The 72,089-nt window shown below is 40.0% G+C and overlaps 2 protein-coding genes across 2 annotated transcripts; both read right to left on the bottom strand.

Annotated features, from left to right (window-relative positions):
* Positions 1 to 38,259: 38,259 nt before the first annotated feature.
* On the bottom strand, positions 38,260 to 54,252 carry LOC133978071 (monocarboxylate transporter 2-like). The gene is made up of 6 exons (XM_062416413.1): positions 54,140 to 54,252; positions 53,048 to 53,265; positions 47,427 to 47,570; positions 44,377 to 45,186; positions 38,654 to 40,131; positions 38,260 to 38,619 (listed from the first exon to the last, which is right to left on the bottom strand). The coding sequence occupies exons 2-5, from the start codon at positions 53,259 to 53,261 to the stop codon at positions 39,920 to 39,922; spliced, it is 1,380 nt and encodes a 459-aa protein (XP_062272397.1). The 5' UTR covers positions 53,262 to 53,265; positions 54,140 to 54,252; the 3' UTR covers positions 38,260 to 38,619; positions 38,654 to 39,919.
* Positions 54,253 to 54,514: 262 nt separating this feature from the next.
* Positions 54,515 to 62,707, bottom strand: kbtbd8 (kelch repeat and BTB (POZ) domain containing 8). Its single transcript, XM_062416412.1, has 5 exons — positions 62,679 to 62,707; positions 59,757 to 59,964; positions 59,208 to 59,514; positions 58,227 to 59,046; positions 54,515 to 57,710 (listed from the first exon to the last, which is right to left on the bottom strand). Exons 1-5 carry the CDS (start codon positions 62,692 to 62,694, stop codon positions 57,247 to 57,249), a joined length of 1,815 nt encoding a protein of 604 aa, XP_062272396.1. The 5' UTR covers positions 62,695 to 62,707; the 3' UTR covers positions 54,515 to 57,246.
* Positions 62,708 to 72,089: the final 9,382 nt, after the last annotated feature.

The following is a 72,089-nucleotide window of genomic DNA, read 5'->3' as shown; positions in this document are numbered from 1 at the left end:
ACCTGTATGTTTGTTTTGTGTGTTCAGCAGGGCCGGGCCTCGGGGGTGAAGGTGACTTTGACAGTTAATAGCGCTAACGGTAGCTTCTCACTGCCTTCTTTTCTCCCTTTGCAGTCTCACACTCAGACTGAATATGTGAAACCTGTGTGTGTGTGGGTGTGTGTGTGTGTGTGTGTGTGTGTGTGTGTGTGTGTGTGTGTGTGTGTGTGTGTGTGTGTGTGTCGGGTACTATCGCCGTCAAATGGCTCTGCCTGCAGCGCGAGATGAACGGAGGGTTTGTGCCAAGCGCCCGGGAAAAGTGGCCTGTCACCTGTGATTTTGGCAACAATATAAAGCGGAGCAGTAATGGCAAGATGAAGGCTGCTGCCTCGCTGAAGCACTCTCACACATCCAGCTATAAACAGACACAGTAAACAAGGTGATGAAGTTTAGCATGCGCACTAAGATTCTCCTTGTTGAATTTTTTTTTTTTTTTTGATGCAGGAGCTGCGGGTAATCAGAGTAGGCGTGTTGTTTATTTTTATTTGTACACTGTGTATGTGTGTCAAAATCCACATGAATATCAAATCTGTGCATGTGTGTGTGTGTGTGTGTGTGTGTGTGTGTGTGTGTGTGTGTGTGTGTGTGTCTGTCTGTCTGTTTATTCTCTGTGGGGAGATGTGATGAGCTGTTTGTGTAGTGAAATATGCTCAAAGGTTTGTTTGTATTCAGGGTTGCAAGTGAATTGCTTCTCTCAAAAAGGTAAACTCATGCCAGCATAACGCATCTTGGCCTGGAATATTGAAATCATATGGCAGCAATTTGCATGAACTGAATACATTAGACAGCACCATGACTAATTGTAAACTTTGTCTTACCTTTGTTTATCTGCTGTAGTTTTTGCTGAGCACACAGCTCAGTGTGTTTACACTGTAGCACACATTCATCAGCGGGAGCTTCCACATTCGTCTTCTTCTTCTTCTTCTTTTGCTGGCTGTGATGAAGCCTCATTAGAGCCATTGTTGATAACATGACTTGCTCATGAGTACAATGATGGTAGCCAATCAAAAATGGTGTTCATCAGGTGTGTGCAGGTGGTGCAAAGTCTTGGTTCCTTACATTTTCAGACACAAAACAGCACCATATTTAAAAAAAAATTTAAAAAAACATAAAAATCCTCAAAGTTTGTGATGATCCTGTATTTTGCATGTTTTGTTACCTGGTTGAACAGGGCTTTAAAAATGTTCATGGGTGGGAAGCCAGAGAGGGACCATGTCCTAGCAACTCTATTGGGGTGATAATTCCAAACATCAGGAAATATTTATTGCAGATGTACAGCTTTTTTAAGCTATTGAACTTGTGAAATTCACATTTTCCTTAAGAATATTTGCAGCATCCCATACACGCCACAATATACAATATATCGTTTTCTTTTTCTTTATTTTAGTTTTCCTCATCCACACCATTGTCCCCATAATATGTACACTTTTCACTTTGGGATATGGGATGTTGGATGGATTATTTTATTATATTTTATTTTGAAAAATGATGTGTAAGAACTGTTTTCATTTTCATGAACCATCCCATCATCCATAAAACCCACCAATGTGTAATAACTTACAGGAAAGTTGTAATTTGCAAAGCACTAATTAGGTTTTTTTGTTCTGCGCATTTTACTAGAAAGAAATTTAAGTTCCTGTTTTGATCTGAAAACACACCACCTATACCTGAAAATCAACAACTGTCAAAAATAATTTACAGTATATAATTTCTCCTTCCACAATCCCTTAAGAGCTTATCTTTGCCCAAATGTAAATGTTGAAAAGTTACACACATTATTCAATCCTTTACTTTGCTTTCAAAACTTTCAAAAAGTTTTTTGCCCAACAGCAGTCTGTGTGGATCAGTTTTAATTGCATCGTCAGGAGATGCATTCAGTGACCTCATCTCATATCTCCTTCAAACTTAAAACCAGCAGCAAAACTGAATGTATCTACAGCACATTTTTCTCATTAACATACTCATTTCAAAACGGTGAGAATCCAGTTCAAAGCTGAAAATACTACAAAATGGATTCAGACATCAGTTTCCAACATTCTTACCATAGAATTAGAATTATTACAATATATCTAAAACTAAATTCTTAACCATATTGCAGTATTACGGTGTATATGCATATACCAGTAATGTGCCTGACTGTGTGTGTGTGTGTCAGTGTGTGTGTGTGTGTATGTGCGTGCGTGTGTGCGTGCGTGTGTGCGTGTGTGTGTGTGTAAGATACTGGGGTAAGGGCCTGCACTCCTTAGATGAACACATTACCTACATCCAAAGGATATTTCAAACACTTCCCCTTGTGAAATTCTCCATTACATGGGTCAATAGAGGGTAATGGGAGAAGAATAAATACCCACACCTTACCCAAAGACAACAGCCCGCTCCTTTGCCTGCACACACACACACACACACACACCAGCTGACACTCGCTGTCAGCCTATCTGATTGCCTGTTAGGGAGTCTCACCCAACACGACAAGTGCCCTTTTTCTCCGAGAACCATTTTCCCCGCCATGTCAGATATGGGGATATTAATGAATGCACAATGACAGTAGTTAGGGAGCCGAGCAGCTATCCTGCCTCTGCAAATTTACTCGCAGGTCACTTTTGTACGACAGGAAAAAGAAACTATGGAAACAAACAGGTGCAGGTCAGAAACTCATCTCCTCCTCGAGATTAAAAACTCATCTTTCAAAGCAGCGCCGCGTTATTGAGGCTGATTCTCGGGGACCTCCATGCAAATGGAGGTGTGATTAGGCGCCGGGGGGAGAGAGATGGGGGGTGGGGGGGCTGCGCAGAGGAGGCTGTTGGAGAGGAGAACAGTGTGTCCCTCTGTCCAATTACCTCTGTAAGGATAACTGAGAGAGAGCGAGCCAAAGGCTGCCTCTGCTTCTGAAACACTCATTAAGAGTCAAGGGTTTGTGTATTTTTGGAACAAAAGTCGCGCATACACACACACACACACACAAAACACATAGTCACCATGTTTTTTTGCTTGTAAATGAGCTGTAATGCACTTTTTTTCATGCTGTACTGGACATTTTGTATAACCTGCTGCCTGTTATAAGTTTTACTTAAGCCATTTTCCTGATAAGTGTTCTCCTTTTAATCCCTAATATATTCTCCAAAGATACCTAAGTGGGTTCTTTTATATTTATATACTGCCATCCACACATTAGTCCATTTAATGTGTATATAATCTTACAATATGTAAGCATTAGCGGATGGCAACATGAGAATATGTGTAATTTGATTGGAGAGGGGTGGAGAAGTTACTGCATGTTTGCTACATTGATCTACCACAGCTAAATAAGACTGAGCATCTCTTTGAAAAGGAAAATCCACTTTCACATCCACATACGTGGTGTAATATAAAATGAGATGAAACTTTGATGAATTCACAGATCATTAAAGCACTGCTTCTGATGCCTTTTTAATGAAAAGCACCCCGGTAGAGCAAAGCCAGCCGGGATAAAACGGGGGAGATTTTATCTGCCATTGTTTCCTCATTAACCTTAAATTATGCAAACCAGTACAGTTCACATTTGAGTTTGTGGACAGCTCCGTTCGCTTGTTCTTACAGTACCACTCCCCCTCCCTCTCTCACTGATAGCTGAGCACTTTCATGTTGGCTCCAACAATCTGTGGGTCATGTCTGCTTTTCATTGCCACTGATTCCACTGCTGCCTTCCACTGTAATGAGCTCTGGTAAGCCGACAAGGTCATATGGCACGGACACATGGAAATATATTTCATGTGTTTGCACGGGCTCATTTCTCCATCTTTATGTTCATGTTTATTTTATTTAAGAAGGGACAATCCACATTAATTAACATGAGCACATGGGTCCATCATGTAAATATGCCACAGGCTAATTTATTTGTGGTCCCTGGCAGTTTGATTGTACATAAAAACATTAAAAGAAAACATAGAAGAACACATAAACACAGACAAATAGTAAAACTATGACATTATCATTACTCCAATATAACAGCATATTTGATGATCCAGTAACCACTGTTTTATTGATCAAGAGGACAAAGGATTGAGAGGTGTGATGTTCCTTAGTTATGTGGGTATTGTGTTCCAGTGCTGCCTACTGGGAATGAAAAGGTACATTTTTCATGTGGTGTTTTACAATTCTCCCTGGTAGTAGTTCTGGTAGATGAGTTATAATTTTGTTGAATGAATCTATTGACCACGACCGCGACCCGACCCCGGATAAGCGGAAGAAGATGGATGGATGGATGGATGGAATCTATTGACCAAGGGTTGTAGGGGTAAACCATAAAGAATTTTAGACTCAAAACTATCTGCAAATTTGATCATGTTCCAAGTGTAAGAAATATTTAGTTACAATTTTACGATGAAGATATTAATTTGACTTTTTCTCCAGTGTTTTTTATAGCCTGCTTATGAAGTGTTTTTTTACTGATTCTAATGTGGTCCTACCTGTCTGTGCCCAGCCGGTAAGACAGTAGTTCATGTGTGAGAGACTCATGACAGTGATGTACAACTTTGGAACTTCTGTAGTTAAATTGTTTCTAATGTGTCTAAAATTTGCCAAATTCAATATGATTTTGTTCACAATTTTGCAGTAATTCGGTATTCAAAACTTGTTTTCAATGTGAATAGTGAATCTATTATTATTCCTAAATAGTTAAACTCATACAGTATGGATGGTATTCTCCCCCCGTACTATAACATCTGGGCTGACTCTCTATTTTGAGACTTTGAAAAAAAAAAAAAAAATACAACATTTTTGCTTTTGAGGTGTAAACATGAGTTTGTTACCCGGTTAGAGATATTGACTATTGACGTGGATAGTTGTTCTGTACCTTGCCTCTAGTTTTTAGCATGTAAATATATGACCATATCATCAGCGTACATCTGACAAGTTACGATACATGGACAAACTTCAGGTAGGTCATTAATATACAAACTAAATAAAAGGGGATCCAAAATTGAACCTTGATGTACATCAACATGACTATTAACCTTTTCTAAGGTTTTATCCATTTAATTACATTTGGCAAAAAATAAACTTTGATAACTTGGTAATTAAAACCTCATGATTAAGTGTATCAAAGGCTTTCTTTAAATCAAAGAGGATAGCCCTTACCACACCCCTCTTGTCCAATTTAGCCATAATATTTTCCAGAAGACAACAAATTGCAGTTTCAGTCGAATTATGTTTTCAAAACCCAAATTGTATAGGATGAAATGTTCTCATATGAGTACTAGTATAATTATTGCAGTTTTCAAGGCGCCTGGAAATGCTCAATTAATGGAGGAATTAATCATTTTTTAAATAGGAATGATTGCCTCTTTACGGGTTTTGATAAACACATCCATCCCATCCTCTATACATCCTCTGCCCTTGAACAATTAAAATCATACATGTGTACTTTAGTAGGTTTGCGTGGGTGGAGCACATCATGCTGGAAAGCTGCCATCGAGGTCGGTAAAAACACACTCATCCATCCCTTCATACACATTTCTCTGGTATAGACCTACTCTCTCTCCCTGACACTTCACCTGAGCTGTGTTGGTATCAGGTGAGTCCTCCACTGCAGCCTCTGGGTATGGCTTCATGATACATATTTATCTGGTCTGCTGCCATCGCTGGTCATATTCAGATCGATGAGGAGGATTAGTATTTCACACTGAATCAGATGACACCCTGAGGCCTGCACAGTGGCCAGTTTTTGAATTGGATAATTTCAGGGAGTAATGTAAGTGTGTTTATGAGTGTGCGTGCATGGTCTGTTGAAGCTATTGCTACATAAGATTAACCCTTAGCGTTACAGTGGTGGAATGGATGATGATTGTACTCAGTAATGTAAAAACTTAAAATTATTAGCCATTTTTGAAACAATGAGTCTTCCATTTAGGAAAGAAGTAAGCTAAAGCAAGCTGTCATTCTCATAGCTGGAATGACTATCGCTAGTGGTGCTTATCAGTTGTAGTGAGCCAGCATTTTTCATCCTTAGGCTAACTCACAAGTTGGTTGAAAACTCAGTCTCCAGCTGACTAGTCAATGTTTCAAACTGAGTAGTTTCAAAAAAAGAACCAAGTAAAAAAAGGTCTTAAATATGCTTCTGATTGCTGCATACATGATATAGTATGTACGTTTTTTCAAATGAGTACTGACATATGTGTTTATCGAATGCAGCACATCTCAGGTAATGAGTTTGTGTGGGGTTGCTGGAGTTTAAACTTCCCCAAATTAAATAATAAGCAGGACAGAGCAGCTAATGTTATCCTTAACTCTACTAGTGATGTTTTTGCCTTGAAACATGACTTTTCCTAACACTGGACACAGACGCTGCTCTTGCAAGTTAATTGCATGTTTTAGCAAAGACTCACCTGCAGGTACAATATTATTATCACTAATTATTACTTGGACTGGAAACTAGAAAAATGACAAATGTGCTATAACAAACATCAACTAAATAAAGGCTTGCCTGTCTAGGTGCATCTGTGATAGGACCGCAAAGACGTTTAGGTCAGTTATGTCAGAATTAGCACTATTAAATTATGAATTGGAATTTTTGTTAGTCAGTGGGAAAGTAAAAGACTAGTATTACTATTTTGTGTCACACTGGGTCAAATAGAAACATTAAATATAGTATATATGGGATTTTATAAGTCTCTGAAACCAGTAGTAGGAGAGCAAAAATCCACTGACATTTATAACAAGGCCCATATTAACTGATATGGTAGACATCCAGACCACACAGCAAAATGACCATCATTTTGCTGTCAGATCATTGGATCAACATGCCTTTGTCACCCACTGTTCTTCATGAGTCATTTCACTGCAGTTAACCAGGGAGTAAAAAATAGGAATTTCAAAACGGCTCTCTGAAGCACTGAAACAGCTGTCAATTTGCCGTCTTGGTGGAGCTACAAAGCGGCGGCAGCGAGCTGGGAGATCCCTCCTGTCTTCCTCCACCTGGATCCGTCGCCCTTGACGACCACTTTCAAGGACACCTGAGAAACTCCGTAGTGTAGTTTGATAATGCAGCGATCCCAAAGAGCCCTGTGCAGCAGCTGCTTAGGTGTCCGCTTAGGGAGGGGTGTGTGTGTGTGTGTGTGTGTGTGTGTGTGTGTGTGTGTGTGTGTGTGTGTGTGTGTGTGTGTGTGTGTGTGTGTGTGTGTGTGTGTGTGTGTGTGTGTGTGTGTGTGTGTGTGTGTGTGTGTGTGTGTGTGTGCCTGTGAGAAAGACAAATGGGAAAAGAGTAAGAAGAAAAGCATCTATCTGAAAGAGATAGTTTTTATGTTTTGAATGATCGAAGAACAAGTTGCCATTTTTAATTTATTAATGAGAGGGTCCCAGGAGGTATAGTTCAGTTGTAGAGAGAAAAAAGTTATATGACACATGAAAACTACAATGCTTACACCTACTATACAAGCAGTTCATTATAAACAATAGTACATTTAGCACACCTGCTATATAAGTAGATTATTGTCACATCTGAGAAGTGTGTAGGAGAATCTGTGGTGGCAGCCAAACTTGAGAAAAACATGAAAGGTGTCTCTAGAGCAGGTGTGAGCAATTAATTTAAAAATGGCCACATGAGAAACTGGGGCTGTTGTGGAGGGCCAGACCAACAGGCTGAACTCAGTTGTGCCCAATATTCATTTAATTAATAATTTGAAGGGCGCCTTCAAAATAAAAGCAATGCAGTTGTATTACGTGCATTATGTACACTTATTTATGTTTGATTCCTAATTTCTCTTTACCTCATGTGAGCCGGTCGGGGACAGTCAAAGGGCCGGATGTGACCCAGGGGCCGTAAAGTGCCCAGGTCTGCTCTAGAGCTAGTGCACTATAATGACTTTTAAGCTGGCAGCAACGTACGTGTGAAAGAAGGATGACCGCTGATACAACAATCACCTTCCAATTTTGACTTACTGACAAAATGGGAACTAAAATAATGATTGAAAAAAGCAGTATTTCAAATATTTCATAAAATGTGTTGATAGGTTTTTGATACTTTCAACAACAACAAAAGTAGCCTACCAGTTCTTACAAGCTACAGGTCCAAAACTGGAAAAAGTCCCTCTTGTGGCAGATTGTGGCACAAATAATGACTTTTAATTGTGGCAGACAGGTGTGGTAAAGATCAGTGTGCAGTTTGTCAGAAATGGGGGGAAAAAATATGCAACATGTTAATTTCACCAGTTTTTACATTGAAAAGAAAATTCATTGAAGACCTTCTGTGGGGAAACGCTGCTGGTTTTGCTGCTGTTTGTCCTTCTGTGTTGCTGACTTGACAAAATCCGAATTTGGTTATGAAAACCTTTGAATAAAAGCTACATTAAATTACGTAAAATTTACTGACCTGATTAAATGTGTGAGTAAATTCCCCTAGAGCCAGAAAGTGAAAGGGATAGATTGCAGCCTGTCTGAATACTATATACGTGTGTATGTGTATGTGGCTGTGTGAGTGTGAAAACTGAGACTATACCAGCCCTATTTACACCCTTCACACACACACCCATCCTCTTCCTCCCCACCACCTCCACCCGACACCTCAGAGCAGCAGATGACATTTCATCAAATATTTATAAAAAACAATCTCCGAACAGCATAATTAGAAGCTGGGTTTAATGTCGACCTGATCCTTGGGCTCACATTTCGCTGTCGTCCTCGCTGTGTGGTTATGGGAGCCGGTGCCGCAGTCTTTACAGCCAAACGGGCGGCCAATGAGCACCCTGCTGAGTGATGTCATATAGAGCACCTCGTCCGTGCCTCACCTATGAGTCAACATTTGATTTTTTCCCCCCACACTATCCTTTCTACTGTCATTCCTATTTATCTCAGTCCTGCATATGCATAAAGCAGCCGCACTGTAATATGCTGACAAGTGAATGGCCTCTCTCCACACACACACACACACACATACACGCACACACTCACACACTCACATACTCACACACATACTTGGCAGCAGCCAATTTCCCCTGAATGGTTTGCAGAAGAAGCTGCTGAGCACATTATTATATTTTCAGGTTATTAATTACTTTCTAATTACTTAAACAAATATGCTACATTGAGAGCCTAATTTCCCTGCTAAATTGCAGCAGATGGATGAAAGAAAAGCAAAGTGAGAGGAATACAGTAGCAATACAGTATCATGCACTGGCAGTTACTGTCTGCTGTCTTAGCTGTAGATAATTAGTTAATTAGCTTAATTAGTGAACCTTATAGCAGGGCAGCAGGACTTCTATGTTTTCTGTGCAGCCTTGCAGAGAAAGCATCTGTTATTTATTATTCATGTGCTTTTAAAGAGGGAAAAAGTTGTGGCGATCTGGCATTTTGTGCCCAGCCCATCACAAAGCTGTGTATTTGTGATGAATGATATGTCTGTTTATTGCTTTGGAAACTTCACACTTAACTTTCCTCATATTCATTTTAAGTTTTGAGGGTGGGTGATGGATATTCAATTTGCATTGACGACGTGCGACTGTGCTCTTTGTGTGCGCACATGTATGCATATACCACACGCAGCAGCTTATGTTTGTGTCTGTGTGTGTGTGTGTGTGTGTGTGTCTGTGTGTGTGTGTGTGTGTGTGTGTGTGTGTGTGTGTGTGTGTGTGTGTGTGTGTGTGTGTGTGTGTGTGTGTGTGTGTGTGTGTGTGTGTGTGTGTGTGTGTGTGTGTGCGCCGCCACAAACACAACTATTGATCCACTGTCATACTCTCACACACTCCTCCTTTCGGCTTTTCTCTTAGCCTAGTAAGTGTGTGTGTGTGTGTGTCTTTGCGTGCACATCTATTTACGCTCACTCCGACTCTCGCACAAAATAGGAGCCAAACTCTTCAGTCACATCTAAAAGCCTAATGGGAAATCTCTCCCCTAATTAAGATGCATGAATAATTCAAGTGGTGGCACGCTAATTAGTATTCCATCAGTCCTCTGTGGCGATTACGGCCTGTCGAGGCACATCGCAGCTAGTTACCGCCCGTAGACGAGGAGGATGGCTGAAGTGAAGGAATGCAGACACCTTGAGAGCTGCTTGACAGAGTATCCTATCATTATTGCAGAGAGCATGACAAGCTTCCTATTTTCCTCTGTCTCTGTAATCATCAACAACAAGAATCCTTTGTCTGGGTAGAATCTGGTGAATGCGATACAATTTAGAAGGAAAATGAGCCTTGGGAGAATTACTTTTTTTTCTCTTACTTAAACTGGAGAAAAGTAATGTTACATTTATTTGTCTGTGCCTTCGTAGTTTTCCAGTCACCAGGGGTGTAGTGAAACCTCCATGTACACATTTTACTGCTTTAAATGCATGATTTAGCAGTGTTATGGCCCCACGGTTATTACCCCTCTCTCACAGGGGCTGTTTAATACTAGTAAAAGCAATAAAGTGGTGTTAAGATGGAAATTAAGTCTGGATAAATCACAGAGGTTAACACTGCCTTGGCTCACAATCATAGTCTGCCTTAGATCAAATACATTACTTTATTTACAACAAGAGTATTAACCCTGTGTGGAAATTTGTGTTAATATAGCTGTCATAAAATCCCTTATTGTATTCTTTCCACTGACCTAGTTTCATCTAAAATCTCTTTAATTTAATTTAACATAATTATTATAATTAAACACATTAATGATGACATGCAATATTTGTTTTTTTTTAAAGACTTAAGCTTCTGTCCCAGCTCGCAGCTCTGTCACAGTATTTGATAAGTCACCATTTTGTTGCCACGAGGCACACATACATACACACACACACACACACACACACACACGAAAAGAAGAAAGGCTCCAGTGGGCCCTCGCCTGTGTGAGTGTATGTAGCCCCGGGGAGGCAGGCTGAGGTTTTGTGGCGTCTTTGTGCTGGGTTTAACCTTGGCTCTGGGCTAAACACACAGGGAATGTTCTGAGAGGACCTTCAGCCATCAGCAGCGGCTTTTCATATACTGCTCCACTCCTGTGGGAGCGCCGCCACAAACACAACTATTGATCCACTGTCATACTCTCACACACTCCTCCTTTCGGCTTTTCTCTTTTCTCTTAGCCTAGTAAGTGTGTGTGTGTGTGTGTGTGTGTGTGTGTGTGTGTGTGTGTGTGTGTGTGTGTGTGTGTGTGTGTGTGTGTGTGTGTGTGTGTGTGTGTGTGTGTGTGTGTGTGTGTGTGTGTGTGTGTGTGTGTGTGTCAGGCAGGCTAAATAATACTCTCCAAAGTGGTCACAAATCCCATGATGTGGTACTGGGGCTATTGATGTGTTATTGGTGTCCTGTGTATCCTGAAGGCTTCAGCTTTTGCATTAAGTTTCTATTTATTTTCATCTATGCTCATCTATTTATAGCTATCCATATCCTGCAGCTGATGTGTTTTAAATATGTACTATGAACATATAGACTCCATTATATGGGGATTTCAGGTTCCTGGAAAACAGTGAATCATTCATGGTGACCTCATGCTGGACAACTATGCATTTCTTCTTTTTTTTTTTTTTTTTTAAGAAACTCCACTCCAGGACACTCTACTACTACTACTGATATCCCATTGATTTACAATGTAGACTGGTCCTTTATTGAGGCATGTTACACTATACCCCAAAACCCACTTTCAACAAGAAATTCACCACATTACATTTTCATACACAGTTTCACCTTTAGTTCTAAGTTTTTTTTATCAAGTGGCAGTGAAGATTCATATAAGATTTAGCAAATCAGTCAAGATTTATATGATTCACTTACCTAGAGAATATCTCTTTAAAAATGGTTTATGTTATGAGTCTGTGGATAATAATTTTCCGGTATATTCCTAGAAAGAAATATGTAATTATACAAATCATAAGCCTTTTCAAACTGTTCTTCATGTTGTAATTAATCAGTTGTAAGTTAGTAAGAGCAATAATTAATTGCTGTCCCTGTGTTCTCTGTAATTAATTCATACCAAATGACACGATAAAGAAAATTATTACGGGAGTGTGACTCCTTCCAAGCACCATAAAACAAGGCACCAAACAATAACACAAGGAGCTGCAGTGAATTTAAGAGAGTTGTGCAGAGTTTGGTCGAAAGAAAGAAAGAAAGAAAAAAAACTCTAATCCGACACATAAATCTTGAACCAGTCCAAATAAATCTGGAGTATTTCTGTCACATTTGAAGGGAAGTCTCAGCAGTAAGAAGCAGATTTAGCAAGAAGTGTTGAGAAAGCATTCGACGATTTCCTATTTCAGCAGACACACCCCTCCACGAAAATGTTCTATCTCCTCGCACTTAAAAACACTTGAATGTTGATTGTGTATACAAGAGGGTAACACCTCTTCTCAGCTTTTATGTCGCTGACTATACACATCTACTCCTCAATTATCCAACGGCCAAGCGTCTCTTTCCTGATGAGACTCTTTTATTGAAATCTTCACCATCATTTTTCTCTCAGCAGACTTCTACACATAAGCTACTATTACTTTTGATAGACAGAAATAGAACAGATAACAAAATGCATTGTTAGGTCTGCATAGTGAAAATTCTATCTGAGCATGTGATATGAAGTAAATTATTGTTATTTTCACTTCTGAATGACTAAAAGCTGAACTAAAAGCCAAACATCTCTGGGTGCACAGTTACGCTCAGGTACATTACCATTAACAGACAGGTTTAATAGTCTCCTAAAGGACAAAATGCTTTCTTTGTCATGTGATCTACAGAGAGATTGAGAAGAAGTCAATTTGATGATTTAGGGCTATCTATCTATCTATCTATCTATCTATCTATCTATCTATCTATCTATCTATCTATCTATCTATCTATCTATCTATCTATCTATCTATCTATCTATCTATCTATCTATCTATCTATCTATCTATCTATCTATCTATCTGTCTATCTATCTGTCTAACTGTCTAGTGTGAGTGTGCATCAATAATGAGATCAAATGTGATAATTACCAGTTCTACAACATATTTCAATATACAGAAAAGAGACATAGAGAAACAGAAAAAGAAAGACAGAGGAAGAGCATGGAATAAAATAGAAATGAAGAGAGAATCATTGAATAGAGAAAGGTTTGTGGGAAGAAAAAAAAGAGAGAGAGAGAGAGAAAGAGGAGTCTGAGGGACTACGATGAATCATCTCCACATCCTCTGTACGCTGAATAAATAGCAGGCCATTTCCACATCATAAATATCATCCTCGCTTAATGTGCTGAGCTCCAAGGTGGGCCCAGACTGTGCTACCCAGAGGGACTTTTGAGGAGGGGATGGTGCTAGTTATATGGAAGAATCCCTTACCTGCAGCCTCCGGAGAGGGGGAGGGGGGGGAGCGGGCGAAGGGCAGCTTAATCCCTGAAGCGGGTACCATATCTGTCCTGGTCCCAGCGGGGCAGATGTGCTCCAGATGCCAGGATGGACAAAAAGGGGCATTAATCATTTTCAGCCTGATGACTCTCCCCTTCATCTCTTCAACCCTGATGTGTGTGTGAGTGTGTGTGTGTGTATGAGAGAGAGTGAGTGAAAGACATGCACACACACACACACACACACACACACACACACACACACACACACACACATGCACATGTACAGTACAGTTCTCGATAGAAATGCTTGCCATTGGACTGCCAAGAAGACGATCCTGAGGGGCCGACTGTCACAATATGAACAAAAATAGAAAATACTGTACAGTTACACATTTTCTATCTCTTTTATCCCATTTGATCGCGTCGGTGACATTGGGCTCCGATCTGTCCTGACGTGTGGAGGGTTGAGCTCATTTTTCTTGATGTCAGGGCTTGTCCCCTCTGATGAATCCTGGGGCCTGAGGCCTGGGCGGATTGGCTCACACACCAGCTACAGGCAGGTGATTGATGACTGGAGCAGTAGTCTTCAGCTTTGTTCTGATTTCCCCCGACCAGCCTCTCTGACAGCCCCAATCGCCAGACGGACATCTGAATCGGGCCCTCCGCCATCCGTGCCACAACCACTGGCAGATCTCACAGCTTCGGAGCTTAAACACACTGTACTTCTCTGTGTTTTGAAACTGTGGAAAATCTAAGCTAGAAATGCCTGTGCGATGGAAAACAATTGCACCTTTGAAAGGCTGTGGTGTATTACACCCACGCTGACATGAAATAACAATAAGCTGGCTGTTTTCCACATTCAAGTGCAATTAAAACCGATTGTATAGTATATCTAGGGTCCCATTCAGAACGGCTTCTCTCAGCATCCTTATAGGCGCCGAAAGCAGTGAGTCGACGCCTCACTTCACAGCCTAGTTTGAAGCCCCTGCATCAGCTATTTGGATGAATGCTCGCCTTGGAACACACACAGGTGGTGTATCGCTTCCTCAATTAGCACCTTGTCCAAAGCCCCCCATGTCCCATTCCCCTCCCACAGTACGGTGTGAAATTTAAAATGCTCCACCAGCGTGATTGCTCCTTTCTTCAGGGCACCGCGCTGCTGAGGCAGCATAATGACAATCACCCCAATGGCCCAGGATGGCAGAGTTACAATACAGGGGTGTTTACAGGGGGAAGCACCGCGAGCCAAACTCAGCGAGGTGTGCAGAGAGGACAGCGATTTAACAATGAAATTAGGAGTGTCGTACTGCGACTCTCAGATGAGTCATCAGGTTTACTTTGCCATGCTTCTCCAAGCCAGTCCTGACCGTCTGTTTGTTCCATGAAAGGATCCCTCATTCCCCTCCACTCTTTTCAGACTTCTCCCTGCTTCTCTGTGTCCCATGGCAGATTTCCAGGTGAGCAAAGTTGCGCCTGGCAATTACTGCTCACCCGCCTGGGAGCGGGGGTAAACGTCTGGTTGGTTTGAGGAGGCGTGATTGGCTGCAGCTGTCCCTGCTGATGGATGGCTTTTTGGGCACCTGTCTCAGAGGACGGAGTAGCAGATGATGGCAGGTGGGGTGGGATTTCTTTTTTGGATGCTTTCTTTTAGGGTATTTCTTGTGTTTTTATTTTTTTTAAACTGGAGACACAATTACTCACGTTTCTTTCTTTCAGTCTTCAGATCTTTTTGGCTTTGACTCTGGAGGATAAAAGCAGCACAGAAAGTCCTATCACAGTTGATTGCTCAATTCACAATAAAAAAAACTTTTCTATAATAACCTTTCTTATACAGTATATAATCACTAAGCCCCGATTGTTTTCCTAATTAAGTTTTTTGAATGAATGTTCAGATGGTCGGTGTACAAAACGCAGGAATGAGACACCAGAGACCAGGGTTCACATCTGTGTCTCATGTGTAATTAGGTTTAGGCAACAGAAGCACTTTGATTAAGGTTTGTAAAAAAGATCATAGTTTCACCTAAATGTTAATAAGCATGCTTCAGATTAGTATGGATGTTTTTCTGTATTTAACCAGGACCATGAGAATCTTAATGAGCAGCCAGTGCCTTGTCACTAAACATTTTACTGATACATTCAGTATAAACATTTTTATGACTTGCCAGATATGTACATTGACATTTTCTCATTATGTTGGCCAAAAAAAAAAAGTAATTGAGGTGTTATTATGTTCCCTACAAAACACTGCTGTGCAATTTAGTAGTACGCTAAAAACCTTATAGATGATAGGGTTGGTCAAGCAATGTATTTTCACGCAGCACAGTTTATAATTATAACACCGACAGATTTCTCAATAACGTTTCAAATAAAGGATCATTTCAGACCGGATTTCAACAAGGCAAATTTTATCAGCTCTAGCTAGCTAGATAATTAGCCTAAGATTAGCTACATAGTGTGTTTGAAAAAACTGTTTTCAGAGAACTTTTTAATGTTCTCAGCTGACTAATTAAAAAGAAAAAAGTAAATAGGTCTTAAATATGCACTTCATGGCTGCAAGACGCCACAAATTGATTGAGTACTGTGGTTGGTTCATGCTCGTTGGCCTTGGACAATACAGGTAGTAGGCTACTTGCTATATATGCTAGCATTGCACCTTAAATGGGTGTTTAAGTGTGTTTTTCGGTTTTCGACCAAAGCCTAATAAGAAACTGCTGTCCAAACTTGGTCCAAATTCTTTAAATGACACCCACCATCTCTTTTGAATACTGGCTAGTCATGTAGAGAAATACCAATCCTGGCAGGTTTCCCGTGCCAAATTACAGTTGCTAAGCCATAACTGGACAATTACTGTTTAGGGAGGGAGGGATTTAACTATTTTTTTATTGTTTATTTTTGGAGAGAGAGAGAAAGATTAGCACTTTATAGCTACTCGTGTACTGACTACATCCAGCCACTTTCATTTATTTACAACTTTATAAATGAAAGTGAAGCTGGTAAATCGCTTTCTGCATTGGCAAACATCACATTACATTACAACAACAGATCATGTACTATTTGTGTGTGTGTGTATGTGTGTGTGTGTATGTGTGTGGTGTGTGTGTGTGTGTGGTGTGTGTGTGTGTGTGTGTGTGTGTGTGTGTGTGTGTGTGTGTGTGTGTGTGTGTGTGTGTGTGTGTGTGTGTGTCCCAAACCATATGGATTATCTCATCTTCTTCTGTGGACCCGATTTGGCCGGTACCCTCCCACGCCCAGGTGAAGCCATTAATTCCTCCGCTGACACCTCCACTTATTCACCTTCAGATTCTTACACAGCCTGGCCAAACATTTGTCACGTTGTTAGCATTTTTCTGACAGCCCACAGGAAGCGCGAGGCTCCTGTTTCCGGGCCCCTGGACCCCTGGGCTGCCGCGGAGAGTAGCAAATATTATTAAATCACAACCTGCAGCTAGACGAAGATGAGAAATAGGAGAAGGGAGGGAGGGAGGGAAGAAATGCACCATTCCAGCCAAGCCCAGACACATTATTATGGCAGTCTTCCCAGTGTCCTGCCCATCAGAGCCCAATCAAATATTCTACTACATTATTCTCCAATTTCTGCCCCCTATCAGCCTCGGGGGCCCGTGGGCCTCGCTAGCACCGTCGGCTGAGAAAATGTTTCCTCTGCAGCCATCTGTGGTGATGGGAGGACATATTGGAAATCAAAGCAGGAACAGGAGGAGGGTGCAGAGGGCAGGTCCCCCGGCACTGGACAGGCTCCTCTTTGGCCAGGAATTACCGCTCTATGGAAGGAAGGAATACAGAGAGGTGAGCTTGTACACTGCATACACACACATTGCATACTGTACATACAGTACATGTATTGATGCATATGGATGAACCTTATGCATACAAGAGTAGAAATACAAGCCAGCACATTTTTCTTTCTTATTTATTTATTTTTTTCAATTTGAACTACATGATGTCATGATCTTCCCAGAATCCCAGTTTCCATAATTTGAAAATGGAAATGGAGATAGAAATAGCAGGAATAGTTGAACTCTGACACGCGCATTCACACCACGCACAATATAAACTTTCAAGAAACCCAGGCCAGGATCAACAGAGGCAAGAATCTCAAGCTGAGGAGTCAGACAGCAGTGGAGAAACAGAGGAATATAAAGAGAGCGAAACTGCGAGAAAAAGACGAGGTCAGAAAAATAAACACAGCAAAACCGAAAAGTAATAAAAACACTGACGGAGGGTGTCGAGGCGTGAGAAAAGATACTCTTGAAAAGGGCTGTAAAGACTGGCGAGGACACCCAGTGAGGACTCTCGCCAACTAATCTGTCCTCTGGTCCTCTGCACAGGCTGCCCACTGCTTCCCCTCTGAGCGGGGTTTACAGAGCACTCTGTAATCTTCCCCCCTAAAAAATCCCCCTTCAGGAGACACTTCCTAAGGTCTCGACTCATATCTCTGCAATACAGTTGGTCGCTGTCGTGGTCCCGGCTTAGAAGCGCACAACTGCTGAGATTTTGGCTGCACACTGGATAAAATTAGAGGTGTCGTTCACAGCAGAAAGAGGCTGAATTTGTAAATCTGGCATCAGCACTTCTAATAAGTTCATTCAATGCAGATCTATATAAACATTTGTCCATCTGGTAATAGGTTGGAGCTGCTTGTTGCAAATGGCCACATGTCAACATTTCCCTGAAGACAGACTGTGGTAAAAACAGGGGAAGAGACAGCAAGAATTGCGTCAGTGATTGAAAGAGGAAGAAGAAAAACATGTCAGACACTTTGAGCAGAGGAAGTGTGAGGTGTGCTAGCCTTTCTCACCTCTGGAGCAAATGCCGCCACTTCAGTCCAGCCCCCCCACCCACCCACCCACCCCCACTTGTGTCTCTTGCTCTACTTGCTGCCAGTGGATAGCAGGCGATCACATGACCTTCCCAGTGGCTTTATGAATTATGCAGCCTGAACAAACATACAAGCCACCAGGTCACTCGAGGGGAAGGCTGTCTTCTTTTTCTTTTTTTCTGTATTTTTAGTAATCCTGCAGGTTTCAACTTGAGCTGTGGAAGGCGATAGACTGATTGGATGAAAGAGTGAAAGGGGGAGAAGTTGAATAACAGACAGGGGAGGAGATGAGAGATCAGCTGGCAGTCCGCTGTGTCCTCTCTTCATCCAAAAATGTTTGTACTCACACACACACACAAACACACCATGCCCCAAACACACGTCCCCCACGTCCCAACTTACCCAGCAGGAGACTGGTGGTGATCTCAGAGAACTGTGACAGGACAGCAGGGGCCCCCAAGGTGGGGGGTCAGAGGGACAGCAAAGGTTAGTGTATGGTGTGTGTGTGTGTGTGTGTGTGTGTGTGTGTGTGTGTGTGTGTGTGTGTGTGTGTGTGTGTGTGTGTGTGTGTGTGTGTGTGTGTGTATGGAGAGAGCGTAGTGTGTAGCCACTGTGTCCATTAACAGTGGCCAGGCCTGAAGATCAAGCCAAGGGCACTCCAGCCAGCTACTCCTCTAGCCAGCCTTGTCTCTGGTGGCTCAGTGTGTGTGCGTGGGTCTCTATGTTCGTTGTAGCACATGGTTATGAGTGTGTGTGTGTGTGTGTGTGTGTGTGTGTGTGTGTGTGTGTGTGTGTGTGTGTGTGTGTGTGTGTGTGTGTGTGTGTGTGTGTGTGTGAGACTCACCTATGACCATTCCTGCTTGCTCGGAGGCAACTCTTTGTCTTTGTGCTGACAGGGTGAAGATGATCGAACACTCCTCCTCCAGTTTTACGCCACAGAGACCGAGAGCTTTTACACAAAGAACAAGTTTTGTACCACAGTGCGTGTTGGAGCCTCACTCTGTACCTATACATCATCAACTGTAACACACTCATTTCCAAATGTAATAATAATCTACTCTAACTAACTGTTTCCTATCTGGGTGAGCGATTCCCTCAGCTCAAAGGGATTATATTAGACTATGGCTGCTTTTATTCATCAGAAATCCAAACCCTATCTATGTCTGCGATAAGCCTAAATAGGGCATTTTAAATAAAAGAAAGTATGACTTGTGCGTGTGCTTGAGCAGGAGTGAAAGAAAGCATTCAGTGAGTGGTTGTCTGTACTCATGTAGAATTCATTTTTACATGATCTTTATGTGGTATGTTTTAAAAGATATTTGATAGGAAGTACATTAACTGTTTTCTGTTTGCTACGAGCAAATCGGCTGTTCACTGTGCGATTTGTCTTCATGAAGTAAATGAGTGTTTGTGTTTAGGGTGGTGTATTTTCACGGTGATTACACACAGAAACAAATGGATGAAAAAATAATGAAGTACTAGAAGAAAATGAAAAAGGGAATGAGAAAGGAATGGGGATAATAGACTGAAAAAACATTTTTGTGGGTCAAAATTATATTATCAGAGGGGAATTTTAAACACACCATAAAATATCCTAAATGAGATCAAACTTAGCTGATGTGTGAAATTCTGATTGGATATCATTTTTGCATTTCTTGGTTTGCTAATCACAATCAAAACCACACTTTTCACAAACTGTATCAAATTGGTAGTGTTAAAAATATACACACTTATATTTATCTTCTACAAATTGCACTAAATTCTCTATCAGGCGATATTACTCCTTTGACCAAAGTTATTCTGCTGAATATCTGCATCTGCATCCTGTAGTGTTACCGCTACACAAAAGGCTAAAACTGGGATTTAAACACTGAATAAGAGTCTACCTTGTGTCTTCAGTAGAACATAATTCCTGTGAGACTTCATAAACAACTGACCCCAACAAAGAATCAGCACTGCCAGCACAAGTTTGGTGCTGTACAGGCCTGATTGTCACATCAGATGGATGGTTCTGTGGAGCAGGGTAGGTCATCAGGAAGTTTTGATATAAGAACGAGTTCTGTTATTAGACTCAACTTGCTACAAAGTATTCTAAAGCTTGATTTTGTAGCACCTGTACAAAGAACATGTAGATGCATATTATTAACCATTAACAAAGTGTTACAAATATCTGGTCCATATATCTTTGTAATGTTTATAGATGATCATTTGGCAATCATTAATATTGTACATAAAATGTTTTATGCTGATTTTTTTTTTTTATATGGATCTTAAATGGATAATTAAAGTTTATAATGTAATGATAATGTTATTGTTATCATCTCTTATCACCTACAATATACATTTTATAAACTAATCATAAAATTACATAACATATAGCATTACTGATAATTAATAAACATGATTAATGTCATTTCATTGTTTGTTAACCTAGTTACAATCCAATCGTTATCCAATGTACACAGAACAGACTTTTAATAACATAGGAGACAACTTGTATCCAGCAGTTACTTTACAGAACTTTTGAAATGAAAAATATTTGCATATTCGTAGGTTCGGTTTTTTATAATGAGGGGGAAAGAGGAAATATAATATTAAGTATTTATAACTTGGTAATTGACCATATTTGTGGAAAATGTGTGGTCTTTAATAATGTGGCTGAAGCTGTCCTATGGATGATACAACTCTATATCTGAAAAAATAAATAGATTGGTCGATTAAGGGAAAATTAACCAGCCACTATTTTGATAATCATATCATTTTGAGTATTTCCTGCTTTTCTTTCTTCTCATTTGGAGCTTCTGGTTTTGTAATTTACAAATTGAAGTTGAAACCTTGGGTTGTAGGAAATTGTAATTATTTCTATTTACTGACATGTTATAGGCCAAAACATGAATTGATTAATCGAGAAAAATAATCTGCAGATGAATGGATCATGAAAATAATAGTTGCAGCCTTAAATAAGTGAATAAAATCTAACAATGATTGACTGCAGCCCTAGACTAGCCTTGTTCTTTGCAGAAGCAGTAAATGATGGCAGGGAGCAGTCTGCAGTGTTTGTCCTCTTCTCTCATAATATCATACTTCTAGGGCTGTTGATGCCATTATGTTGACAAGAGTGTGCTGAAATATGGAGTTTGGCTTGGGTCCCTGGAGAACATGTGCTGTTGGAATGATTAGTAAAGCATGTAACCAGCCTGCATCTTGTTGAGCTAGAAAGACAGAGAACATATGTATGTGTGCTGGGCCTTGTAATCAACACATGGGCTGCAAGGCTGCTCTTATTGCCAGGGAATGAAAGCACTTCTTTTCTGTGTGGTTTGAGGGAAATAAGGTAAACCAAAACACAAGAATAACTATATTACAAACACTCATGTGCAAACATATTAAGACATGAAGACAAGAAGCAATAAAAAATAGAAATTCATGGCTCCTTCTTTACTTAAAGAGATCAACAAAATCACATTAACAGTGTGTGAACAGCCGAGATTCAGTTTTTACAGCCACACAAACACACACACACACACACACACACACACACACACACACACACACACACACACACACGCACAAACAAAAACACAACAAATCTATACAGTTTTCATTTGAATACCACTGGCCTAAACAGCATTATGAAGCAGACAGAGGCTAATTAATTTCATTGGCAGTGCCATTTCTCTCTCTCTCTCTCTCTCTCTCTCTCTCTCTCTCTCTCTCTCTCTCTCTCTCTCTCTCTCTCTCTCTCTCTCTCTCTCTCTCCCTCTCTCTCTCTCTCTCTCTCTCTCTCTTTGCATTTCTGTTAAGCCTTCGGTGAGTACGGTGTCATCAGTATTCGTCTGTGGTCATCAGTAAACTGAGAGAGTAGTGTGACAGTGACCCTCTGGGTGCACAGAGACCCCACTGCCTCCTCACTCTGCCTGCCGTCACTCCCGTCCCGCCAAAGGATGCCTGTAATTAAGAGCCACACACAGGAGGAAGGTGTATGTGTGTGCCCATCTATTAGTGGAGCAATACAATGAGTGTTTTTTTATTGTCAAATAATATGAAAAGACCAAAACCATCATCACATAGCACAACTTATTCTGCTATTCTCCACATTTGACTTTCATCACTGTAACCACAATCTTTACCTAACTTCTAAGAGACAATATGTAACTTTTCCGTATTGTAATGTCTAAAAACAACTAGACCTATGTTACGTATTTTGTTGAGTTGTCTACTTACATTATCCCAGATGTTTCCAACAATTTTCAAACCCACAGAAATCAATCATTCATCAACAGTTTACTAAATTTGGTCACCTGTCAATGGCATCATATCCCCTTTACCCCCACTACTTGCTCTAACTTCCAGGGAAAGACAGAAAAAAACAGATGATACATTAGAGGAATTTTATTATCCATCTAGCTTACTACTATTACAAGTGCTTCATGCCAACCACCAAGCTAATGTGTATGGAAACGCATGGGTTTGTAATGGTAAGTTAACATCATGTTAGCTAACATTACTTGCAGTTATTTCATTAGAATGAAATGGCATATATTACCTTTTATGTGGACGTGATTTCTCCTTTGTTTGTCTTATGTCTGTATGTCACATCAATTTTAATCGACAATGATGGTTACCAATGAAGATGACAACTCCCATGATCCCACACTACTTCATGACGTCATCAAACTCTTTTGTTATTGTTTTGATCCCCAGCAGCACAAAATGACATACTGTGTGTTTAACCAGGTATTGTAGTTGGCCATCCCTTACCATAGTGACACTTGTGACTCTTTCCAGCACAAGCCAGGGCCTGGTATGCTCAGTTCCTGTCTTGATAGGTAAAATATAAAGAATTGTGAATCTGCTTAGAGACAGGAAGCACTCAACCAATTTTGCAATTTTGTCTAATTTTTGAACAGTTGACTGTGTAGTTATTGTTAATGATTTTAACATCCATGTTGACAAGCCCCACAACAGAGGCCCTGAAGAACTGTGTTGTGTCTGTGATAACTATGGACTGACTTAGCAAGTGAGCCCAAACAATCTGGACATAATCATCTCCACGGGTATGAACATTGCTAAGATTGTGGTGAATCTCTTTGATCACTCCTGTGTTTTCTTTGAGAGTAACACAGTATAACACACAGTATAACAATGAAATCACCAGTGAAATATTTATTTAGGCTTTCTCTTCCATACCTGCCCTCTCTTGGGTCTCAGTCAATGAGCTTGTAGATCATTTTAAAATAACAACTACAAATATTGATGGATGATATTGTACCCACTAAGGTGAAGGTTGTCTTTGGTATGAAAAGATCTCCATGGAGACAAGCCACAGTGGTCAGAATATAAAAAAGAGTGTTGGAAAACTGAACGTAGGTGGTGAAAAACAAATCTCTTGCATTTATAATTTGGAACTGAGAAATGCAAGTGTTGCCTTTTTCTGACAAAAACCCCTAAACCTTTATCCGCTAGGGCCTGCAATTAATTTGTCTCCTTCACTGACAAAATTGAGAAAATTAGACAGGCAGTCAGTGCTTCCATGCCAGGTACAGGATATGTGTTGTCCCTGTGTGTCCACTTAATATCAATTCAAATACCATGGCACAATTTTATCCCATCAACCACAAAAACCTGGTGGACATTATTCAATATCTGAAATCCTCCTGCTGCTGCCTTGATATTCTGCCTACAGGCTTTTTCAAAAACTGTCTCAAATTGCAAGTCCTCAGATCTTCTTCAAATTATCTTTTCTCTCAGGTTTCTTCCCATAGGCTCTGAAAACAAGTCATCAAGTCACTCTTAAAAAGGAACAATGTTAGACACCTCACTAATGAACAATTATAGGCCCGTATCAAGCCTCCCGATTTCAAGTAAAATCATTGAAAAATGTGTTATTCTTGGCACAAAACAACTCCTTTGATGTCTTCCAGTCAGGATTTCGACCACACCACCGCACTGAGACTGCTCTTGTTAAGGTCTTTAATGAGATCCACTTAAACACAGACAGTGGCAGAATTACTGGATCTCAGTGCTGCATTTGATGCAGTTGACCACAACATATTACTAGAGCAACTGGAAAACTTGGAGTGATTTTCTGGTAGAGTACTAAATTTGTTCAACAGAGACTTATTTGTGTTTATTGGTTATTACACATCTGAACATACAAAAATGACTTGTGGCCTCTTATTTGACATCTACATGCTTCCACTGGCTTAGATAAATATGTAACCATAATTATGCAGACGACACACAAATTTACATAACTGCGCCACCAGGGGACTATGGTCCAATACAAGCACTGAGTAAGTGCACTGAAGAACTCAACGACTGGATGTGCCAGAATTTTCTTCAGTTAAACAAAGCCAAAACTGAAGTAACTGCTTTTGGAGACATGGAAAAACAGTTCAAAGTCAGCGCTCAGCTTCAATCAGTAATGTTAACAATCCAAACCAAGCAAGAAGTCTTGGTGTGGTCATGGACTCAGACCTGAATTTCAACAGCCACATTACTGCAATTACAAAACCAGCCTATTATCACCTGAAGAATATATCAAGAATTAAAGGACTTACGTCTCAGCAGGATTTGGAAAAACTCCAATCGTTTATCTTCTGTAGACTCGACTACTGTAATGGAGTCTTTACGGTTCTCCGTAAAAAGTGGACCAGACAGCTGCAGCTGATTCAGAATGCTGCTGCTTGAGTACTCACTGAAACCAATAAAGTGGATCGCATCACACCAGTTCTCAGATCTTTGCACTGGCATCCTGTCTGTCAAAGCATTGATTTTAAAATACTGCTGTTGGTTAATAAAGCACTGAATGGTTCAGGGCCAAATACTATGTGTGATCTTCTGCTACATTATGAACCATCCAGAAGTCTCAGGTCGTCTGGGACAGGCTTGCTTAATACTTTTCTGTTTGCCGCTGCCTTTTATTAAATCAAATAAATTAGTCATGTACTACACTGCACTGTAACTTGTATTCTTGTAGCTTGTTTTTATTTTCTATTCTCTAAACTGTTTAATGACTGTTTTTAATTATATCTAAATGTACTTGTATGGTGCATTTCCTCTGCACTTTATCTCAATGCTTTTAATATTTTATGTAAAGCACCTTGAATTGCCTTGTTGCTGAAATGTGCTGTATAAATAAACCTGCCTTGCTTTGCCCAGTTAATTTGCTGTAACCAGTGTTTTTACTTAAAGATGACATATCCTTTTTGTGTTTATCTTTATTTTTATATTATTATGATGTTGGATTTCTGTGTTATGTTAAAATTCCAAAACACGAGGCGAGCATATGTGAAGTTATATTCCAGGAGCTCCCCAGAATAAAAAAAAAAAAAAGAAATTAGTATAATATGTCCCCTTTAACATTAATCATATTCTTTTAATTAAACACTAATTCTGCATGTAACTATGTACAGTATTTACAGAAAAGTGAATCGGTCTACAACTCAATGCCCAAATGTTATATTATATAACAATCTAGCCATAAATCATAACAGCAGCCTAAACACTGAACTTACAGCATGCTGAGCATGCATGTTCATTGTTTTAACAAAGGTTAAGTATCTGTCAGAGTTGAGCTGAGAGCATCTTTTATTCCCATATTTTCCTCTCTGTGTCTGAACTCTGTATCCTGATGTGGGAGTCAGGTGAGGTATGAGAGGAAGATGATGGGCTTCACTTCCTGCAAACACCCTCATCAGCGCATTGCATCGATTGCATTAGTATCTAGTCCTAAGCGATCAATGACTCACTGTGCCGTCCTGAGCTGTGCTCAACATGCAGGATTTCACCACAAATCGACACATCAACACATCTCTTTCGCTTCTCATCCGTCTCACTGCTGTTTTGTCTCTATCATATCTGACAGTGTTCTCCCTCTTCTTTCTCTCTTTCTCTACATAACATCGGTACAGAAAGAGTAAAAATAATTCTTTTGATCATTCAAATATAGTTATATTTACTTTTTGGCCTTTTTTTCTGTACACCCTTCATTCATCTTCATTATACAGGGAAAAGATCAGAGATTATTATTTGACCCTATACTGAGAGATGATTCCTGTGAGAGATGATTCCTCTGTCTCCCCCATGCTGTGACAGGGAGCCAGGTGTTAGATGAAATAGAGAAGATGAGCTCAGTGGAAAGACCCATTAGAAGTCAGCAGTGGGGGCTCATTTGAACAAATAGAAACACTGTTATCATCTCCGTTTCCCATAGCCAACTGAATGCAATCCTAACAAAGGATACATGCAAACACATGTACTCACATACTGTACAGGTATTGGGATATTATCTGTAAATTAGCCTGGCTCAGTTGCAAGAATCCCAGAATATAACATTTTATGCTGAATTTTAATTTTTTTATAGGGATTTTAAATGAATAAAAATGCTGAAATGTCCTGATTTTGCTCCCTAAGTGTACCTCTTTTTTTAGTTATGTGCTGTAATGGTCCTATTATCTATCACTTGGCTTCAGTTTTATTGTTTCACCTGTAAAATCTCCATCAATAACAATCTCCACCTGCAGGTTACTGTAAATCATTTTTATTATGACCTCCTTTTGCTCTGTATCTCTTGCACCAACACAATACTTACCGGACTGTACTGTATACTATCTCTCCTCTTCCTCCTCTTCCTTTATCTGTCGACTTACTGTCACCGTCCCGCTCACCTTCTGGCGCTGGCATGTGTGCCGAAATCCTCAGAGCAACCTCACCCCTCCCTAACTCCCGCAAATTTATTAATATGATTTACATAAAGTTAAAGTTCTCCCAGCAGCCAAGGAGGCCGCTCTAAAATAAGCTGTGGTGGTGACAGAGCCAATGTGTTATGTGTGTCATAGGCCCGGGGGCTCTGGGGGCTGCTGGGTAGGGAACGTGGAGGATTCCCCGGGGGCCCGCTGGCCTGGAAATGACACGGAGTGAGGAAAGAGCCACCCTTCCCCAGAATCAGTCATCTCATCTGCAGGGGAGAGAAGGAAGGACAAAGACGCATCGCCCCACCGCCGGGCAAGCACACTCACACACACACACACACACACACACACACACACACACACACACACACACCATGGGAATTACAAGCATGCCCTCTCTCAAACACAGGCACACACACACACACCAGAATGTTATATTTTGTGTGTAATTTTTAAATATGCTTTTAGAGAAGGATTATGCTGGGGATGATGCAGGCCAATTATGGTTTCAGGACATCACGGGCACTTTATCTCTTCAGAGGTGCCCGAATTTATTCACACAGCACACAGATTTGCAAAAAAAGATGTCACAGTTTCAGCTTTTAAAGGGTCAGTTCAACCAAATTATGAGATATTTTTCACTTACATTGTGATTCAGGAGTGCCTCTGTAGCTTAATGGTTACTGTGCATGCACACATAACTGCAATATTCCTGGTTTGATTCACTTTCATCTCTCTCCCCTTGTTTCCTGTCTGCCATTTCACTGTCCAATAAAGACAAAAATAATAAGGTTTGGATATATTTGTATTGGTGGAGATTCTGTGCATTAGTTAAAGGCTCATAATCCTGCTTCAGTCACCGCAACACTCTGCCTTCTGAAACAAGAGTGCAACAAAATCAATTGTTGACATGGCCCGATAATCACCACATCTGACCATGATGGGCTGGAAATAGCAGTGTGCGGTGTAGCTTACCTACCACAAGGTCAATATCTGCCTCCACCTGATGACAGCCAACTGATTTCAAACTAAACTGACAGCTTTTTGATGGGATGATTTTTGAGAAACCACCATCAAAGCTCTGGAGGTTTTGAGCCAATACATGCGAGAAATACAATCCAGTGTCAAATGGGACAGTGGAGGTTTAAAAAATATCTCCGCATTTTGTGACAACCTTCCATAAGCAGGTCTTTTTCTTCTAGGAAGAATAAGTATGACTGCTAGAAATAAGTCAGTGTGGCCTGTGTTACTCCTTGTTATTAGCCTGCACAGCTGTGAAATTATCCTGGTGTGTTTCCCTCCAAGCTCGATGACAATAAAAAAGCAAAAATGTCTAAACTTCCTTTTCGTGGCAAATATTTAAGAAAACTGTGACTAAACAGGCCATCCTCTGAGAGAGAGAAAGAAACACAGAGAGGGAGGAATTAGCTGAAACATTCATGTAACATTTTCCCTGATGCTTCATCTTAATTACCGCCGTGCAAGCCATGCAAATCCGATTGGCCGTTTATGCCAGGAAATTCATAACCACAGTGCGATATTAATTACTCCTGTAGGATTCGTGCTATATTTGATATGCACGAGGCATCGCGGCCATTACCAGCCTTGTGTTTCAGCCTCAGCCCTGTGTGTCAGCGGTAATCAAATCTAAACGTTGACAACAACACATTCACCAATCAATATAGGATGGGAGGGATCCTTTGATGGTGGAATTTTAATCTCTTCTCTCTCGTGTGTGTGTCTTAATCTGTGTCAATATCCTGTTAGCATGTCTTCCACACAACTCTATTAATTTCTCTCTAACGCGCTCATTGGATTTCCTCATTTAAAGTGTGTCTTTTATGTTCCATTGTTCGTAAAAACCATTAGATTAAGTGGAGTCAAATGCAATTACAGCATATGGTTGCTCAGCGAGAGCCAAGTGTTTCCAGTGTTTGAGGAAAGTACAAGACAGGAAATGTAGACGCTCTGCTGTGATTATCCCATAATGTATACCCACTATGCAGGTACTACTAAAGCATGAACCAGAGAGTTAGATTTAGAGAGAGTTAGATGGAAAGAGTGATAAAAACAGAATGATAGAGTAAAGAAGATCAAGAATGCAGGCAGAATGACAGACAGACAAGAGAGGTAACTGGCCTTCAACTTCATCAATGGAGCAACACTGACCTCTGCTGGTGTCCACAGCTCACCCATCAGTTTATGTCAGTGCTTCTCAAACTTTTTAACGTCAAAGACCCCTAAACTGACATGAATTAGACCATGGACCCCCATTTGACAGGATTTTGCTCCATCTGATAAGATTTTTTAGAAGTTTTATTACAGAAAGTGTATAAAACCTGTGCTCGAAACATTATGTCATCATGTATGGATGGCATTATAGTGAAAAATTAAATAAATTATTCCACTTTTTGCTGGGGAACCCCCTCAAGGAACCCCTTTGAGAACTACTTGTTTATGTCACACACTCAACTCTCTGCCAGTGGCTTTAAAATTGCTTTCTTAAATCATCTGCAATGTGAGTGAGAGGGAACATAGATCAAGCAAACTGAGGACTAGAAATAATAAGAAAAAAAAACATAAAGCACTGTGCCAATTACCGGCTCAGGTGTTACATTGCTCTTATAAGAATGTAATCCATTACCAGCTGCGGTGTTGGCCACCCACCACGTGGTCCACTGTTTAACACCCCACCGCCAAAGCCATAGGGAAAAAGGTCACGGGGGGGGGACATGCACTCCTGTTGATAACCTAACCACTGAATGTACACACCTTGTACTGAACTTGGAAATGAAAGATGCAGAGAGAAGAAGACACAAGATGACAGGGGGGATTTCACTCTCATCCATATCCATAAAACCATTCATCTTTCCCTTCAGGACCCCCTGGCACGACTCCATTCTCCTCTAAAAGCTTTCAAACGGGCACCGAGGATACCACCTCACACTGATAGCAGTTGGAGCATGTTGGGGGAGGAGGGGGTGGAGAGAGGGGTTACCTCAGGGGGGTCCTTGCAAGCCCGGACATGCTCATTAATATCTCCCAGCTTTGTTGGTTGGTGGGGGGGGGGGGGGGGGGGGGGGCACAGACAAGATAGTGGCGTCACACTTGTTGATGTAAAGGCATGTATGAGAGGGCATGCTATACTCTCATACATATGTACACACATATGGATGCTTAAATGTACACATAAATATACAAGATCCACACACCTTCTGTTTCTCTCCCTTGGCTTAATTTGGCTGTTCTCACACTGTGTTAGTCCAACTTGACGCTGAATGATTTCAAAAATCCAGCTCATGCACAAACAGCTATCAGACACCATTTCAAAACCATACACCCTCTGCGTGTCTGCGTGTCTGTGTGTGTATGTGTGTGTTCCTGTCTCACAGTCATCCTCTGCCTCAGCTAATGATGTACTGGCACGCATGATGTAGCCTGCGTAGCCATTCACAGGGCTGGCATGTGTTAATGGCCCTGGCACCCCGCGCCCACAGTAAAGTGATACATCCAACTGGCTTAGTGGCGTACACAGTCAGGACTGAACAGATGCCACTCATTTCTGCTGGCCAAAGCGACCCAGCAATCAGCTGGCTAAGCACCTAAAAAATCTCAGCAAGCTAGTAATGAGAGGAATGAATGCTCTACTGGGTGACAGCACAGCGTGGAGTATCACCACAGTGGCCGCCTTTCTCTCTCTCCTACTTTCTGTTTGTCCTTTTTCTGCTCCTGCCAGTTTTAGGCTGATCCTTACTTAGCTGATATTTTTGCTGACCCTCACTCAGTCTCTCCATTTCTTTCATTCTTCCTCTCCGTCTCTGACCTACTCCTCTTCCCGACTCTCATTCCACCACTCTGTCTCATTTGCTTTTCTGTCACGCAAAAAATTATTTTTTTTGTCTTTCCCTGCTATCCTCTTGCCGGGCAGCACTGGTGTGTACATGCCTGCCTGTGTGCATATGTGTGTATGTGTGTGCGGCTGTTAGCTGATGCACTCTATGACATATTGAGGTAATAAAAAGCTCCTCCACAGGGACGGCTGTGGCCCACTAATTAAACACCTCCTATGCGACCTTATTGCAGGCGCCAGTTGCCATAGAACCAAGTACATCTTCTGGGCCTTGCGTCAAACTGCATCTTCCATCTCTGAATCATAGGAAAGGGGGAAAAGGGAGAGAGGAAGAGAAGTTGCAAGGTCATTACCTTAGAAAACCTAATGATATTGTACACAACATAATCTCCCACAAAGTGGAGTTTTGACTTGCATGAAGCAGACTTATTTTGACAGCTCTATAAAAACAGTGACTCTGACAAGTTTGGAACAATTTGCTCTTCACTTTAACAGCATAATATTCAGCTGTTGCCACCAACTCATGAGCAGAGAACAATTACATAAATAATGTTTGTGTAGCTATTTAATGCAGTGTGTTCTTTTGAAAGTGTACTTTACTAATGAGATTATAGTCATGGACATTCATTCAATTCAAGGACAGTATGACAAGAAATACAGCTTTCGTATAAAAACAGGTTTGCCAAAGATGAAACTGGTGTCACAAGCACAGAATCAAACATCTGTGATGACAGTGAGATCTGGTGTCAGGAACCCAGACTATTACATAACAAAAGCAAAAACAAGAAATGTTGCTTTACCCTCTAACGTTACGAATAATGTACCAGCTAAACCCATCATCCAACAAAGTCATACTAAAGAACATCAGTTTCTCTTCCAGGTTTTTTGGGGGGTTTATTTTGCCAAGCTCAAATAAAATCAAAGAAATCGCAGCCTGAGAAAATGTTACCGCAAACTCCTGTCTGAATTAGTTAACAAGAGACTGATCTGTAGTGTCTCGTTTTGGTCTTTTATGTTTAGTCCTGATGAGAGACAGACTCTTCCCACTGCAACTTCAATAATTAGATGCAATGTGACAGAGGAAATGAGCAGAAGGGGAGCGCGATGGCTCAGCGCAGCAGGGGGGGTCCTTGGTTGTGAGTTCGACTTAGGCCTTTCTGTGTCGAGTGAGGTGAGGAAAGGTGAGGTAAGGGAAGGTTAAGGTAAGGTAAGGTAAGGTAAGGTAAGGTAAGGTAAGGTAAGGTAAGGTAAGGTAAGGTAAGGTAAGGTAAGGTAAGGTAGGATGCTATTTTCTTTGAGTGTTACCCAGCCTTTCACCCAATGTGTGAGGTGATATTTAGAATGGCACATAGCAATTTTCAATACAAGGTTTTGTAGTACAACATAGAATTTACCTCAACAAAGCTGAAAGAGTTTGAGGATCATTTGCATCCACAATTTGAAATAACATTTGAACGAAATTCTACTAAATTAAAAAACGAAATCAGAAAAACGTAATCTTTTATATTATGACTAAAATTCCTCAGAAGGAAAATATAGGGCTCATATCTAAAGCTACACAGAAGCTCAAGAAATGACAAATATGTGGATAGTGTGTAGTGTACATGTGCAGCCAGAGTGTTCTCCATATGTTTCTATAATTCCAAGCGTGGGAGTGAGCAAGCTTTCCTACCAGCTTGGAGTAAAGTCAACTAATAAATGTAAAGCCAATAATGAGTCACTGTGTGTGTGTGTGTGTGTGTGTGTGTGTGTGTGTGTGTGTGTGTGTGTGTGTGTGTGTGTGTGTGTGTGTGTGTGTGTGTGTGTGTGTGTGTGTGTGTGTGTGTGTGTGTTAGGGGTCAGGCCTGCTGAATGAAGGTGTCCTCTGATTTGGTCCGTTGTGGGGCAGGGGTCAACACGACAGACGACTCAGCACCTGTCAGCCGGTGAGACCCACTCATCAGTCACCAACTCCATATGCTGCCCATTAAAATCAGACGTGTGGGCACTCAGCTGGCAAAGTCCACACACCTAGTGACCCTCTCCACATCTGTTGACAAAGCCTTAAACACATGCAGCACGGAGAAGGGGGGAAAGGACAATCGACAAGGGAAGGAAAGCAAAGAGAGACAGCAGCAACATTAACATGCACTGAGAATACACTTTTAGGTTACTAAAGTGTTTTTTTGTCCAGGGATCTAAACCTCATCACTCAGTCACTTCAGTCTAAAATAATAATAATAACATTTTTACTTTTGGTTTTCCACATCTACTGGAGTTCTGAGAGAGTGTCAAGATAGAAAAGTTTAATAGTCTTTCAGAAGTTGGCACAGATTACCACAGGGACTGCTGTTTCTTTCCCTTACTAGATGTAATCTACACTACAATGTCAAGTTAAAGGGTCAGTTCACACAAATGTTTTCTCACTCAACCCGAGTAGTAATTTAGATTTAGATTGTCATTTTTTGACATTTCTGTCTGCTTCCAAAATCACAGTGGACATGTGTGAATTTGGTTTGTCCCTTAGAAACCTGTTGAGCATGTGCTTTGGGTTATCCAGACATCCTGGTCTTTTTAATCTGTGAACAAATAATACGACTTTACACATTTGTGATGAATACACCAAAGTCCAATTACATGCAGATGATAAGCCAATCCTTCCCAGATAAGTGATGTCATATAATGCAATTTTCTTTGATGGTAATTTTTGGCTTTTGTAGGAGGAGGTACAGCCAGCCAGACTTTTTAAATTGTCACGCTGGCCAAATTGACATTTTTACTGCTGTTTTAACCCAAATCATGATTATTACCTAACCAAGTGTTTTGTACCCAATGGTGTTAAATGGTACATGAAAAGTTTAAAAATGCAGAGTATCGTCTGCATATAAAATGTGACTATGGCATATGCATTGGATGCCATTTGAAAGTGTAAAGTCATGTTATTTGTATGTGACACCAGTTGGATCTAGAATCACAGTTACTGTTAAACTTTTATTTATGCATGAGGTAAACATGTCACTTTGTCCAGTATTTTAGTCTGTGACCAAATACTTTAAAACTATTGACATTCCAATTAGCTTCAGTTGTACTTTGTGTTCAGTGCGAATTATCAAATATAAGCCTGCATAGACGCTAAACAATGATGGTGAAGACATGTAGTATTGGCATTGTAAGCATGATGGCATGTGGATGCATTTAGTTCAAATCCCCACTGACTGAGACTGAGAGTTGAGTCTTATGTGTAAGTTTATGTGTAATTTTTCAATGTTGTGAGCACCACAAAAAAACACCTCTACTGTACTGAGGTGAATGCAACAATTGTCATACTTTGGAAAGTAAAACCAAATCTGCAAATTAACACCAGGGGTAAGTGGGTAGAAAAAAACAATTTAATTTAAGTGAACCTAATGCTTTACTTTATTCAAGGCAATATCAAGAATACTCGGTTGTAGGGTATAAAAGATGCATGTAATCAGTTTAACCTGAATTAGACCTTTACTGGAGAACGGCCAGTAGCCAGAGAAAGGTCATGCCTGTAAGTTTAGCCTGAGAGAGAGAAAGAGAGAGATCAAATGAGGGTGTTTAAGTTTAAAATGGAAGAGAAATTCACTCTCTATTCTAATGGCATTAGAATGGGAATGGGATTTGATGAACGAGGTGTGTGTGTGCATGCATGTGTATTTTAGTTTAAGACAGTGTGTTGATGTGGGTAGGTGGGTATGTGTGCATGTGTATGTGATTGCAAGCAAATTTCTAAATAACTAACTGTGTTTATGTGTGTGTGGGTGTGTGTGTGTGTGTGTGTGTAAATGGAAGAGAGTGTGCAATCGTGCTTGAGTGGTGGTGTAAAAGAAATGCAGAGGGCATTCTCTTCAAACGGAGGGTATTCAAAGAGCGGGGAGGTTCAAAAGGAGACAGCACTGAGGGCAGTCGGGTTTGAACTGTGTTTGTGCAAAGCAGTCTGCCTTTTTTTAAAAAGGAAAAAAAGAAATTCCTGAAGTGCATTCACTGAGTTTTCTTGGAGGAGAAGAGAACATTAAAAGAAATAAAGAGAAAGTGGTGGAGCCAGACATACAGGAAGAAAGGGAGTTTACTAACCGACCAGAGAGCAATAAGAGTGAAGTGGGAGTTGTGAACTGGAAGGCAAGAAAAAGAAAGACAGGGGGAGAAATAAAGAAAGAAAGAGAGGAAGAGCAGCACATAGAGGGAGAACATTGGCCCGGGGCGCTGCTACGTGCTGCGCCTTTTTCTCCCCTTTCTTCAGGAGACTCCGAGAGGAGGAGAGAAAAAGAGAGGAGACGAGAAAGAACAAAAACCCACTTTCCATCCATCCCTATGGGAGCAACGAAGCCGGCGGTGCCCCATATAGCTGCACCGATCTGACCTCGACGCTGCTGGAGTGATGGCTAGTGAATTACCATGTCAGTGGCCCGGTGCCCCGTCATGCCAGCTCCCCCACACACACATAATAAACACACTCCATCACCCGTTCGGCCCAACCACACCGCCCAAAGAGAGCATATTAATTATAGATGTACGTTAAATTACTTTCATTACCTCCCCTGCTCAGTGGACGGGACAGAGACAGGGATGATGGATGCAAAGGGTATTGCTATAACTCCCCAAGTGGTAAATGCCCCCTCACTTACTTTCACTAACACTTTTTCCCTGATTTTTGGTTCTTAATTTTGCACCAATTCCTGATTTTTGTGGCTCTCCTTCCCCCATTGTTGTCTCTTTCCCATGTAAACATTCTCTATACCCTCAAATGATCCAAGCATAAACACGTTTTTTCTTATTGCAACAAAGATTAGACTGGCAGAGTTAGTGTGTTTTATGGAAGAAAAACAGGTAGCAGGTGGAGAAGTAGGGCAGGGTACCGAACCTTGATACTTTTATGGCAAAGAAGAAACTGCTTTGATACTAGCGTGTATCAAAAAATTTGGTCGGTCATTTGGCAACGAATTTCAATACCTAGCAGAAGCTGAGTTGAAACTATAGGTTTAAAAGTTGGGTCTGAAACATCTGTGTGTTTGAGGAAAGGCAAACCGAACATGGATCAACAGCAGAAAGTGGATTATGGTGGAGGAGAGGTTTGAGAACTCTCTATGGAGCTTTTTCAGAACTGAATCCAATCTGCTCCCTGCAAAGGAACAAACTACAAATTCTACTACTGAAAAGACAGTCATCCTTTGGAGTATCCCTCTAAAAGTTCAACATTTTTGACTCTGAAACTGTACTTCTTAACCCAGGTTGGTAGAAGGCAGAGGGGAAGAGAAAGAGATGTGAAAAATAAAGAGAAGCAACAGTCAACCTTACATTTTAAGGCTGTCATTTTCTGTCCTTGCCTTTGTGTATTCATTTGAGGGAATTGCTTTGTATTCAAAAGGAAATCAGAAAAAAAACAAGGACATGGTGTAACCTCACACAGTTGAGCTGTAATATTTTGCAGAAGAAACTGAATGATCCAGTGTGTCATCAGACACTGGTGAGGGCCTCTAGAGGGCAGATGGGCTGACTGGGGATGAATTAATGAACATGTCAGCAGGTTACTGTCAAGGTCTATGAGTCACTGCTTTGAATCTAAAGCTATTTCTATACCTCAAATACTTATTTATCGTAAAGTAAGTTTTGAAGTGTGATGTGTAAACAAAAATATGTCTCAACATGTTACATTTCAAATGGTGCTTTATGAAACCTACTATGTAAGCCATTTTTGATGAAATGTTGCATTAATGTTACTTCTCAGACTCCAGTGAGAATCACACGGTACCTGACATCTACAAGTTCTAATGAAGATGTGACTAATGTGGAAATAGCATATCTCCAATGTTATCCAGCATCACTCCTTAGTGTTCTCCCTGAACAAATAACAAAGCATCTCATATCTACTTCAAATCCAAAGGCCACAGTGGGATGCTTTGGGTGTGTGTGCGTGCCTGTGTGTGTGTGTGTGTGTGTGTGCGAGCGTGTGTGCGTGTGTGCGTACGTGCGCATGTGTTATGTATGTGTGCATTTGGCCTCACTGCACTATGTTCTATAAGTTTGATCTCACTCCGGCAAGGGAAGCATTACATTGGTAGCCTGTGCTTGCTCAACACTCTGGACCTATCTAATCTCTGCTGCTCTGAAACATCCCATTCAATTTCTTCTGTTGATAGATGACAGTGCTCTTTGAGCCCTGTGGGAGCACATTCTTTCCTTCCCACTTGTCTGAGACTCTTCTGCTTGTGTAACACCAATCTAGATTCGTCAGGTCAGCCCCCCCATTGTAAACAAGCCAGATCTGATTCACAGATTCAAAGGTCAGGAGAAGGGCTGATAATCAACACCGAGAGACAAGTCTCTCAGCCACGTTCGCCTCATTTATGTAGGTAGAGGCTGATGAACATAAAATCGCACAATGTTTGGCGCAAGCAGGCAGGATGTTTTCATGAAGAGTGATACCCAATTACCCAAGTTGGCTACTTGTTACAGAGCTGACAGTTAAATGAGAGCTGTCAATTAGCGTTAGGACATGGTGATACATTCTAATTGTAGTCTTCATTAAGAGATGAGTGAGAAAGATGCACTCAGTCGCAGCATCTCCTCCTGTTTATGAACTCACTTTTTCAATTTACAGACTTGGATGTCATTGAATGGGCTTCATGCAATTTGGCAGCACAGTCAGCAGGCCATCTTTCAACCGAGACACTGAAACTTAAACTTCCAGGCATCTGAACACGAAAGGAAAAGATAATGTTTCTATTGGGAAATCTCATATTAACCTTAAAGAGGAAAAAAATAAATAAATAGTGCAAGTGACCCTAACCCTAATCCTAACCCTAACCCTAACCCACATTACATTGAAAAACCTTGGAACATACCACACAATAAAGCAAAATATCTCGATATTTTTTCTCCGCTGTACCTTCCAACAAGCGTGCCTAGTCACCCGACCACCTCGGACACCCTCTGGAGACCTAAAAGTCTTTTTTTTACCATTGAGCATGGAGGACAACAGTCATGAGGCTCAGCGAGAACACACATTGCGGTGAGGTCGAGCTGTAGAGGAGGGTCAACAGGCCAGAGGGGAACAGGAGGTGAGGGGAAATATAATAATGATAAACAGATTGCCGGCCACAGCGCCCATCGCCTCGTCTCTGGGGTACCTTTCCACCTTGTCATGTCCAAGACCTTGCATAATACTAGGGGACAGGAGATGGGGGTTGGGGGGGGGGCATGTATGTGTGTGTGTGTGTGTGTGTGTTTGCGCGTGCATTTCTAATTTATTGGCCCACTGATTTGCTGATGTGTGTGAAGGCTGCATGCAGCTCAGAGCACTAGCCTGGAACTTCTGGGCCTTGCTTCATTAGGTGCTCACGCCCTTAAGCTGCTGACATTTCCAAACTTGTTTCCCAGTCTTCTAATTGTCGTGAAAAATTGGACAGAGCCACCAACACTGAAAAAGCTGCGCAGTAGATCCTGATTTGACTTGCATTTCTCCTGTGCCCGAGTTTCATTTACCTCGCCGCTCGAAGATGTGAAAATGGAATGCGAAAACATGCTTTCATTTGCCGTGACTCTACAATAAGTGATGAGAGAAAAGACATTGGGCTATTCATCGCTCTCATTTGCAGAACAAAATCATCAGCCACAACAAACAGATCTGTCTGTACTGGTGCAATACACTTTTCTGAGAGAGAACAAAATACTCTCAAAATAGAAAGAAATAGAAAGAAGAAATGAGATGCATATTCATTTTAATACAATTGACAATTCAGTGTTATTCATAGCATTAATAATACATGTCTTAAGTTGAAATACAGCAATAACCAAACTTTTGTCATTTAAGTAAACTTGTGGCTTTCATTAAATCCAGACACAGAATTCAAAAAGCTGCCATCACCTTAAAATACAAAGCTTATATTAGCCAGATTTAGAATAATATGTAATTCATATTCTTCTACGGTCACCCACTTTCACAAACATATCCACCACTCACATGCAGACATACACTAAAATACTACACTACACAGCATTAAATCAATTAGCAGGACATGCAAATCCATTCTCACACATAACATACGTCACTGCTAAATGTCAGCACAAAATTATTACAAGACTGTGGCACACATATCGTAGTTGATATGGTTTAGCATGAAAGTTAAAATCTATTAAATACTGACTAGAAAAATGTATTATTATTTGCTGTAAACCAGAGAAAGAGCATAAGTCGATATCACCCTTGTGAGTAACATGAACAAACTAATCACAGGGTTATACTGTAACTGTATGTTTATTACGAGCTTTAGCATCCTATTTAAAATGAATTAACTAAAAAGGTGTTAAAACATCTAGTTATATCTATAATACTTCTGTGTTTTTAGTGGCAGCTTCAGTATTTGACAACTATTGCCAGTGTTTTACTGAAATACTGAAAATAACAAAATATCTGAAGCACACAAGAACAATTCATATTTTTATAAAGTGCCCCACAGAGTCAATGTTCATTGTAATAAAGGAACATATCACCCAATGCAACCGTTTTTACCATAGAACTCAACGATAGAGAAATTGTTGGTTGAGATCTTTTCATGAGATTTGTTAACAATTTTAAAAAGTATGTAATATCATCAGACATCCTTTAAATAACTACAGCAAACATAACTTTAAAATATGAAGGCTGTCTGCTGGTGACACAGCCAAAGTCATGGTAATACAGTCGTATTACATCACATCACAGTTTTAAGGCAACACATACAGCAGTATTGCAGAGTAAAGGTAAGAAAATCCCTGTTCAGTGTGCCGTCTGCACACACCGTCATGCATTCAAGCGGGCAGACACACAAACTGAAGAGTTGAATGAATGACATGGGTCTGCAACAATCCATTTTTAAATAATCAATGAATTAACCAGTTATTTCTTCAATTAATTGGTTCAACATTTCATCTATAAAGTCTGAAAATATAATATATAGGGTCCATTGTGACATCTTCTCCAATAGCAAAATACATTTAATCATATAAAACTGAGCAATGCCGCATATTTCAGAAGTTGGATCTAGCAAATGTTTGGTGTTTTCAGGGATAGATCTGTTAGACTGTTGTCTGTCGTTCCAGCACATTGCATTACCACCCATACACCCGTGTCTCTAACATGCAAACTTAGTAGAGAAGTGACATTTAATTTGGCCCTTCAGTGCTCTCTGGTCATGTCACTCCCCCGGGGCCTTTTTTTATCTTTAGCCTCGGGCTCAGTTCGCTCCCCTGCTGCCCTTAAGCAGTCTGTTGCATCTCTGACACTGAGATGGTCTCCTGTTCCTGGTTCTCTACGTTTTTTGTTTTTCTGTCCTTCGCAGCCTTCTCTTTTTCCAGCATGTGGTAGTTGTAGATGTTCATGACAAAGAGGAAGACCCCGCCAGCCACAATCACTGTGCCACACATGTAGAAAAGGTACTTATAGTCATCAAAGACATCCACCAGTAACCCTGTGTGAAGACAAGAGGGTGGACAGTTAAATAATGAACTTGTTATTAAAGATACTTGCTCACCATACAAAGAAATGAAGCTATTATATGACTTTTTCAACCAAGAGATGGCCCAGACCCATTGTACACTGTGCCATATCTGTATAAACAAAAAAAAGGTTGACTGTTGTATACCATGACAAACAAAACGCACTGTGTACCTGAATAGTATCTTCATTTGACCACTTGACAAGTTTGAAGGTGAAGAGAGCAAGAGCTAACTCGCATTTGGCTGCATGTGTGTATGTTCGAGAGAGTCAGAGCGCAGGCCAATTTGAGGCGAGCCATGTCGGAAATGACAAAGAGCCATTTCACCCTTCCTGGCTCTCCCCGTATCTCTGGGAAGGCAATTTGGACGGCCGCAACCGAAACTAATCAGAAGAGAGGCCCACACTCAGAGCCATAACTATCGAGCCCAAGTCTGCAGAAAAGCGACAAATGTGGTTTAGATCAGATTTAAGCCTCCAGGTTTTCAGAGTCTTAACCGCACAGCACCCCCTCCTCGACCCCCTCGCCTGCAGACACGGATCGATTGGCATGTGTCGCTATCTCTCTCACTCCCGGCACTTATGATGGCCCGTCTGCCTATCCATCTCACTGTATTACAATCTCTCCTTTATACTATTTTGAGCCTTATTGAATCAATGGTAGCGTGTTGAATTATTTGGAGCAGGAACATGTTCTCCTTACAGTCCAGAAAGTCATTTTTTTACCCCTAGTTTGTAAAAGTGATTTTTGATTTGTTTATTTTCACGAAACTCGAACAAATTGATTTTTCCTCCTAACTCCAACAAAAGGATTTCTTTTGTCTGGCTTTTGTGACTGGGAGGCACATTTATTACACGGCATGTTTTTAGAGTCGATGGTTACATTATCTTATCTAAATCTCTCTGAGAAGATTTGCAGTTTCCTTGGTCGGGCGTTCTTAATTACACCAATTACCGTCTTTATGACAAGTAATATGATAATGATGTTTGTGTGTGTGTGCTTGTACTTTACTGTACCGCACTAGGAGGGGTCACTTTGCATTAGGATCATTTTCAACCATCTCAATGCGGGCTGCATCATCTGATTGATAGCACTCATCTGGTGAGTGTACGCCAATGACCATCACCCTCATTAAGACAGTCCTTGATTGGCGCGGCAGTAATTAAGTCCATCTGGCATAGTCACCTCTTTTTTTTCAAATGTATTCACAGCTTAATTATGGCCCAGGTACAGGACTTTAATGACGAGAGTTTGAACTGAGTGTCATTAAACATCCAAAGCAAAAAGCTAATTACACCCACTTACCTCACTTCCACCTAATTGGATTGACCTGAAGGTTTGGGGGTGCAGTAACAAGCAGGAGAGTTAGAGTAGACATAAAGATTGTGCCCTCTGGAGGAGAATGTTAGATGTGCAGGGAGGCACTTATTTACCCTGTTAAATAAGCACCCCAGAACAGGGTCGCACCAGTCAAATTGGGGGGCCTATAAAGTTCCACTTCATTATAATTCAGGTTGGAGGCATTGGGAAAGTTTGTCAGTGGGCTGATATGCAAGGCATATGCAGCTACAGGCGCTTCTTCAGTGTATTTGTCTAGAACACACTAAACAGGACTCTCTAAATGAAGTAGACATGTAGACTGGTGCACAGTCTGAGCACCTCAATTACTGTCCTAGCTTTATGGTGGCAAGTTAATCTTTATTCTGTTCACTCAATTTAAATTCCAGTTCTTTGGTGCACATTTTGACGGGGACTTTTTGAGGTGCACTGTTATGAAGCGGGGGTAAAAACATAAACTTTGCATGTGGTTAATATACTGGCTGGCAAAAGTGATCAAAGTTAAAGCTGTTGGAAGTTCAGTGGTATCACACACACAGAGAACCCTAACTATTTGAGTGTGCCAAAAGTATTGTTCAGCATAGTAAACTAAACTAATTTATATAGATTTTTTTTCAACTTTTAAAGAAATGATAAATCTTAGAACTGCTTACAATTTGTAGACATGACCTAATATGATGAGTTTTTTAAAGGGTTAGGGTTAGGGTCACAAAGAAAAAAAAGGTTGGCAACCACTGATATAAACCTTATTGTTTGTGATAAACCTTGATTGAGACATGGATCAATTCAAGTGGTTCTTTATGTACAGATTGTTAATCCAGCTGAGTCTATTTGTGGCTTTGGCTTACTGTGTGTAAATATTTGACCTAACTTGCCTAATACATAGCAAGTTTCTTACTTATTGTGCTGCACCTTTATTAAGAAATCCAAATGCCATTCTACCACATCTGCAGTTAACTTAGAACATGTGAATAATCTTCATTTAGGCTTTCAGACGGTCTCCACAAGGCCCTGCAAACTCTATTGGCTCTCAACTTTCAACTTTAACAAAAACAGAGACCTTTTTCCTTTTGTTTTTACACCATCAGTACTACAGACCTTTTCATGGCTGCACAGTGACAAATTACTTAAAGATTATTTCACAACAAAGTAACTCAGCAGTCAGCATTAACTCACCTAGACTATACACTGAAGGCAATGGGAAGAAGTTTTTGCTCGCTTGTTACTGGCTGAGATTTCAACAACAATGTCTAAATTCAAAGTGCTTTTATTCAATTGATGACATATAGCGGCTAAAAAAACTAATTTTCCTCAATGGCTCCTTTTTTCAGAGTCAATTACTGTTATTAGATCCCATCCTTCTGTTTTCTTACTAGATCAAGCGGAGGATGTTTTAAAGTGGGTCTTTTGAAAGTGCATCAATCCTGAAAATGGCAGGGACGCAGCGCCTGTAAACAATATCCTCCTGATTACACAGTTATTTAGACCATGAAGGTAGCTGTCCAACACTTCAATCTAAAGCACTAGACACAGAAATAGAGGAATGCTGGAGATATATGGCTGCAGATGGAAATGTTTTCTTTCCTATTTGATATGCTGGTAAGCAGAAATTCAGCCTGTAGGTTGATGCTGAGCAATAAAAAATAAAGTGAGTCTGACCCTTTACAAAAATCCCCACTTACAGCATACTAACTTAGTTTATGAATCAATATTGTATTAATTATTAACATGATCCAGTGAATACTTGAGATGTCAGCAGACAGCCAATCTGATCTCACCTTACCTTGATTATTAGATCAAGGTAAATTGCTGTATGGAGCACTCATGGCAACTGTCTGGGATTACTTTTCTGTTTGAAACTGTTTATACTACCATAGGCTAAATCTCATTGAGCTCTAAAAACAGAGAGTAGCTTTAGGCTTTGTTGTACATGTTTGTGATATCATTGTGATATTATGTTTTAATGCTCTGACCTCTGCCAAGAAACACTGACTGGGAAAGGTATCCTCACTTCATCCACATCTAAGGGGGTTCATCTGGGGCAACAACATGATCGAACAATCACAGATGCAGCCACAATATGGAGATGAACTGGGGGATCCCCTGTGCTAAGTTTCATACATGGGAGCTTTAGAAAGCTACCTGCTGTTAGCCTACAGTACATGGCAATTATGATGCAAAGTTTCCCACAACCACTTACTGCAGAGGTGGACCATCTTTAGTTTTTTGGTAAATGCCTTCAAAAGTTGATTGTTTGTTTTATGAAATCAAAACTTTAAATGGGAGAAAAGGGGCAGACACATATATTCATACAGCAAAGATCATATGTTAAATGTACTATAGTAGACTGTAACCTATTATAGTGACTAAGAAAATTTAGATGCTGTCAAATGATACAGATCAAGAGAAGTTACATTTCAGTTTGATAGCTGGATACACTTATATACAATATCAATAGTCTGAATGCACAAATATATGTGAAATCACTATTTTTCAGCTTTCATAAGTAAAATAAAGGTTTCACAAATCTGAAAGTGGGATTAAAAAGTGTTACTTATTTTTGCTATGCTGTATAACACTTTCATAAGTGGTGATAAAACCAGAATCAGGTGCTAAATATAGTGTATTTGTCTTCAACTGTGTCAGTGATCAAAATGAACAGCCAGTCAAAGGTCATGGTCTGTATTCAAAGTGACCAATCAAAGGACTGTATATTCCATCCCCACCTCCAAAGTCTCAAAAGTCAACTTAACCAGTCAGCGTTGAGCAGCTGCGAGCATGTGAGTGTGTGTGGTGTGTGTGTGTGTGTGTGTGTGTGTGTGTGTGTGTGTGTGTGTGTGTGTGGGGGGGGGGGGGGGGGGGGGGGGTGTGCACAGTTACCTGCAGCAGGTGGTCCCAGTAGCATGGGGAAGCACTCAATGATGGTGACCAGTCCAACAGCACTAGGGAAACGTTCATTTCCCATCAGGTCCATCAGGCATTCAAAAATTAGGGCGAAAACCATGCCGAAACCCACACCAAAAAATACTGCGTAGACCACCAGGAAGGAATAGCTCGTGAACAGTGGGCACAGCAAGTGGCACATGCCGTTGAAAACCATGGCAAAGCCGAAAAAGTACTGAACTCTGGGCCTGATCCACTTGGTGTTGGCTACCAGGCCAGTGGCAGGCCTAACAAACATGTCCACAAAGCCCATGATGGAGAGCAGATAGGCTGCAGAGTACTCCTCTACACCCTGGCTAATAGCATAGGCTGACAGGAACACAATGGGTGCATAGGCACCAAAGATGTACATCACATTCCCGATGAGGTAAATGATGAAGCCTCTATCCTTGAAGAAGGACAAATCCAAGAACTTAGTAGTTTTCATACAGTTTCCTTTTAGCTTAGTGTTGCAGTTACTTGGTTGTTCCTCCACTTGCTTCTGAGGTGCAGAGGATGAGTTTTGAGGCGGGACAACCGGCCTCATCAGGGCTCCAGCAACACAACAGTTAAGCATCAGACCACCAAGGATAAGGAAACTTCCTCTCCAGCCAAACGTGTTCAGTAAATATTGGTTGAGAGGAGCAAGAAAACACACAAATACCGGGCTCCCGGCCATGGCCAGTCCATTGGCTAAAGGACGTTTTGCCAGAAAATACTTGCTGATGATGGTGAGAGATGCATTCAGGTTTAAGGAGAGTCCACAACCTGTGTGTAAACATGAGAGAAAACAGTCACATTCCAAAAATCTTAAGTAACAAAACTCTCCTGAAGCTAAACTCCAAAGGGTACATAAATTAAATTAAGGACAGATTCTTGCTTGTTGCTCATTATAGGTTCCATCTCATTTCACTTTTGCCAGCTCAAATCTCATTTGAGAATGCTGGAATTATTTCAGAAATAATATCTTTATTTAAGTAGAAATAAATTAGAGAGCCTAGGTATTACACCCACTCTCTTGCCACTTTATCCCCCCCCCCCCCCCCCACCAAAAAAAAGAAAGCATAAGGAAATGAATAGAATACTATGAGTTTAAAACTACATAAATTACCCAAAGCACTGTAGAAGATACAGGAGGTGAATATAATAGATTTATGGGCATCAAGGTAACATTTCAGATTTCTCAACAGCTTTGGTGTTTTACATACATCAAGATATCAAATATAAAAAAAAGTCTTATTGGCAGATAAGATATATTTTTATTGATTAGAAAGGCATGCAGGAACATTCAAGACAAATTAAATGAATATAGAAATAGTAACATTAATACTGTAGATGTAAAGTTATCAATATAGTATTGAAAACAAGTTTACAAAATTGTTCACAATATTAATAGTAAATCATTAATTTAACCTGGTAATTTTTATTTACTTTAAAAGGATTACTTCACTGTTTTGTAACCTTATTGCAATATCTTTACTGGTGGGCTACTGACCAATGCATGGTGTAAAGTCTGCCCACATTCTTTGTATTGTCAAGGCAGCCAGAGGACCCCAGATTGTCCACAAGTGTGTGTACCATAGGTGTGGACATTAAAGACTATAGTAAATCCCCAGTTGTGCAGTCTAACTCCACTGTTGACCTGGGGAGAGAGTAATAAAACATGCGCCTCCTGTGTAAAACTTTCCACCAGTGAGCTTCAACAGGAGGGCGTAACAAATGGGGAGGTACACCCACTCCCCCCTCACCCCTCCTTCCTCCTGGCAGGTGCCCGAACCAACCTTGCTTGTGCAGTGTCAAAGACCTTATCCCTCACCAGGTTCCCACACGCAAACACTGCCTGTTGACAAGCAAGCCTAAAGATATCTGCTCCTGAGAACTGAACTGTGTTACTGCAGGTTTCTGCTGTAACAGAAAGAAATGAAACTTTTCCTGTTATTCCCTATCCCTGAACATTATCATTTTAATATTAACTTTATTATTGCAGTTTTTCACTAACCCAACGGCTGCTGCTTCTGCTATGATTTTGCTCTGTACACGATATTTCTTGAACAATTCATCAGTCTAACGTCTTTTGTTTCCCCAAAGAATCTAAAATATGAACCTTTCTATTCAGTTCTTGAACATCCGATGTTCTGACCGTGAGTGTCCACCACAGCTTTTCTGCAACTTTGTGTAACGACATTACAGCTAACCTTGATTTTTCATTCCTACTTTAAAATAACACTACTATAAAAGGATAATTACTTACTGAAAGCTTCACTTCACTGAGTCTGTGAAGTTTTTTGATAAAGTGGTTATCTGTTCGCATATGTGTGTGTGTTCGTGTATGCATGTGTGTAAGAATATCTGCATGTCTGCTAGGTGAAACTGCCCGATACCTATGTGTCAGTGTGCCAGGGCACAGGGGAGCACAGCAGGGCACACACATGCCCTCTGGCACCACACATGGCCTAGCCACTTGCTGGGCCTATTAATCCTTCACAGCAGTCCTTGGCAAGGTAATGAGCCTCGCAGGGTGGCAGGGAGCCCCCATGTGACAACCGTGATAGGAGCCTACGGGAGAGTACAGAGGGCCACGGAAGACCATGCTCTCTGGGATCAGGGACGGTTCTGTCTTAATTACCGTCCTATTCCAGGTTCCCTTGGTGCTCTAACTGCACGCCAGGAGCTGGGGCAGATGCCCTGGGCCCTGACAAACAGCAACAGCAGCGCAGCCAGGGAAAGCAGATCTGGAAACCTAGACATCCTGAATGGACGTGAAAAGAGGAAGACTGCCATCCTACCATTCCCAGAAGAGCTTAAGCAGGGCTGATGGGTTACCAAAGTGGTAAACAAAGCAGGGATCCACATCAAACTGGCTGGCTCATTCACTTTATTACAAATGTCTGAGTTTTGGGCTGTGATCTCATGGACATTTAACTGTTTATGGAAAGAAATGTGATGGTTTGGATTCCCAACTCAGGTATGCAAGTACATTCTTCTTAAATAAAAAAAAAGTACTGTACCACCAATGATGCCAATGCAAAAGTAGAGGAATACGATGGAGTTCCCAAAAGAGGCAGATACCATAGCAACGCCACACATCAGTCCACCTGTCATCACTACTGGCCGGCTTCCAAAGCGTTTGACCAACATGCTGCTCACTGGTCCTGCAATGATGTGAAGAAAGACAGAGAAATGTATTATATGTTTAATTTCAATATAAAAACACTTCATGAATAACTCACCTTCTTTTAGTGATCGAGGATTTGGAGGTGTGCACACAGCATCACCAATTGTCACTCTAGGTCTAAACCCAAGGGCAAAAGGACATTGCAGAGGGGGGATGGAACACTTCCACACTTTTGCGTCCACTACGAAGTGACTTGGCGACTCATTATACTCTCCCCTGATGATGTAAAATACTACACTCAGTGATCAATCAGCAATTAAACAGCCTTTTATATGCTGTCACTCTTCCCTTCATTCATAACCTTGCCTGAAAGAGTGACATTGCGCCACCAGTCCATCTGTAGCACGCCATAATGAAAACTTCTTTCTTCTCCTTGCTATAAAGACCCATCGTTCAAATATATATTTATCTTACTCACTACTGACTTACTACTTTCATATAGAAAAATGGAGAGAGCATCAATCAAACTAAAATATAGGCTTCAACGATTACTGAAAACTTAACATTCTGCAGCTATTCAAGGCATTGGTGCGAAGGGGCCTGTGTGTGGATAGTGATAATTGCAAACTGTCCAGTGAACAGTAAGAGGATTAGATATTTGGCAAACACCTACTGTCTTCAAGAGCATGTTTACCATGGCTGATGATTAATTTCTCTGTACATGGGAGAAAAATAGCATGAAGGAAAGCCTGTTGTCTTTAAATGACTTAAAAAGAATATTTTTATGGTTTTTACAAGTACACATAAAGGATTTGTATGCGTCTGTAAACACATTCTTTATATCATTCTCTTAATTAAATCTTTATATGCCATGTGGATTTCTAGATATAGCTACTTATAAAAATGCCTACTTCTGGCTCCACATTTTCTGATGCCAGGAACAAATAATACCTGACTTTCAATACACAATTCACATTACACAACCATTTGAGACATTGTTTATATAAAAATATTGATTAGTGCAACTTCATTTCTCAAAAGTATCTGTGTTTAATTTTCTCTAACTACAAGATACAGTGGAAAATAAGGCAAACTGAAGCATCTGACCGTGTATTCAATGCCAGCTTACTGGATGCTACAGGCACAATTTGGTTGGTATTGGAAAGCACTGAGGTTCAATACCCAGCCCTTGTGGTGACATCAATGCATGAATTGCAGACTTTTGCTGCAAGCTAGCAGCCAGCAGCTTGTCAAACAAAAGCAGGAACAAGTGAGCCCAGCGGGGAAAAAAACCTGAACTGCTAAAAACAAAAAATGTAAATGCAGTTTTGAGCATCAGTAACAGATTTATCTTACTTTTTTCCTCAGGTCTCTGTATTTATTTCTGCATTACAATGGAGTCCATTACCATGTCACACTACCTACAAGCTATTTGTGATATCAGGCGCCAGTGTGTGGTAAACCTGTTCCTCCATACACAAAATACTTCAGTTCTAACATACAGCATGGAAAGCTTTGAGAGAAGGAGAAAGCAGTCTCTAAACTTTTCTGCAGCTGCTCGTTCCTGTCTGACAAGCTGCTAACCTGTCAGGATATCTTCATGTAAAGGACAGTTCGTTAATGCTTAGAGACATTTACACATGTGCATGTACAAAGTGATTGAAAATCAATCACAGTTGACACACAGTGAGAAGTTCTCTGTCCTTCATTCGTTTGATCTTTCTTTCTTGCTTCATGCTGAGCTTTAAAGAATTGTCCTCAACAACTGTATCTGCTGTACCAACGTACTGCACGTGGAATAAAACCATCCATCCCGCTGTTTATACAGTTAACCAGGTGCTTGCGGGGGTCAAAGATAGATCATCTTTCTCACTGTAGATGTGTCACAATAGGGCATCTCCCTCACTACCACCATTTCCACTTTCATCATAACTTTATCATTTGGACTCCTTGAGTCAGAGGTTTTCCTGAAAAGGCTGTCATGTCTCTCCCATGGGGACGTGGTGTCAGACCCGTGTGCTGAACCTTCCTCTGATATATTCCCCCTGTCTCTCCTCCACTGGGTGACATTGCTGAAGCCTTGCCAAGGACAATATGATAAAGCCCTGTGCCTGAGCCACAGTGGAGGGGAATATTTCACCAGTTAGGCCTCTCTGGCTCGAGTGCAGGTGAGTTACACACACTGTTGTCCTGTAACCTTGAAAGCCGCTAGTGGTGAATTCATGTAAAGCCTCATAAAGGCTTTTATTGTCATCTTAATGAATTTTCCCATGTCTCTCAAATACAGCTTTACCTACAACTTGACAATAGACAAAACACACACTGCGGAAAGTCATTTCTGCTTTTCTGATTGACAAGTGAGTAAAGGTCTTTCGCATTCTTTTATGGCTGATAAAAATTCTGTCAGCAACCTAACAATCATAATTACAGTTAAAATGACAGGGCGGCTTCAGACTAGCCCCATGAGGGACAAACTGTAATGTGTATCCTGCAGCCAGTAATTGTCTAGCCAACACAAGCTGGAGGAACCAGGAAAGCAGAGACGACACCAGCAGGAACTAATAAAGATTAGGTTGAGTAACAGCAACTATAAAAGCAAAATAAAATTTTAAAAATCATACATATACTATATTTATACTATAATATATTTGTTTTGGAACCTTACCAATGTGAGTTCAATTTGTATTTGACTATTGTTGAACAAACTATCACTGGAGCCAGTATTTCCTCTTTGACACTGGTGAAATTGTGAAGGGGGAACAAATGTTCCATGTTCCAAACCATACACTAAGATATGAGCCAAGTGAGCCTGAGTTTAGAGATTTGATTGTGGCCATCTTTGATTTTTGGTGCCAGAAGTGACATATTTGGACAAGATCGGAGCTGGTTGGAGCTGACCGTAGCGCTATCTGAGCTAAATTAGCACTGAACATTTAAAGTCTATGCGAAAATGCTAATTTTTTTCGCTAACAAAAAAAAAGGCCTAAAACCATTAAAAAAAAAAGTACTTTATGGAAAAAAACTGAACAGCCAACTCTTTCAAGGGTCTTTTATCATGACCAAACACTGAACTGAAGTCTTTTTTAGGCAACCAAAAATCTTACAACTAACTTTCATGAATGAAAACACATTGTGAAATCGCAGCAGCTACACCTACTCAGTTAATCTCGGGTTACGCCATAGTTATCTTACATAATCAACGTTGCCATGGTAGTGACTTGTCAATCACAGGGTAGCCATGCCCTGGAGCATATTCTGGTTTATCAACCATTTTACTCTAAATGGAAACGTGGTTTACAAAAAGAAAATTATGGTGTATTGAAGAATGAAATTAGCGACCAAGACCATACACTCATTAGGAAAGTGTTAACTAAGGTAATACGATGTAATAAGAATGCAGGTTTAAGGAACTTCTGCAATGGCTTTACTTTTCAGACCAGGAGCTACCTGCTTGTTGGAAACACAGATTATAACAACCAGACATTGGTTGCATATATAACTAGATCCGGAGGAAATCTAGTGGTTAACAACCCTTTAAGAGTCACAAGATGAAGAGGGACTGCAAGATCATCAAATAAATAGGAAATAAAAGAAGAAATATGTTTATGTACCTCTTCAAGACTCTAAAAACTATTAAACAATCTGAGAAAGGATTAACACTACTTGGTTGATCTACTCGCATCTCAGACATCTTCATGTGGTTAACAAAAAAGGCTCAGAAACTAAAAAGGCTATAAACCAGTACTCAAGTAGAGCAGGAATGGCAACTGTCAACTAAACTAAACTAAACACAACTGCCATTATGGGTCTGAGTGTAAGGAAAAGCATCGGTGGCACAAACCAAATTCTTATCAAATCAAAGCTTTTTTTTCTGACCCTTACATGTCAAATTACTGTAAGTATGTACTTGAACACTGAAGAAGAAAACTGCAACCACTAACACATAGGTCAGGGTAATCAGGGTCAGTGTGGATATATAAATTTGAGTCAGGTGAGTAATACTTGCTAACAACACTCCCCTTATTAGGCAGCCTAACACTATTTCAGTGGGTGCAGTCAGTCAGTCATGTGAAGCCAATTTATCAATTACATATCTGGTACAACACAACAGTTGCTTTAGATTCCCAATAATTAAAATGATTTTTTTCCCCATTTGCAAAAAAACTTGGATTTACTTCTCTAGTTTGGGCCATGATGCTGATTGATGAGTACAAATACACATCATTGACAACTCATTCCCTCTCTTGCAGGCATGCAAGTCTGCAGTCAGATGTCTAGCTGTACCCACTGTTGTGTGTTAAAGTGCAACTTAAAATACTGTTTGATTAGTACAGCTTTATCAGTGCCAATTCTTGGAGGTGAGCATGCTTTGCCAATGCACTAAGGTAACCTGCATGTTGTTATTCGCAGGCTATATAGATACAGTAAATTCAAAACTAACACCTCACTGAATTCCTAACATCTCTGCTGAAGTTCTGTTATTTTAAGTTATTTCATTTATGGTAACCAGCTGGTTTTTAATGAAGAAAATATATGCTGATATTTGCAAGAAATTACAGTACAACATTGCCAAAGATATGTCTGGTAGATTAGAAACAGTAATACCAATGCATCAATTTTCAACTGTAAAATATCCCACTCAGCACATATCTTGATCGCAATTTCAAAAAAAAAAAAGGAAAGAATTACAGGGTTCCTGTTATGTGGTCATGGACAAAAAGTAATAATATCTCTATCAGTATCAGATACTCACCAAAATCAATACTGATATCTGTCTCAAGAATTCAACATTTGTCTAGTTGTAGATTTTTTTTTTTAAACAAATGAACCTGGGTTTCTTTCACATTAAGAAAGACAGGTAAAACTCTGAAAATAAATACTAATTGCAGTGCAAATGCAATCATTCTTTCATTCAATCGTTGGTGAACTACGTTAAGGGGCCATGCAAACTTTAAGCAGCACTTCACAGCTGATCTCTTCACAAGAGGACCTTGATTATTATGAATTGCAATAACGAGTGCATTTTCAAGAAATGCAAAAAACTGAAAACTGAAACTAACAACAAAAAAAAGAAAACTGAATCTTAAAAAAAAAAAAAAAAAAAGTATGTATGACAATGTGACCCTGACTGCATTTAACCAGCTCGTCAATGCTGTAGCTACAATGCAAACGAGTCTGTAGCCAGTGCAAGGAGCATCCCTGTCTCTCCCCTTCTGTTCATCTGTACTGCCATGTCTCTCACTACTTCAAACTGCCATCTCAATTTGAGTTTTCTCTTGGCAACGGATGTCCAGTTCATCATTGTAGGCCTGCTTAACAAAGAAAGGCGAAATGCAAGTACAGTATATGTGAACTAAATACTGAGATAGGCTGAGACAACACATCCAACAAAATGTTCCTAGACTAACACTAACATGGAACAAAAACAACTCAGATCTCAAAAAAGGTAAGGCTACCCTTAAACATGATCTAATAGCAAATTCAATGTAACGAATATTGATTGAATCAACTCACCGCCTGCATACATGACAGCCAGCATAATAGAGGAAATCCATGCTATTTCACTGTAGCTGGCCTGCAAGTCTGCTTGTATCACCTTGAAGAAAATAGAGAGGACTTTGGGCATGGAGTAGGCAAATCCAATGGAAATATGGGCCCCAATGACTACCATCCAACCCCAACCACCATCCAGGGGTTTGCCCAACTCATGTGTTGTTGCAGGGGACATTTTCCTATTCAGAGAGAAAGAGAGAGAGAGACATAAAATATTGAAATGCATGTTGAAAAACTGTGTGCATACTTAAAAATGCTTAATTATGCATGTAATTATGTAGAATTGGTACTTTAACCGAAATACAATGTGTACTGTAAGTCAGCAAATGAGTACAGTTAGTTAAATACATAAACTTACACTGGATGATAACTATAGTAAAGAGTTCAGTGTTATCTGAAGCTGTGATGAGGATTTGCTTACATCATGTTTGTCTTTTAATGTAAACACAAGAGTGACATACCTCATAGTAAGCAACAAACACAACATGCTGATTACATCATAAAAGCAAGCTCTTCAAGTTAAATAACAAATACATGTCAACCTTTATATGGCTTTTTTGACCTTTAAATAAACTACTACTACTTTTGCTTCTAACACCCAAATGCAGAGAGAGTAACGTGTATTTAAGGCAGTATAAACGGCTGTGTGTGTTGAGTATAGCCAGCAAAGCTGAAAGCGTCCTCAGTCATTTGTCACATATGCGACTCGTCACAAATAGACGCAACTATTCGCTTCAACGAGGGATGCTTAAACCACTTCTTGAATAAAACCACAAACACTGCTTTTTCCCCTCACTGTTAAGTTACTATTTCAACTGCTGCTACACTTTTGCTGTTGAAAAACTTCTCCAGAGACGTTTTCAGTGGGAAGAAGCCGGCTTGTCTTTTTCCTCTCTTCCACTCCCGAGCCGAACGGAAGATATCATTCACACGTGGACCTTTCTTAGTCAGAGATATACAAAGAAACTACGATAATAAACTTGTAACCTCCCACGCTTTAAAAAGAAATAGGCTTGTATAGAAATGTTGTATAATAGTGTAAGCAAACTTTACCTTTCATTGAACGTCCTCGCAGCTCGTTTTCTCTCGTTGCAAACTTTCAGCCTGCTCCTTTATTGAATGTCTGGTCACGTGTCACACTCAGCCTTGGGGGTTTTTGAGTTTTGACTAGTTTCATAAGGTTCAGTAGTGAAAGGTCTTTGTCGCCTCTGCATCATGTTCAGCCTATAGGTCATGACTTATGACTGATAATAACATGCTGTGGTTATGTCACTTCAGTGCCTTTAAAGTGAGTTTCACCCCAGTCTATCTACTTCTGTGACTGCCTCCATTTAAATAAATAGAAACACACACACACACACACACACACACACAAATACATGTGAAATACAGAACAAAATGAACAAATGTCACTTTTAATAGTTTTATTTTCAAATTATGTGCAATGTGAATTTCACAGTTGAACTCAACCACCACTATAACCCGCAACCCAAAACAGACAAACCAGCAAAAAAAGTAAAACTGAGGAAAGAAATGCGATGAAATAGCACCCATGAGCGATGCATGTAGATGTCCAGAAGTGAGTAAAGTTTCGCAGCTGGAGGCCACTAAAACTCTTGAACACGGAAAGCTGTTTGTTAGCTTGTTGTATGACATGACTGGTGTTTGAAAGTTGATCTGTAATGCTTAGTTTCGGTGAGATGTTACAAAGAAATACTACTGTACTAGAGAGGGAGGTGAGGGAAGGGAAGGGGAGGGGGGGAGGAAATCAAAATCTATCACTCGTGCAGGTAATCATTTTTTCTCAACAGAGCAGGATTACTCTAGCATAACTAAATAGGTAATTACATAAAGAAAAAGAAAACAAAAACAGCCACTGGAGACAACAAAAAGAAATCACATCTATTTTTTTTTCAAGTTATAAAAGAAAATGAAGATAAGTTTTAAAAAACTGTGCAAGTACAGCAAACCTATAGTACAGTATATTACACATAACAAAAACATTTAAATACAGTACTGTATCAGTAGAAATCCTGAGAGTTCTCCGTTCCTGGTTCTCAAATGGCCGTCTGTAGACATGTGGATGAAGCTCAAACCTTCTCTCACCCCTTGAGGAGGGCTGTTTTGAGGGCATTGTTCAAATTTTAAACCAGCTCAAAAGTCAGTCGAAGGTGGATCTTCTCTTGGAGAAGTTATATCATGTTCACAAGTCCTTAATAAATGCGACTCTTCTGGTATTCAAATCCATGTGAATCTCTTAAGATGATTGCTATATGGTTACTAAAACTTTTTTTTTTTCTGAATAGAGGGGCACTCTCCTTCAGATAAAATACAAGGGAAATGTGTAGTGCAAAGATGACACAGGAACCTGCATGAGGAAAATTGACGGCACTGAAAAATGTCACACGCTGACAGGGAACGCCACTCAGTGGTGGTATTACTCCTTCTATACAAGATTGTCAAAAGAAAAAAAAGAGAAAGAAAAAGAAAAAAATACCAGCACCAACAGTTTGTGTCCTCTGAAGGCGGATTCATGGCTGTTAGATGAATTAGCACACAACCCGGGCCACCTTCGCTAGTTTATATAGTCTGCTTTCTTTTCAGAAGGGTGCTTCGTAAAGTTTGCAGTTAAGGACCATTGAAGTGGAGAGTGATTCAGTGCAACGCTGAGTTTAAGACTTTTCAGATATTCTTCATCAGGAGAAAGTTTTTTTTTTTTTATTCTTATGCCCCTTTTCTAGCTACAGGCACATCGGCATCTCAAAATGATCTGCACTAAATTACGCATCACTTCAAGCCTACACCCATGCAACAGCCAAACAATCATTATTGGAACTAAAGTGATTTTCACTAGCAGAGACGAGCACACAAAACAAAGAATGCACTTTTACTAAAGTAATATAATGTGTATATATATATATATATATATATATATATATATATATATATATATAGCCTAATCACAGTTCCATGAGTTATTGCTACCACAAAATTATTTTCAATGTCCAGATCAGCTATAACAAGACCTCAAATGCTTTTTTTGGCATTGAAGAGAAAGGCTCTTTCAACCTGTTTTTCAGATGATTATAATCAGGTGTCGAAAAAAACAACCTCAACAGAGCTCAACACTGGATTGAGCTTTTCACACAGTTGCTTCATCAACACGATGGCCTGAAATGTCCCTTTTCTCCTAATCAAATATCTCTGAAGTTTCTGAGGTAAGCCTGTTTAGTTGGTCTGAACTTCCCACTTAGTGTTGCCACAGATTTGACTCCGTCCTTAGTTCTCCAATGTGGAGAGTGAGTACTCTTAACAATTTGCTTAAGTTGTCTTCGCACGTGACACAAAATGGATGTCAACTCAAAAAAAAACACAAAAAAAAAGGACGGGAGGCGTGAGCCCCCCGCGCAAACTGGAATCTCAAACAAAAGTTTAAAAATAGCTCGGAAGCCAAACATAGTGTACTGTTTGACACACTGACGCTTGTGAAGGAAGAGGGCCATAAAAATATCACACACGCTTCAAGCTTTAAAAAAAACAAAAAAAAAACGACGGTAATGTAAATCACAAGCACACTTCAAATTATAACTCATCTATAAAACAAGCTGCAGAGACTTGAGCACAGACTAGAAAAAAAACACACACAAACCTCAGAGCCAGCACTAATGAGCTAAGGTACTCATCTTACCCGTATGAATATATAGTTTATATATTTATATATATAGATTTTAACTTTCTGCTGACACGTAGCATCCATATCTCCAGAGGGCACTTTTACCTTGCCGATACCCTCCTACAACATGCTAATCATTTGTAAAAATCCTCACCTATATACGTATCTAAAACAAAAAATACAACAGCATGGCTCAACGACAAGCAAAAAGAAAAAAAAAATAGTATAATTGCACTTATGATTCATTGTACGGTTTTCTTAAACAAGCATCAGTGTGAGTAGTTGGTGCTGTCTGGAAAAAAAAAATACTGCAATCTTTAAAAGCACCCCCGTTTTTGATCATGTTAAACCAAAGTTTGAACGATTTAAGACTTAACCAAAAATGGTCCTTGTGGTGCAAACCCAAGGTAACACCAGGCACAAGGCAGGCAGGACCACACTATACTCCCCCTCTGCCTCATAGATTGGGTTCACAAAGCGAGCTACCTCAAAGCACTTTCTGTAGACATTGTGGGTAAAGTTTGGCCACCACGCATTCAAAATGGCGGCCCAAATCCCAGAGGCGGTCGGGTGTCTCGTAGATTTTGGTCCATAAATCTGCCTCGTCGTCATACTGGTAAAGGGAGTTCTTGCGGCTGGTGCGAAACACGTGCTCCTCCACCATGACCAGCGTGGCCCGTACGAACAGGTGGAGCTGGCCCTGCAGCAGCATGGCCTTAATGTACGGGCTGGTGGCTTGGTCAAAGGGCAGGTCTCTCTTGCGGCTCCACGAGTTCTTCTCGATGTCGTAGACCTCCACGGTGAAGGTGCGCTGGTGATTCCTGCAGATGCCGGCGATGTAGTAAATGCAGTTCTTATAGAGGGCGGCCAGACCCTGACTCCGAGGGACACTCATCGGAGCCAGGTGACTCCAATAGTCCTTACGGGGATCAAAGCAGAAGAAATATTCACCTGCAGGAAAGAAAAAGAAATGTTATTTAGAGCTGAGATCAACTGCTTTCACATATATTTAATAATGTGTGTCATCTAAATGTCTTTTCAGATTATTCTTAATTCATGACATTAACGCTGTCATCTTTAGATGCACATTTTACAAGTTAATGTTAATATTTGTACATTGAAAACCTTTCTGGTAATTGTTCCTCCTGTTCATACTGGCCATCAAGAGACCTTTTTTAAATGCAGTTCCAAGGTAAGACAAAACACAGTCTTTTTAGTACAAAATTCCCTATTTTCTGTTTCCCTAAGTGTTTGAGCTGCTGTGGCATTAAACACAAGCAGAGAGAAGACTAACTTCAGCAGACTGATAATGGCTCATATTAACCTCAGCTGAAGAGTGGAGATTGTATGAGATGGGGGAGACACAATAGCAGCAACTAAAAATGGTTACAATGGACATATGTACACATGAGCACTGTTCTAGGACAGACTTAAAAACAATGTACAACTATCCTTTAGGAAGTTTACCTTGGAGGACGTAGATGCGGTCTCTGTACTCCACAGCACTGTGAAACTCCATGGCCACTGGCATGGCACTAACCGCTGTCCAGCAGTTGTCCCTGGCATCATAGCACTCTACCGACTTTAATGCGTTTCGTCCATCACCTTCATACACTCGGCCACCCAGTGCATAAAGCTTCCCGCAGCAGTGCACGAGTCTGCAGCCGATCCTCGCTCTCAGCAGAGGTGCACGTGGAAGCCATCTGTTGCCTGCGTGTTCGTACTGCCAGAAATCGCTCTCCGCTCGATGGTCTATGGACACCTCGCTATTGCTTGGTCGGTAGCCACCGGCGATATAGATGTCGTTCTCAGAGGACACCAAAATACCGACCTCTCTGAGATCATTGGGTGGTTTGCAGAGCTTGAACACCCTTCCTGTGGCTGTGTCCAGGCAAGGCACCGTCTGCTTCTTCCCTGAGTGTTTGTGAGCGGCGTCGAAGCAGATGACCATCTCAGAAGCAGTCATTCCCAGGCGCTGTGGGCAACCATTGGTGCCAGTGAGGCGGGTTTTGGCCTCAGCAGGGTCTTTAGACAGGGACAGGGCACCAGCAAAGGGAGCGGGTATCCGACTGAGAAAGGCGTCATCCAACAAAGGCAGACGGATGCATTGGGAAAAAACCTCTGGAAGGTGGGCCTCTCGGCCAGGCAGGTCGTGCTCCAGCCAGCGGACTATGCTCTCGTAGACGTGCTCTTCCTTCTCCACGTTGAGGTCATCATTGTTCAAAATGCTGACCAGCTGCTCCTTAGTCATCTGGAGAAACTCTTGCTCCCATGAAACACACAAGAACTATTGCAGAGACACAAATATTTTAGATTTAGCAGCCAAACAGTAATCACAAACAAAGCCCTACAATTATTACAGTTATATAAAGTTGCAATGAAGTACAAGCAGGCATAATCATTAAATCACAATACAAAAAATCCATTCTAAGCTCATGTTCAACTGACCTTCTTGCGGATATAGTCCTGTGAGCGTTCCCTCAGCTCTTGGTGCCCATAGGCATCAGCAAACATGTAGACCCCAATACAGTTCTGGGGATCAAGCCTGCTGATCATGAACTGGGCACACTGGTCTTGCAGGGCAGGGATCTGGAAAATGCTGGCTGCTGTGAACAGGGCCTGGACGTTGGACTCAGAGAGCGTAACCCTGGACGTGTAGGCGTAGTCTAGGACTAGGTGCATGGATTCAGACTCCACCCCAACAATTCTGACCTCACGCTGGCTGCTCTCTGTAAGGCCACTGGTGAACATGGACCTGGTGATGGTGGAGACAACACAAAAGTGATAATTAATAATCAATTCTTTTGATTCATGCACAGTTTACTGCAGACACCGGGCTGATTTCAAACATGCTACAGCTTGATATGAAAGTTTTATATTATGTCACTGTTATCAGTTATGTAGCCAAACGGACTATTACAACCAAGTAAGGATTTAATATTTCCAGTTAGTGAATTATGAAAATGCCAACATATGTGCACATCCAACACTTCCTACCTAAAATATGGGCTGATTGCTGCAAGGACATTTCGGTGACACGAGAAAGTCTTGCCATGGTCCACTTCTACGACGATGTCTGTGAGCTGTGCTTCATCATACAAAGCTTTGAGCTGCTGAAGGATGTTACAGGCATGAACAGCATCTACTCCGTTATAGTTGGTGCTCGGTGGTGTCCCATTTTGTACTTGTAACAGCTTCCCTACCTCTGAACAACACAGTACAGAGAGAGATCAGAAAATTTAGTTACGGTGTACAAAACACTGAAAGACACTATTTAAAAAACAAGTGATGCGATAGCAGACTATAAAATTCAGAGTGGTAAACAGTAATTCATGTTCTCACTTTGAAACCCTTCATTCAATCACTTCTATGTAGTTGTGCAGTCGAATGAAAATACAGAAATAAACAGACTGATGATTACACATTTATCTGAAAATAACACATCACAGAGTCAAGATGACACAAAGGTAACTTACTTTGCATGATGGCAAAAATTACTATAAATCTATAATGCATTGCAATTTTAAAAAATTATATCTGTCTAAACAGTTTACTGTAAATAAAGACAGCAAGCATGTTTTCAATTGGTAAAGATACAGTATATGTTCTGGTCAAACATAGATATCAAAAATCAGAGTTAATTTATGTGTTATGATTTAGATTAGGTATGGACCAAGAGTGTACAGTTGTATGCAAAAGGTTTGGGCACAGCTTAACAAATTGGTGATATTTGTTGTTTACGGGTTGTTGTTTTTTTCTGTAAAAACAACCTCTCTAGGATAGGGAGTAGGAAACGAAATATTTTCAGCACACATTCATAATAGTTTTTGTGTCATGAATTGAACAAATATATCTTTAAAAAAATGAACATTTTGGCATTTGAAAGTTTGGCACCCTATACAATCAGTAGTTAGTGTCATCCCCTCTGGCTGGTATCACAGCTTGTAAACTCTTTTTGTAGCCAGCTAAAAGACTTTCTGGGATCCTCTCCCATTGTTCCTCGCAAAAGACTTCTAGTTCTGCAATATTCTTGGGTCATGTTGTAAGTGCCCCATGTAAGTACATGGCGTGAGGGCCACTTCAAAACCTTCAGTTTGCATCTAGTGAGGTAGTCTGTGGTGGATTTTGAGGAATGTATAGTTTCATTATCTTGTTGTAGAAGCTGTCCTCTTTACAACTTCAGCTTTTTTTTTTTATAAAGTGTGATGTTTACTTCCAGTTTTTGATAGTATTTATTGGATTCCATTCTTCTCCCACCTGTGCAATGTTTCCTGTGTCACTGGCTGCAACACAACCTTAAAGAAGATCTCATCTTGACCTCTACCATCCCCCTAAGCTGCCATTTCATAATTGCATTTCACACTGTGGAAACAGCAAGCTGACAATGCTTTGCCATCTTCTTGTAGCCTCCCCCTGCATGGTGGGCATCAATAACGTTTCATAGTCTTACACAGCTGCTTAGGAGGAACCCAAGGTTGCTGAGTGTTCACACAAGGTTTGAAGAGTCAGAGTATTTGTAAAGCTTTGAAATTGGCACCAGCTGACATTTCTAATGACAACTGCTGACATGCCTCGGTCCTAACAAGCTAATTAAGGTCTGAGACATTGTAAAAGAATCTGAGACTTTCCAACTCTTCTAACCCAAACTTTTACACATGCCACAATGATTTTACCTTTTGTCAATTTACAACATAAAAAGTAACCATGCATAAATATTTGCTGAAAATATTATGTTTTATGCTCATATCCCAAAAAGGCAGTGTCTACATCTTTTTAATTAAAAAAATGATTAAATATATTATTTGTCAGGAGATGTCCAAACTTTTGCATACAACTGAATGTGACCCAGCTATGATAATGACTTTGACAAGTACACAAACTGTCTCCTTTCATTGTTTTAGTCTGGCTGTTTATAACTTTGGGCCAAAGTTGTTCATGTACTTGCTCCCCATAGACCAGCACAAGACATACGGATAACATCTGGGCCTATAAAGTCGCGGATTCAGTGCTGTTCTGTGTCAACATGTTTCTTATCACACATGTTGTGGTCTAGTTACACAAGTGGCACTCCGACGTTGTGCCTCATGTGATGTTTCACTATAGACTTATATTCTCAGCAGCTAAGAACAAAAATAAACTTTTCCAAACAAAATACCTCGTGTTGTGCAACGCTTGCTCCCTGACAGGACAAAGACTCGCGATGAGTGAACAGAAAACTAGTGTCTCGCCAGGTGGTAGCTAGCCTGCTAACAGCAGACATCACTGCCCGGCGTCTGCAGTAAACTGTGCAGGCAGTTAACTGTGCTACAAGGCAACTTTAAGAGTATCAGACGATGACTAGTCAGATTATGATCTATCGAAACAAGTGTATATTTCGATGAAGAGCAGTACTATCGGCTGCATTAGCTGGCTGACATGCAAGCTTAACTTTTAGCAGGCAGCTAGTCACCAAGCTAATGTTAGCAAGCTTTCTTTGACACAACATTGCGAGATATAAAAGAGCGATAAAGACCTCAGATGTTTTTTGTGCAGCCGTCACTGCCTTAGAGAAACATAAACAGTATTTCACACGACGTCTAGTTCGTCAGTGCTCAAAACAGTAGCTGTAACCACAACTTCTCGAATCTTTGTCCCTTGTCATAAACAAGTGTTTACAAAATCAGCTGTGTGGGTAGCGAGCTAACCGGCCGAAAGTTAGCCACACAGCTAACGTTAGCTACTTAGCCGGAGCTAACAGAGCCAACACTTTTGAGGAGTCAATAAGAGCTTGACCCCTTTAGACGAGAATGCAACATGTTACGACTCTTTTCACTAGTCTGTACTGCTATGCTCCTAGAACATACAAACACACATATTATAACTTTAAAAAGCGTTATTTAAGTCTGATTAGTACACAAAACAATGCAGATTTTCGCTAACCTCCACTGGCAGCCATTCTCTCCAGTCTGTCTCGGGGCAGACCGAGAAAACGTCAGTGAACGCACAGCGGAGCCCCGGAAACAAGGGACAGCCAATCATCGCACGGAGCACGGATCTCACAGCCAATCATATTCATTTTAATCTGAAATAGGAATAAAAGTTGATGGCTGTGTGAGTGAATATACACAGTAACGGAATTACAGACGACACTCAGTACGATCACCCCCAAAAACAAACAAACAAACAAACAAAAAGCAATCCAGCCCAGCTAAACCAGCTGATATAAAGTAACATATCATAAATATTGCCCCTTCTCTCTGTAGAGGAATACATGTTATTTTCTGCCTTCCAATGAAATACACAGAGCTATATTCAATAGTAAAAAGATTGCATTAAATAGCATCTGGTCTTTAGGGCTGAAATTAAGGCAATTTTAACTTTATATGAAATGGATAAAACATAAAAACTTTTGTTTCTTGTGACAATGTATTAAAATAGAACATCTCTTACAAAGAATATCAATCATCAATCAATCAATCTTTATTTGTATAGCGCCAAATCACAACAAAGTTATCTCAAGGCACTTTACACATAGAGCAGGTTCTAAACCGTACTCTTCAAGTTTTAATTTTAAAGAGACCCAACATTCCCACATGAGCAAGCATTTAGCGACAATGGCAAGAAAAAACTCCCTTTTAACAGGAAGAAACCTCAGGCAGAACCAGGCTCAAAGTGGGCGGCCATCTGCCTCGACCGGTTGGGGTAGAGGGGAGAGAGAGGAAGAATAGGAGAGAAAGAGAGTAGCACATTGAAAATAAACATTGAAGCTAGAAGGTCCGGGACTGGAATCTGTCATCCGGACGTCTACAGGCCCATATTGCCTGTGAGATGAGAAAGCATAGACAACTCCGGGGAAGAAGTGTAGGTTACTGAATGCATTAATAGTATATGAATGTTATTGGATATAGATGGATGGATAGAGAGAGAGAGAGGAGGAGAGAGGAGCTCAGTGCATCATGGAGGTAGGAGTCCCCCGGCAGTCTAAGCCTATAGCAGCATAAACTAGGAGCTTGCTAACTATAAGCTCTATCAAAAAGGAAAGTTTTAAGCCTACTCTTAAAAGTAGAGAGGGTGTCTGCCCTCCGGACCGAATCTGGGAGATGGTTCCACAGGAGAGGAGCCTGATAACTGAAGGCTCTGCCTCCCATTCTACTTTTAGAGATACTAGGTACCACAAGTAGGCCTGCGTTCTGGGAGTGCAGTGTTCTAGTAGGTACATAAGGTACTATGAGCTCTTTAAGGTATGATGGAGCATGACCAGTAAGAGCTTTAAAAGTGAGGAAAAGGATTTTAAATTCTATTCTTGATTTTACAGGAAGCCAATGCAGTGAAGCTAAAATAGGAGTAATGTGATCTCTCTTTCTAGTTTTTGTCAGAACGCGTGCAGCTGCATTCTGGACCAGTTGGAGAGTCTTTAGAGACTTGTTAGGGCAGCCTGATAATAATGAATTACAATAATCCAGCCTTGAAGTAACAAATGCATGGATTAGTTTTTCAGCATCATTTTGAGACAGAATATGTCTGATTTTTGAAATGTTACGCAGATGAAAATAGGCAGACCTTGAAATTTGTTTTATGTGGGAATTAAAGGACAGATCCTGGTCAAATATAACTCCTAGGTTCCTTACAGTAGTACTGGAGGCCAAAGTAATGCCATCCAGAGTAGTTATATCATTGGATAATGTGTTTCTGAGGTGTTTAGGGCCAAGCACAATAACTTCAGTTTTTTCTGAGTTTAACAGCAGGAAGTTACAGGTCATCCAGGCCTTTATGTCCTTGATGCATGTTTGTAGTTTAGTTAACTGGTTGATTTCATTAGGCTTTATTGATAGGTATAATTGAGTGTCATCTGTATAACAATGAAAATTTATTGAGTGTTTCCGAATAATATTTCCTAAAGGAAGCATATATAAGGAGAATAGTATTGGTCCAAGCACTGAACCCTGAGGAACACCGTGTTTTACTTTTGTTTGCATGGAGGATTTATCATTGACATTTACAAACTGAAATCTATCTGACAGATAGGATTTAAACCAATTTAATGCTGTTCCTTTAATACCAATTAAATGTTCAAGTCTCTTTAACAGGATTTGATGATCAATAGTATCGAAGGCAGCACTAAGATCTAACAGGACGAGGACAGAGAGAAGTCCATTGTCTGATGAAGTTAGGAGGTCATTTGTAACTTTTACCAGTGCAGTTTCTGTGCTATGATGAGCTCTAAATCCAGACTGAAAATCCTCAAATAAGCTGTTATTATTTAGAAAGTTACACAGCTGATTAACAACTGCTTTCTCGAGGATCTTAGAGAGAAAGGGGAGGTTCGATATGGGCCTATAGTAAGCTAGAACCTCTGAATCAAGAGTTGGCTTCTTAAGAAGTGGTTTAATGACAGCTACTTTAAAAGACTGTGGTACATATCCTGTCAGTAAAGACAGATTGATCATATTTAATAAGGAAGTACTAACAGAGGGAAAGACTTCCTTAAGCAGCCTAGTTGGAATCGGGTTTAAGAGACAGGTTGATGGTTTAGAGGAAGTAATCATTGAGGTTAATTCTATAAGGTCGACTGGAGAGAAACAGTCTAAATAAATATCAGGTTTAACAGCAGTTTCTGAGTTTCCTATGTTAGAGGATGAATCGGTGCTTATTGAGGGCAAGAGGTGATTAATTGTATCCCTAATAGTTAAGATTTTGTCATTAAAGAAACTCATGAAGTCATCACTACTGAGAGTTAAAGGAATACATGGATCAGTAGTGTTATGACTCTTTGTCAGTTTAGCCAAAGTACTGAAAAGAAACCTTGGACTATTTTTATTCTCCTCTATTAGTGATGAATAGTAGGCGGCTCTGGTGTTACGGAGGGCCTTCTTATATGTTTTAAGACTGTCTTGCCAGGTTAGGTGAGATTCTTCTGATTTAGTGGAACGCCATATTCTTTCTAGTTTTCGTAAAATTTGTTTTAATTGTCGAGTTTGGGAATTATACCAAGGAGCTGTTTTCTGTTGTTTAATTATCTTCTTTTTTAAAGGAGCGATGGAGTCCAGAGTTGTTCTCAGTAAGTCTGCAGCGCTATCAACAATACAGTCAATCTGGGGGGGACTGAAATCAGAATAAGTCATCTCTGTTGTATTGATACATGGCATTGAGCTCAACATTGATGGAATTTTTTCTTTAAATTTAGTGACAGCACCATCAGACAGACATCTAGTAAGAACATGTCTGTCCAGTGGTGTATAGTCCAGTAATAAAAATTCAAATGTTATTAAGTAGTGGTCTGATAAAGAAGGATTATGAGGGAAAACTATTAAATGTTCAACCTCAATACCATATGTCAGAACAAGGTCGAGGGTGTGGTTATAACAGTGAGTTGGCTCATTCACATTTTGAGAGAAGCCAATTGAATCTAATAATGCAATAAATGCAGTGTTAAGGCTATCATTCTCAACATCCACATGAATGTTAAAGTCACCTACTATAATTATCTTAACAGTGCTAAGGACTAAATTTGATAAAAGCTCTGAGAAGTCAGATAAAAATTGGGCGTACGGGCCAGGAGGACGGTAGATTACAACAAATAAGACAGGCTGTAAAGTTTTCCAGGCTGGGTGAGAAAGGCTGAGAACAAGACTTTCAAATGATTTATAATTAAGTTTAGGTCTAGGGTTGATTTTTAGGTCTGAGAATACCCTTTGAAATTAGTTTTTGCCTATGTAAATCTTGAAATCAACCAGGGAGATTTGAGCCTATTAACAAAACAGGACTCAAAGTCTTATATTAGAACATTTCCAATCAGTCGATATTTCAAATTCTTGATCAATCAATACCACTTATAGTAGGATAGAGTAAAGACCATAATAAGAAGTTGTGAATCGTGGCACCACTAACATGCTCAGTACTCTAGGCCCATATTTCCTCTGAAAGTTATGAACCAATGCAGATTTGTACAAGAATATTTTATTACAGGTTTGCTTGAATAAATGTAGATTATGAAGTTTAAGTTTTAAAGGCCAATGTCAATCTAAATAACTCAGTTATAAGGTGTTTCTTTCAGTAAAGGATACAGGCATATGAATCCCACTTAAAACTTCAAGTAACACTCCATATACTTTCATGTACTTCGTATTAGGTTCTCCAGTTTTTAAATAGAACTACATTTCAAAATTTAAGCTTTACATATGGCAACGTATTTATTGTTTTGAGCTTAACTATAGAACAGAAAGCTGACATTACTGGGGCAAGTTATTTCCCAGCAGCTGCACAGCTGTACAATATTAATATATTAATACCCTAATGCAACAGCAATTATGTAAGCCAGACAGAAGAGATGTTTTGAAAATGTACTTATTTACCTAAAAGTACAATCTGTAACATTTTCTATGTAGGTTGTTTTTCATGCAGTTTTAGATTTGAATGACAGCCAAGCTTGAGAAATTATTCTGAAAGGTTGTGTCGAGGCATATTTATTTAGCAACAAAATGTGAAAAATACTTTTACTAAAGTGACATATTAGAGGGTCTTTGTTGATGTTAGAAAGTACAAACATAAATATTACTTGTCATCATTAGGAGGAATCAGACAGCCCTTTGGGGGGGGGGGGTGTTACTTTGTAAGCATTCAGTCATGAAACGTGTACTGTAGCTGATTAAATCTATGCCTTCTGGTTTTGCCTGTTTGTGAGTCAAACCTGTGAATCTTTTTTTTTTTTTGCATCAAGTGGCACTCTGTAGACTACAGTAAATCGCTTTTCCTTGTTGATATCTGCAAAGTATTCCAACACAATATGTGTGGGTATGTACAAGAGTCACTGAAATATTTTAAGTCAGAGGAAATGTATTGGCTTCATGTACAGTTATGTCACCATCTTCCACTTTATTTTGCAATTGTAGGCTGGGCTTACACCTACAACCTGCTTTACTGGAAAATAAGTTAAATAACTTTTTGTTCTGCTTTTTTCTCTGGTTTATATCTAGCTAATGGCCTTGCTCAGGTATTGCCAACCACAGCTCTTTGTCAGTTTAATGTGTTAGTGTGGCATAGTTGGCAATAGTTGGCATATTACCACCACCAGTAAGAATTCAGTACCTGCTACAGATCAATGAATTAACAATTCCTCATAAAATGAAGTGAATTGCTGTGTTCCAAGGACAGATTTAGAAGACTGCATTTGCAAATTTTTCCACATTAAGATCATTTTCAGAAGAGCATAGCCTTGTTTATACACTGATTTTGCTTGTTAAATCAGCATATTAAGATGAAACTGGAACATGTTTAAATGCGATTAAATTGTGTGTTTTTTATTGCATGCCTCAAAAGCAATAAGAACCAGAAATTTAAATGCATTTTTCATTTTGGTACCCTTTCTCCTACATGTTTTCATATTTTTGTTCAATATATCAAACGTTGCTTATCACATCTCTCACTAACCACCTTGCGACTCATGAATTTTAGATCACAAAAGATTATGTTGGCTTGAAAGGCTGGGTATATTAGGCTAGATTTCACTTTTCAAGATGAATAAATTGAGTTTAGGTGGGGTTATTTTTACACTGGCATCCTAACCCTTAGCTTTGAGAAGCAGATTAATTTTTGAATAGATGAACAGGGTTAGTGTCTGTGATGGTTAAATGCCTTCTGGCCATATGAATCAAATGAGGTTTTTTTCTGAATTTTTCTTAATGATTCATTTTACTTTCAGTCATTTGTACAATTTATTGTGTGTTTAACCGAGTAGGTTGCATGTTACACTTGTTTTACAGGTTGCATTTATAGACTTATTTAATACAATTGTTATTATAATGGCAATAATGCTTTTCACTGGATGAAAAGTATGAAAGTAGAATTTCATTACTCTTCAAATGACCAATTACTATGTTTCCCTGCTCCCAAATTCTCTACTGGAACTGGTTAAATCCATCCACAGAAACTCCAGGATTTCTGTTTACATGTCATTCTCTGGTCTAACGTGTACCACGTGACCCTCATCATAAATGCTGCATCAGTTTTTTATTCGTTAATGAGGCTTGATGATAGCAAAACTCCACTGAATGTCATTTACCCTCACTGACAATCATTACAACCCACCTCTGACACTCTACTTCTCAGGACGTTCCAGACATATCAAGAGAAGAAATCATGTTCATCTAAAATCACCTGTCTCACACACACATTATATATTTGTAATCAATAGGTCAAAAATATACAATAACATCACTCACATCAGTATGTTTTAACAGAAACAAACAAGCAACAAATACATTATTAAATCTCTCAATCTAAAGGGAAATTGTACGATAAAATATTAATCATTGCCACAGGAAACATGCATTTTTCATCTACCAAATAAGTCAAACTTGAATATTTCATTTAAATTCTCCATTATTATGTTGATTGCATATTTCAGGCTCTTCACACAAACTGTCAACAATAATGAGGCAATGCCCTTTGTGGCAATAGTGGTTGATAATTCATTGCAATTTGACCTCTCCATCAGAGGCGATTGGGGACTTGACAGCAGTGGGACTTTGAACATTCACAACATGAGCACCTGCAACTTCATGCTGTCAAGAGAAATAGACTAATTGCTGTTTATTGAACACTGTGATTGCCATGTAATTACTATGTATAAAGTACTGTCACTTAATCTTTATTGCTTTTAATTAGAAGTTATTTATTAATGCATGTAAGAATCAATCAATAACTTTATTTGCCTAGTGAGGCAATTGGTTATGCTGCTGTGGGATTCATACATTAAGCACACATAAAAGACAAGGAACATAAATACAACACTAAGACCAAAACACATAAATACACAGTTAAAATACTCAATCAATTAAAATGATTTAAAGAAAAAGAATGAGGTAAAACATTACGCAAATTATTGCGTTTTTCTCCTAGAGCTTAGGAGGGAGATGGCAGAGGAAGTGTTTTTATCTGCTGTTTTTAACCACTGACTGTATATAAATATGGACGATGTGTCTCCACTTCCTACCGCTATGCAAAAGTGAAGTCAAAATACCTCCTTTCCGGGAGCTGTCATCTTGCTTGTGTGACATCATTTGGAGCCAGAGTCTGCGCAGTAGAGTCAGGAAGCTGGATGATGGCCCATGGGAGAGAGCGTCCGTCACAGCTGTCAGTCATGGCATCACACCCCCTTTATATATCGTCAAATAACTAATTAAAAAAAACTTGAAATAGGTGTAACGATTCTGTTTTTGTTTCTAATACACAGTGTTGCCATACAGAGTCTCAAAACCCGATGTCCCAGACCACATATGACTGAGCTGACCACACAACCAAAGCTCAGCTCCGCCAGACACACAGTCCTGCAGCTATTTATACATTCATGACACAGAGACTGACAGAGTGGAGCACAGAAGAGAGACGGAGACAGTGATGTAACCTTGCTATCCTACAAATCCTGACCTTAACGCTGTGCAGTGTCAGTTATTTTGCTGCAGACATTAACTATCTTATTGAGTACATTGTTCTGTTTTACCTTGAGAGGTTGATACGAGCAGATGAAGGAGAAAGTCATCACAGACTCAATAAAAGATCAATAAAACAATGTCATCAGGGTCCTGTCAACCTGGAACTTAGAGGGTTTCCTATGTAAGACAAAACAGACATAATTTATGTAAGCCTGTCTGATGATGTTATTGTTAAGCACCACACATTGATTCTATTGAATTTTTAAAAAATGCACTTAATGATAATGTGATATTTGTGATGCTCCTACCTATTTGTGAGATTGATTACAGTAATTATTTTCCAATTTATTATGTGTTTATTAGGCCTGATTGTTAGGACTGATTTATTTGATTTCATTTGTTATTTTTAACTACTGTCAGCATTTAACTGACACCTCGAGTCCATTCAATGTTTACACTTCATTTGACACTTTAAACCCTTTTAGGTCTCCAGTCTTTTTATTTCAACCTTTAAAACCTCGGCTTGTGGAAGTCACATGTCCACTGTTCATACACTGTACACTTTACCTCACCTGCTTTCAGTGCTTATAATCTAGGCAGCATCTTTCACACTAGGAATTCATTTCTTTTAGGACTTCACTTCACTTCATTTGACTCTTGCAGCTCCATTTATAATTTACATACCATTTGAACTACTTTCAGGGCTTTAATTTCAAATTCACTCAGCACCAACACTTAAATTCCATACCATATTCCAGCTTTTTTTAATGTTTAAACTACAAATCTTAAACACACATAAACATTCTGTATATATGCCATTTATGTTTATAAATATCTTATAAAGACTATACGGGGAAATGGTAAAATGACTCAAAGCTTTGATTTGATTTACATGCACATTAGGTGAACTGTGTATGAAATATATCTCTATCAAAAGCACCCTGCTGTGCTTTTCAAAAATGTTGGGAACCAAGAATATTTTAGTGATTATGAACATAAGCACTCCCAAACATCCTTAAAACAGAAATCCAGCACATATTTCTAATCCAGTTTTTAGGAGTACACATCCAATTACAGAAAATGTCTCACTTATCCACTGTAGGTCTTGGCAACTGTTTTACAAGCAGTTATGACACATTACAATTCAGCTGGCAGCACCAAAGTAACCATAATAATTATAAGTATTGTCCATCAGAATTTTAAAGTGTTTATGCATTTAGTCAAAGCCAACACTAGCAGTGGGCATTAGGCCTACTTTCCTACCAGGATTACTTGTAGCCGTATTTGATGCATTCAGAAGGAGACTGCAAACCTAAAGGTAGCACCTTCACTGCAGTGTCATTATCAGTGCTGTGCAGGCTGGAAATGCAGTCTAACACTGTAAAATGACAGAAAGGGAGACAAATAAAAGTACAACTGCAATCTAAGCAATCGATTTCACATTTTTTTCCCAATTTCTTCCCATTCAGCCACAGTGCGGCCTGTGAAATTGGGCCTAGCTACTGTTGAATGAGAGAAAAAGGCTTCCTGGGGTCGCTGTTATTTGATGATAGCTCTGGTTTCTGTTTACCCCTCCACACATGTCCCCTTTTGATACATTGAAACTGATCACCTGACATCTGCACTTTCTTCTTTTTCCCTATCTCGCACAGAATTTTCTGGTCACAGCACTGTGAATGAGAGATTTATTATTATAGTGTGCAATCACAATATAATATTACAGTCTAAAAAAAACCCAAGAAAACTGCAACCAATGAAATTACACAAGGCATCTCCCAAGAATATATAGAATTTGCTGCTTACGCTCAGATTCAGAAACACAACTGCTGCTCTGTGTTTTTCTCTTAGGAAAATCCTTCATCATTGGGTTCAAGGTGGATTAAATGTGCATATTCATGTTTTTCCAATAATCTATCATTTA

The sequence above is a fragment of the Scomber scombrus genome, chromosome 3 (assembly GCF_963691925.1).
Source record: "Scomber scombrus chromosome 3, fScoSco1.1, whole genome shotgun sequence".
Classification (NCBI taxonomy): domain Eukaryota; kingdom Metazoa; phylum Chordata; class Actinopteri; order Scombriformes; family Scombridae; genus Scomber; species Scomber scombrus.
Note: the sequence above shows the minus strand (reverse complement) of the source record. Positions and strands in the feature narration are given on the sequence as shown.

What these genes read in the sequence shown, in the direction of transcription:
- LOC133978071 (XM_062416413.1), bottom strand. Translation starts at nt 53,261, where the DNA reads ATGTCCCCTGCAACAACACATGAGTTGGGCAAACCCCTGGATGGTGGT. An exon ending in GGCTGTCATGTATGCAGGCG is followed by an intron (nt 47,571 to 53,047) that starts GTGAGTTGATTC and finishes ACATCATTGCAG; the next exon opens with GACCAGTGAGCAGCATGTTG. An exon ending in ACTGGGACCACCTGCTGCAG is followed by an intron (nt 40,132 to 44,376) that starts GTAACTGTGCAC and finishes GTCTTCACACAG; the next exon opens with GGTTACTGGTGGATGTCTTT.
- kbtbd8 (XM_062416412.1), bottom strand. An exon ending in GCAATCAGCCCATATTTTAG is followed by an intron (nt 59,515 to 59,756) that starts GTAGGAAGTGTT and finishes CACCATCACCAG; the next exon opens with GTCCATGTTCACCAGTGGCC. An exon ending in AGGACTATATCCGCAAGAAG is followed by an intron (nt 59,047 to 59,207) that starts GTCAGTTGAACA and finishes TCTCTGCAATAG; the next exon opens with TTCTTGTGTGTTTCATGGGA.